Source organism: Lepidochelys olivacea, assembly GCF_965140295.1.
Source record: "Lepidochelys olivacea isolate rLepOli2 genome assembly, chromosome: 10".
In the NCBI taxonomy this organism is placed as follows: Eukaryota; Metazoa; Chordata; order Testudines; family Cheloniidae; genus Lepidochelys; species Lepidochelys olivacea.
In genome coordinates this window covers 34068938-34125515 of record NC_140420.1, presented here as the reverse complement: position 1 = coordinate 34125515, position 56578 = coordinate 34068938, and the positions used below count along the sequence as shown (strand labels likewise).

Genomic DNA, 56578 nt, shown 5'->3' with positions numbered 1-56578 from the left:
AGTGGCCCCAGGGAGGAAGGGTATGCACTGCCGGACATGCCCCTGGAGATTGATCCTAGGCAGCCTCTGTACTAGACATGGGGCTGGTGCACGATTCAAGCTGCGGGGGACTCTGGCCTGGTGCACTAGCCCCCAGCTTCACGCTGCCACCATTGGGAGCAGGGTGGGGAGAGAAGCGGGCTGGCACCCTCCGCCAGCGGAGGGGTAATCTTGGGTCGGGCAGAGGCAGGGCCAGGTGTGGGGTTAGGTCTCCCGGTCCCGGCGATCCCCGCAGAGCGGTGCACGCTAGGGGGCGGGCTGCCGGCCGGGGGTCACGAAGGTGCTTTCCGCGAGGGGGCGGCGCTGCGGCCTGTTCCCGAGCTCCTGCAGACCGGCCCGGCGCCCAGCAGGGCCCACCCGCGCGGGGAGCCGAGCGCGTCCCGCGTCGCTCCGGCCCACGCAGCCGGGGGAGGCGCCGCTCCTGGGCGGGATGGATCGGCACCGCCCCGGGCTGGGGCTGGCTGAGCCGTTCAGCTTCAGGCCAGCCACTACCCCGGGCCGGGCGGTGTCACGGCCGAGCGAGCCCGCGGGGACCGGATACTGGCCTCCCTAATGCGCCCGGCTCCCGGGCCGTGCCGGACACGGATCTGTGCAGGGGGACTCCCCACAGCGCAGACGCTAGCTGCCGCCTCCATCCCCGCAGCAGCTCTGGCTCCGGGTCCCCTCCCCGGCCGTGCAATGTGCGCCGCGATCGGCCATGCGTCCTCCCCCATGTGCGGAGCTAGCCCTTCCCCTTGCTCCCCTGTGCGGGGCCAGCCCTCCCCCCAGGTGCGGGGCAAGCCCTGTCCCTTCTTCCCCCGTGCGAGGCCATTCCCCCCCCCCCCATGTGTGGAGTCGACCCTGCCTCGTGCATCGCCCCATCTGCAGGGCCAATCCTATCCCCCCGTATTGACCCCTCCCCGTCCGGGGCCAGCCTCCCCCCGCCCGTGCATCCCCCAATGTGGGGCTAGCCCTGCCCCTCCCCCCCATGTGCGGAGACAGCCCTACGCCTCTCTCCCCTTCCCCCGTGCGGGGCTGGCCCTGCCCCTTTCCGCCCCGTGCATTTCCCCCATCCCCCATGTGTGGGGCCGAGCCTGCCTCGTGCATCCCCCCACATGCGCGGGGCCGGCTCTGCCCCTCCCCCGGCCGTGTATCCCCCGCCCCCCGTGGCTGCTCCGGACCCGCTTGCCAAGCTGTCAGCTGATGGGCCGCATCACCCCGTAGTGGCGCAGGGAGCCGGGCAGCCCGGGCGCGGGTGGGGGCGGCGCGGGGGCGCGGGCGGCAGCGGGGTCGCTGCGGGAAGGCGGCGCGGCGCGGCAGGAGGCGTGCGAGGGGGCGGGGGGGGGCCGCGGGGGCGGCGCGGAGGGGGCCGGGGCGGCGGCAAATAGTCCTTTGTTTACATGGGCCGGTGGCTGGCGGAGGCGGCGCCGCCGGGGGAGGGAGCGCTGCGCTCGCACCAGCTGTTTCCCGCCTTGAGCGGCAGAGGCGCGGCGCGCTCAGCTGGGGCCGGCGCCCGCATGGAGTACTTCATGGTGCCCGCGCAGAAGGTGCCCGCGCTGCAGCACTTCAGGAAGTCGGAGAAGGAGGTGATCGGCGGGCTCTGCAGGTGGGTGCCGCCCGCGCGCCCGGGGGGGGGCTCGCGGGGCGCGGGCCGGGCGGCGCGGCTGGCCGGAGCACGTGGGGCCGCGCGCGGGGCTGAAGCCCGGGGCCGCGTGCAGGGCCCGGCGGGCGCACCGCGCCGCCCGGCTGTGGCGCGTCTCCCGCCCCGGGTCGGGGTGCGGGCCGGCCCGCGCGTGCCCTGCCTGCCGGCCGCATGTTGGGGGAGCTTTAAAGGGGGGTGTGTTTACCACGGGGCCTGGCCGTGACTCGGCAGCCCTCCCGCGGGGGGCGGGCCCGCGCGCGCCGGGGCCGCCGGGACATGTAGTGCGGCGGCCGGGGCCCTGTGGGGGATGTAGGCGCCCGGCCACGCTGCCCCGCACAAAGCGGGCCCGGGCCCGGGCCCGGCGGCCGCGTGGGCTGGGTGCCGCGGCGGAGCGAGGAGCCGCCTGCGCCCCGCGGGGGTTGCAGCGCCCCGGCCCACGCGTGCGCGCCCCACGGCGCGTGCAGCAGCTGGCAGGGGCGGGCCCAACCGCCGCTCGCCACAGGCTGCGGGGAAGGAGCGGGCCCGGCCCAGCGCCCTGGCCATGTGGCCGCTCCGGCCGCCAGTGCTGGGCAGGTGCCTTCGGCGGCCCCTGCTCTCTGCCTGGAGAGCTGGTTACAGCCCGGGCCTTCGCCCCGAACGCGCCTGGAGCCGCGTGCGGGCTGCACGTGGAGATGCACTCCCTGCTGGACCTGGGCCACAGCGCGCGGGCAGCTGGCAGCACCGCTGTGCGCGGCCGGGAGAGCCTGTCGGCGCCTCCTGGGGGGCAGGAATGAAACCTCGAAGCTGGTGTCTCTCCCCACCCCGGGGGAAAATTAATGCCCCTTGTATGTTTGGACGTTGGAGATCCACTGTTGGGTGACTAAGTTAAACAGCACCGCTGTGGCCAGAGCAACGTGTTAAGTTAGCACATACAGCAGGGGAAACACTCAGTGCCTGCAGAAAGATGTTTCATTTACAAATTGGGGATATGCAAATTGCCAGCTGTATGGATACCTAAAGGTCTAAACGGATGTGCTAAGTAAGGCTCCAGAAAGTCCCTTTCATCATCTTCTTTCATACTCTTACCCATCGTAGTGGCCTAGAGGGATTTACTGTATAGAAAGAGTTGGAGTCTTACACTTGTGTGCTAATCTTCAGAATGAAAACTGGGAGGGAAGTAGCAAGAATACAAAAATGCTGTAACTAACTTGGATCCATTTACAAAGGGGGACCTGCTGTTGAGCAGCCTGCATGAGAAGGAAATTGTCCTTTGTGGTATTGTATTAATATTAATGAGGATCACAATTTGGTGTAGTCTTTATGCCATATGGAATTGCTTTGTACTTTAGCATAAACTAATACATATATATTTTAAAAAGTGCTTTCAGGGTATTCTCTTAATTGTGGGAGCAGCACTAAAAGTTCCTCTCTGCCTACAGTATGGTGGCTTTATTTGAAATGTCTCTCAGCTGGCCTATTTCCTACTCAAATATCGGTCCTGGACAAGTGGTGATGGCTGTCTTTTTAGTTAACCGCAGCGGAGATTATAACCTGTGTTTGAAGGCCTGCCCCACGGCGTGCCACCAGCAGTATTCTTTCTGTGGCTCATTAAGCTCTCTAGAAATTTAGGATAGGAAAAAGAGGAATCCTTCCATAAGCACCTTGAAGCTGTATTAATCTAGAACAGTGGTTCTCGACCAGGAGTGCAGGGGCTGCGAGCAGGTTTCAGGGATGCGTCAAGTAGGACCAGTGTTAGACTTGTTGGGGCCCAGGGCAGAAAGCCTTAAGCCCTGCTGTGCAGGGCTGAAGCCCAGAGCCCGCCACCTGGGGCTGAAGCAGAAGCCTGAGCAACTGTGGGGGGGCCCAGTGGCAATTGCTCAGCATGCTACCCCTTAACACCAGTCCTGGCTTTTCTATGTAGAGAATAGTTGTGGCACAGGTGAGCCATGGAGTTTTTATAGCATGTGGCGGGGACCTCAGGAAGAAAAAGGTTAAGAACCCCTGATCTAGAATATCATGCTTGAAAGGGCACTGACCATTATTCTGGGTAGAATTTTACGGAACAATGTATTCACTCGTCCCCTTTGAAGCTTGAGAATAAAATCTGCATCTTTTCAGTTTCACACACACTGGATAGTTACAGGATAGTTGCCCACGGGGGGTGTTTTCTGAATTTTATTTTTTATTGTTGGGGTGGGGGAAGCACTGAGATGCATTTGTTTTAGATTAATCCACCACAATTTATGTGAGAGAACAGGTTTGTATCTTTGCTTTCACTTGGTGATTGGAAAGTTTTCCACTTGCCACTAGGATGACATTAACATCTTGGACCAGAGGTGGGCAAATTAGGGCCTGTGGGCCACATCAAGCCTGCGGGACCGTCTTGCCTGGCCCCTGAGCACCTGGCCGGGGAGGCTAGCGTCTGGCCGCTCCCCAGCCGCGCTGCCGCTGTACCTCCAGCGCTCTGGCCAGTTGGGCAGCACGGGTGGCATGGCTGGCTCCGGTGGGGCTGTGAGCTCCTGCTGCTCTGAGCAGCATGGTAAGGGGGCAGGGAGCAGTGGGGTTGGATAAGAGCCAGGGGGTCCTGGAGGGCAGTCAGGGGACAGGGAGCAGGGGGTGGTTGGATAGGTGTAGGAGTCTTGGGGGATCTGTCGGGGGCGGGGATAAGGGTCGGGGCAGTCGGGATGGGGAACGGGGGGGTTGGATGGGGGTGGAGTCCCAGGGGACCTGTCAGGGCTGGGGTGTGGATAAGGGTCGGGGGGAAATCAGGACAGGGAGCGGGGGGGGTTGGGTGGGGTCCTAGGGGGGTGGTTAGGGGTGGGGGTCCTGGGGAGGGCAGGGTACAAGGAGCAGGGGGGTTGGATGGGTCAGAGGTTCTGAGGGGGGCAGTCAGGGGGTGGGAGGGGGCGGGGACCAGGCTGTATGGGGAGACACAGCCTTCCCTACCCGGCCCTCCATACAGTTTTGCAACCCCAATGTGGCCATTGGGCCAAAAAGTTTGTCCACCCCTGTCTTAGACTGTAAGGGGATGACTTCCCATAGTCTCTTTCACTGCTGAAGGAGAAGATGAAGTTCTGCTTCAACACCCAGAATGCTGTAGGAAGGCTGTATCCCTAGAGTTCTTTGGAGTATCGTGGGTTTGTAGAAACCCTGTGATCACTTTCTGTAGGAATTTCATTTTATTCTTAGACTTCTTATTGGTTTGGGTACACTTCTGCAGGAACAACTAGCACAGGTGAAAGTGAACCTGTTTTCAAATATCACCTTCATACTGATGAACAAGTCATTGGTATACAGGCTGGAAGACTGACTACTGCTTACGTCTCCATATCTTCAGTGTCTGTAGACTGGTTTATTGATTGAGTGAGTCTCACACTAAGTATATAACTTCAAGAATCTCCTATGAGAATTGCTTTTTGTTTAGACTGACTTGTCTCCTTCAGCTGTTTCATAGCAGCTTTATTCTGCTTAATAACTAGCCTGTGTTTGTTCTTCACTTGGAAGATACCTGCATGCTAAGTGTGGCTATTTAATTTATTCCCAATAAATGAGAGCTGAAGTTACAGAGACATGGATGGGGAGAACCAACATCCGTTGGTGAGAGAAACAAGCTTTTGCGCTTATTCAGAGCTCATCTTCGGGTCTGGGTGAAGTTACAGATATTTCGTGATGCTGCCATAGAATCCCCTAATGCTGTGCTGCAAATTCTAGTCCAAGACTGAGTATGTCAACACTGGTTTATGTTAGTTTCCTCTGTCCTGTAAATGAAACCTGGGGCAGAAGTATCAGGAACCCCAAGGCAGAACTGGTCCTTTGTCAGAGACTTAGTGCAATTGGTACTCTTCTGATCCAGCAGATTGGAGCCTGGTACAGTGCAGGCAGGTTCTAGGCAAGCTTCTTCCTGCCTAGCTGTATGAAAGAATCTTGCTTCTCCTCTGCAGTGTCCCACCCTGCGCTGGATCTTTTTTGAGTCGAGACTGAGTCGTATTGAATTGTATTTTGGTGTGTTTGTGCATATGGGGAAAGGCCTATGAATAAAAGTCTGAAGGGACAAGCATGAAAATCCATTGAACTCACTTTATTTGTGAGCAACGTCTAAATCTGCCCTCTAGCCTCCTAAGGTAAAAGATCAAGGTACTAACTCCCACTGTCGTATTTAATCCATCAGGCTAGCTTCTAAATGCATTTTTCTCTGTTTAGTTCTGTCACTTTTTAAGTCTTTCACCAGGAAGAACAGTTGTGGGGGAAGGTTATGAGAGGTCCCCTGATGAGGAAATGGGTTCTTCCTCTTTCTTTCTTCTTAAGAACCTCTGCTTCCTAGATGGCCCTCTTGAGCCACCTTTGTCTAATTTCCCCATGGGCCAAAGGTTTAGACTATCCCAGACACAAATAGCAGCTGGGGCTCATAGCTGTTCTCAAAAGAAAGCCGTAGCGGCCACATGCGAGACCTGAGGGTTTCACTTACCAAAAAAAAAAAAGTAAGCATGTACAGTCTGCTCTATCTTTAATATGGGGATGATGCTCAGAAAGGCTACAGGCCCACCTCAGGCCAGAATGGAGCAGATCACTGCCCCGTTAAAGATGAGGATGGCTTGGGATTTTTAGTATAGAACAGTTGGATGAGTGGGTCTTGTTTCGGCCAACCCTGGGTTGGTCTTCTGGCTTGTGGGCACAGACCAGGGTATTTCTGGACGGATCCAGCTGGAATTTGTGGGATCACTGATTGGTTTTGTGAGGATGCAGGGTAGGAAAGAGTTAACCTCAATATATGGGCCAGAGCAGCCTTCTCGATGGTCCTGCCAGCACCTGCACTGGAGTCATGCTTGCCCCATGAAGCCCTGCTATCCACCTTTGGTATCCCTACAGAACTGCAGGGCCAGAGCCGATCTGCAAGATTGTTGTTTGTCTTGAGCGGTGAAGTGGCCTTGGAATTAGCAGTGAGAGACTGTCTTGTCTTCAGATCCTTCTGAATATATTTGTTGAATAGTCACATGTGCTTTCATCTGTGTTTTCACTTGTGCTTTCACTCTCGCTGTGTGACCAATAGCACAATGGGGTTCCACATTCAGTGACAGCGGAGTAAGAAGGTATTTCCCCTAATTGTCAGGCTGTGAACTCAGTATGGGCTCGGAGAGACAGGCTGGGTTCCTTTTTGCCCATCTTCCCCAATAACCAAGGCACTGCCAGATGTACGGCGCTGAACCATACTTGTGCAATCCCATTGCCTTCACTAGGGTTGCTCAGGAAAAGTTAAAGGAGGAATTTTGGCTCAGCAGTTGATTTAGTTAAGAAACCTGGTGTTCAAGACTGAATAGAGCAGACCTGTGCTCGCTGCGCTAATGCGAGCCAGAATGTACTTTAGGGGACCCTGAATATACATGGGCACAGGTCTGACAACTGCTCTTCGGAACAGAACTGTGCTTTAATATCGCACTCTTGTGGCGTGAACCCCAGTCTCTGTTCTCTTGTTGCTCCTCCCTTGGGGCTCTGGCTTTCAGAGCCTTCTGTTTCCTGGGGTGGTAAGAACGTGTCATTTATATAATGGCGAACCCTTGTCCAGGGGCTTTGCTCTTTTTTTCTTTCCTGTCACCTTGGCTGTGACGTGATGAACTTGTGGGTGCTGCCCTGAAGTTCAGCAGCTTTTTTATGACTTGACACTACTGACTACTGACTACACCCTTAGAAATTGAACTTCAGCCCACAAAAGGAGGAGAAGGTTGAGAGGTCAGGCTGAGTCTCTGGCCCTGTTGTGCCCAGGTGCTGGCTCATACCTGGTGTATTGGATCGCCCCCATTAGCCCATTTTGCACTTCTGTTGTATAACATGAACGAAAATGGGCAAATAAACTGTAAATCTCCATTTGCAATGTCAAGCAATGTGATCTTTCTTCGCTCTAGGAAACAGTCACTAGTCTTTAATACTTTGCATTTGTATAGCTTCTTCTGTCTGAGGCTCTCCTCGCACTTGCAGTGTCTTCCCTTTCTGGTTGTCTTTGCAGGTTGATTGTAGTGTACTTGACACAGCTGGCCAGGACTGGTGCCTGCAAGACACATCAGGGTAGTTAACAGAGAGGAAAGTGGCTGATAGGGTGAGTTAATACGGAATCTCTCAGGCTGAGATCTTGCTGGCTGTTAACAAGTGACAGTGGATAGCAGGTGGCTGGAAGCGCAATTTTCATTGTTCCTGAATTCCACTATGACTTTAGTAACTGAATTCTCATGCAGTCTTGGCTATTGTACATACATAATGGAATAGTTCATATCCTTAGAAAGCTGCTTTCTATGTCTAATTCTTGATATAGCGGCTACTAACATCATGATTGGAAAATACATGAAATATAAGATAGTAATCAGAAAGACGTGGTCTGTGGTTTTTTTTTTTTTTAAAGGCATGCATCTCATAGCTGGTCAGGGCTAGAAACCACCTCTTTAGCATTGTTAAGTAGCATTCCCAGCTCTCCAATGGCCTAAAGCTTTTCGGTGATTTGCAAGGTATGTGACCTTTGAAATTGCCAATAGTCTTTCCTAAAGTATTGTCTCTGTCAGTGGGCCAGGATTGCTATTCCAAGGCCTGGCACATGAATCAGTCTCCTGTTGCTCTGCGACATGGGCCACATGTGTAGGTTTGTTATGAGGATGAGGCTGCTGGTCGTGCATTGCATAGAAGGCATGGAGGGATAGATCCAGAACTGGGGGTACTGTGTAAACACTGCTTCACCTTGTTGTGGAGTTCAACGTTTGGTTTTAATAAAATCTATTCTGTGTTAGCATTAAGCCATCTGGTTCTCTTTTCTTCTCCTGGGCCTCAAAAATGCCCTCTGTTGAGGAATAATCTGGACTAGGAATATGGGTTGGCATGGTTTTAAACACTAGTGTAGACAGAGTTTAAAAACTTGTGAGCTGGTCATGGTCAAGCCCAGGTTCCCCTGCAGGACTGACCACAATGTTTCTTCCTCCCTCTCTTCCTCCAACTAGCTGCTTGGTGGCGTTTGGTGTGGGAAGTGTTTTCCTGGCCAGTCTGCCAGATCACTCGGGAACGGAACGCGCAGCAGAGGCAGCAGGAAGCAGGCAGGAGCCGTGGCTTTGGGTGGGGTGGGGGCTGCCTCTGCTGGGAGTGATCATCTGGAAGCCATCAGCAAGAGGGGGAGGGGGCCTCTCATCCGATTCTACCAGGGCCACACACACAGGCTGGCCCTGCAGGGACCTCAGCTTAGATGCTTGGCTCTTTCTTACCATGGAGAAGTTGCGGGGGGTGGGGGGGTGGTGAGTAACCAGAGGCCCTTGCTGCAGCTCACCAGCTCTCTCAATCTTTTAATCCTCCCTCTTCCCTGCCCAGCCCTGCACCTTTCACAGCCCTCAAACACATCCTGGAGGAGTTGTGACTCCTCAGCTGCTGCAGTGACCAGCTCAGGGCCAGGCTCTGCTCCGCTGGTACCGGAGGGTCCCTTTACCTTGGTCTTGCTTAGCACCTTTGAACTGAAGGATTCCAAAGACTCTTCCCATCTCTCTGTATTGGAGTCATTGTGTCCAGTGGTGAAATGGAGCCCCGCAGGGACTGAACCTAGCAATTTCGTAGTGCAGGTAACCAGTCCGCAACAGGGTATGACAGCAAGGAGAGGCCACTGTGTCCAATTGAAAGTGAATTGGTTGTTCAGTGAAGTAGAATGCAATGACCAAGTTAGAAGTTGGGCAGACTGCTGGGGCTGATGCCTTGTCTTACAAGAGGTACCCTGGGCTCTGATGAATACGTACGTCTAGGCCCTCCGTACTAAGCCTCATCTGAAAGATGCAGTGTCCCTAGTCTCATGCTGGGGCATTGGGTCTTTTTAATATTAATTCAAGGAGTAGTACCACCTACTGCATCACCACTTTCTTCAGCACCTTGGATTTTCTTTAGTGGCCTCCTAGCCAAGCTTTGTTCTGCTCTGATCCTGCATAATTCTGGAGGTTGCAGGAGATCTCAGCCTGCGGTGGTGTGGCTGTGGAATGAGAGTTGGGGAGCAGGCAGTCTTTGAATCACACCTGCTTGCAGTGAGGGTGGGGAAACTCCTCTTCTCCCCCATCCCTCAAAAACAAGATGGTGTGAAAGGTCTTTGGGCTCAAATAAACTGTTGTCATTAATAGGAGCAGAGTCCCAAAGCAGTTAGTCTCTCAGTTTGGAAAGCTGATTGCTCCCCCAACCACTGGAATGGTGTGATGTCCCTCCCAGGTGTGGTTCCCATTCCTAGCTCTTCTCTCACCTCTGCCCTAAAATCACCTGGATGCTGCTCTGTCCTTCAGGGGCAGCAGCACCTTGTCCTCTACCTCTTCTGGGCAGAAAGTGCTTTATGTAGGAAGTATGAGGCTGATGGGGCCTGGTAAGTTTCTGCCAGCACAGTGGCCCAAGAGGGAGTGACTGACATTGACTAGGTTTCTGTCCTTCCTTTGGGAGGATCAGCACCATCTTTACCCCCAGGACTGTCCCATGTAGCAGATCTTAAAATGCAAGGTCCCAGCAATCCCTGAATTTAAATACCCGGAAAAGGACGTAGGGAGTGAGTTTGGATTAGCCGCAATTCCACAGACGCCTCCAAATTCTCATGAAAATGACCCCCGCCCAACTCCAGGTGTAGGTGTGATCTCAGGTTGTGATCACTGCCTGGAAAAAGGACTGTAGATCTGTAGCTTGAGGTGAAGTGCAGGAACGGCTGCTCCTCCATCTCAGGAGAATAATCTTTTGTTTGGTTCCCTGAAAGTTTCTTTGACTACCAATCTGGTCCTTGCAAAACAGGTAGCATCTGGGAAGAGCACCCTCTGGGGCTCTATCCTGTAATGTAGTATATCATGGTAAAAAGACAGGTTTCAGAATAACAGCCGTGTTAGTCTGAATTTGCAAAAAGAAAAGGAGTACTTGTGGCACCTTAGAGACTCACCAATTTATTTGAGCATAAGCTTTCGTGAGCTTATGATGCATCCGATGAAGTGAGCTGTAGCTCACGAAAGCTTATGCTCAAATAAATTGGTGAGTCTCTAAGGTGCCACAAGTACTCCTTTTCTTTATGGTAAAAAGAGTGAACCTTCATCTTCAGGTTTGGAGTGGGCATTGCCTGTCCTCTTGAGCATTGCCTGTCCCAGCTAACCCTCTGTCTCCCTCTCAGCCTGGCCAACATCCCACTGACCCCAGAGACCCAGCGGGACCAGGAGCGGCGGATACGCAGAGAAATTGCGAACAGCAACGAGCGAAGGCGGATGCAGAGCATCAATGCTGGCTTCCAGTCTCTGAAAACCCTCATTCCACACACAGACGGGGAGAAGCTCAGTAAGGTGAGGGGGAGTCTGTGTCTGTATGGCTGTGAGGGTGTGCACGTGTTCCAGGGTGGGTGTCCAGATTCTGTCTGAGCTGCCAGGATCCTCTAGCTATTAACTTGTTGCTGGCCCATTGCTTTGTAGCAGTGACATTCTGTCATTAAGTAACTCAATCTCCCAACCATGTGAATCTAAAAAAATCTCCTAAGTAAAATAAGCTCACACAGAAAACTTCAGCTTGTAGTTAAGGTTGCTCCTGTGATTATGTAATGAGACGACGAACTTGAGGGGGGCGGGGGGAAGGTAGCGTGAGCACTGAAATTATAGCGAAGGTAAGTAATATAGAAGTTCCCTTAGCCTTGCAATTCATAGACTACACTAGTGATATGTTAAGAGTGTGTAGACGTGTTGTAGAGCAAATATGCACGTTGCATTTTTCATGTCAAACCAATGAGTGGCGTGGCAAGATAACTAGAAAATTTAGCAAAAAGAAAAGGAGTACTTGTGGCACCTTAGAGACTAACAAATTTATTTGAGCATAAGCTTTCGTGAGCAGCTTATGCTCAAATTTGTTAGTCTCTAAGGTGCCACAAGTACTCCTTTTCTTTTTGCAGATACAGACTAACACGGCTGCTACTCTGAAACCTAGAATATTTAGGTAAATTACTGTCACTGGCCACTTCCCTGCTCTTTAGTGAGTAGGGATTGTAAAACTGATGGTCTTGTTGCCTCATATAAGGCTGTTACCAGTGAAGCAATTTTACCTGTGCTAGTAGAATGTTCTGTGTGGGGAATTCCTGGGGCACGCACCTGTGATGTGCCTTAAATACCCAGGACATTGAAACAATCAGGATGGCATAAACATGGAACACTCTGTGTGCATACGTTGGTGCTAGGTCCCGGAGCGCTGCTTCTGTCCTGAGCAATTCCTCCCAGGAGTTCCAGAGCAGGGAGTGGTGGTGGTGGTGACAAGACTAGTTCATACATTTGGGGGGGGTTAGAAGTATCTTAAACCCTAGAGAGCTGAGAGCCCTTTCCCATCTCCTGCAAGACTTAGGAGTGCTGCAGGAGACAAGGAGCAGAGTCTCTTATCTTTAAGAGTTCCTGGACTTTGCAGGACAGGATTCTTTTGCCAGTGAGCCCCTTACAGCTTCTTGCGAGCAAACTGGCTTCCGATGAAGCACATCACAGCCTAGGCACGCAGCCAGTTAGGCACTGAAGCACTTAGTTTCTACTAATATAAGACCAAGGAGCCCAGCAGGGCTTAGGTGCTCCTAGATCTCAGTGTTGCTAAAGTTCCCCATGTTGTTGTCTGGGCTACCTGGCTTGCTCTGTTCCCTCTTGGCTTTCCTGGAGCATATAAAGTTGTGGCAAACAGTGCTAGTAACTTTGGTCTTTGCAGCTGCTATTTATGGATGCTGCTGTGAATGTCTCGTGTAGAGCCACAGCTTGCTATGACTTTCCTTTTGCACCGGAAATGTCTTTTAAAATCGCAGGCATCTGAACAGCCCTGCTATTCAAAAAGAATTGAACCCCTTCGGATTGTGAAATGACTCCTGTGACTTACATGGAGCCCTGCAGCCCACCCTACATATCCCCTCGGTGTGAGAATGTTTGTCACATGTTTGCTCTCATCCTTATGCAGGGCTGTAAATGCTGCTCCTGCCGAGCTAACTAGGCAGCTGCTAATGATGCTTCCAGAAAGGAAACATGTTGGTGGTTTGGGGCTGGGGGTATGTGTGTGTGAAGTTCTCTGCTTATTGGTGCAGCATGGGCAGCAGCAGGGTGGGCATCTGCCATGTTGCCCTGCCATTGTGCTTAGCTGACCTGGAGAGAATGCCCTCTCAATGGAGGAGAGGGGACTTGAAGTCTCATTCAGTTCTTCTCAGACTGAGATCAAAGGGGCCGGTTAGTGCCTCATACACTGGTAGATTTTGTAACACAGAAACTTGTACGCTAGGAATTGAGCTGAGACCAAGCAACTTGCATCGCAGGCCACCAAGTAACTCTCAGATGCTAACCCCTGGCTCTTTGGGGCATAGGCTCTGGGGCTTCCAGGAGGTGCTGTGGGTGGTCTAGGAGGCTGGTGTTGGCATGGCCCATTGGCAGAGTGCTAGGAGCAGCTGTAAAGGCAGGTCCAGAACAAGTTGGGGTTCCAGCTGGGGAAGGAGGTGGCTCATGGCTACCACCAGTGCACTGAGGGCCAAGGTACATTTCATTGTCTGGGGGAGCTCCTTTTATCACTTCACAAGTACGGAGGAGTCTTTCTGGTCAGGGGTTGAGTGGGGAACACTTATGGCTTAGGGGCCTGGGAGGCAGATGACTGGGGGCTCATCTTCACGGGGAGCTACTACACTGATGGGATAGTTAATCTGGGAGTAGTGGCAGTTTGTCTCCTACCCCTAGTCGCCATTTGGTGCAAGGACTCCAGCTGTCTGACAGATCCTTTTTGGAAGGGGTACAGGAACAAATCTCCAGTTATATTTGTTGGTTGCGGGGGAATATCGAGGGGTGGGGGGCATGAGAGGGGAGATGATGACACACTGACCTTCCTGTGCCACTAACCCTCTTTGCTGGTTCTCCCAAGGCGGCGATTCTCCAGCAAACAGCTGAATACATCTTCTCCCTGGAGCAGGAGAAGACTCGGTTACTGCAGCAGAACACACAGCTCAAGCGGTTCATCCAGGTAGTACAACTGCTGCTTTTCTCTCTGCTATTCCCCTTTCCGACCTCTCTGCCAGGAAAGCTCCAGAACACAGAATAACCCAGGCCCCTTAGCAAGCATGAGAAGCATTTGTATTGCCCAATGTAATCCCCACCCATCCCGGTCGGTATTGGTTAGCTGATGGAATGTCGCTGGGTCTCTCCGTGCGTCACCTGGTGGAGTTACTCTGCTCTCTCTGGGTGCGTGGCCAGTCAGGCCTCCTGCTTCTCCCCCAAACTCTTTTAGATCAGGAGTGGAAACCCTGCGGGGATAGGAGGGGAGACTTCCTGCCGCTTATCCTTGTGACATGGTGAAGTTGGGTATAGGCCTCTTCCCTGCCTGGGTGTGTATCCCAGTCATCTTGACCTGTCCCTGTGCTTGTGTGATCCAGATCTCAGAGCTTTGCTGCATCTGTTTTGCTGGGAAACTGACAAGAAGCAGCACAAACCTGACGTAACCTGCCCCTGCAGAGGGCAAAGTGAATGGGGAGTTGCTCATTGGATAGGATGTCCTTAAGCTGACTAGCTGCTCCAGGTGCCTTGTTGGCAGTGACTTTCCACTCTGATAACGTGCTCAGTGCTTATTTAAGTGAGGGTCTGGTCTGGTTTGGGTTCCTGACCTGCAGGACGCCTGCTCTCCAGCCCTGGGACCCCACACAGCTGTGCCAGTGCACCTTGGCTTAGCTAGCTGGGACTGTGCAGGCAGAGGCTGCAGCCATGTAGCTGTCCGCACTAGTGGCGAATGCATGATGAGCCCACAGCTCACTTTTGCGGGGGTTTTAATATTCTGGCAGGGCCAAAGGCGAGCTCGTTTTAACCCCTCACTGGTGGGATGGCATTCACAGTGCTGCACTCCTTGCTACTCCATTTCGGTGTAGCAGGAACTTGGGCCCTAGCTGGGGAGCTGACTGTGTTTTAAAACTGGATAAATCTGTTTGCATGTGACCAAAATATTGATGGCTTTTCCAGGCTGGGTTACAGTTCTCGGGCGTTTCTGGAGAGTTGTCCGAGAAGGCTGTAGCGTGGCTGGAGTGTGTCAGTGGCTCATCCCTGGCTGTGATCTTGTTGGCTATCAAGTGAAGCAGGATCAAGCCTAGGGACAGAGTTTGTGTGGGAGACTGACACAAGCTCAGGGACACAGCAGGAAGTGCTGGTGGTGACTGAGGGGAGAGAGCACTTTCCCTGGGCGTGGGTCCTGAGCCCAGCATTGTGCCAGAAAACCACTGTGCTCCTGGAGATGTCCTGAGCTGCTCTATCAGATTGTTTGCTGAAATGTGTGTCACTAGGAGTTTTAACCCCCTGTCTAGGCAAGTGCCGGTGGGGTAATTAGTAACTGCTGGCACTTAGCCCTTTTCATCTATAGATCTTTTTTTCACAAAGGGGCGGAGTGAAGGTTATTATCCCCCCTTCAGAAGCTGAAGGATACAGAAAAGGAGTCTCCTGACGCTAACCATTGCCGCTGCTGCCCTGCGTTTACCCTGATATGGATTCTTCACTTGCTGTTGTCCTGTTCTTGTGTGCTGCTGTGTTCCACTCCAGAGGTGGCTGCGCTTTGCTGTGCAATCTGTGGCATGCTCTGGGATCCCTGTGGTGATGGAAGGGTATTCGTTGACAGGCCCTGTGGTCACCGTTTGGTCCCTTTGCCTCTGACTTTGTTTTATTGGCAGGAGTTCAGTGGCTCCTCCCCGAAGCGGCGGCGGGCAGAGGACAAGGACGAGGGCATTGGCTCGCCAGACATCTGGGAGGACGAGAAGGCAGAGGATCTGCGCCGAGAAATGATCGAGCTCCGACAGCAGCTTGACAAGGAGCGCTCGGTCCGCATGATGCTGGAGGAGCAGGTGAGGCCTGTGCAGGGGGTGCAGACAACCTGGACCCAGGGTAGCTGGTGCAAGGAGGGTGCTCTGCTCTCCAGGCAGGGGTGTCTGGGGGAACTGGCAGCCTCTGAGGAGCCTGTTCAGGGCTGTGACCGGAGGAGGAGAGGACCCAGCCTGTGCCACCTGCTCACCAGCAGATTGACTCCTCCGGGAGGAGCCGTCTGTGCTCCTGGCCCCTTGTGCTTGCAGCGGGGTAGTGCAGGCAGTCTGCAGTCTTGTGGCGCCCTCTAGTGCACGATGGCAGATCAACCCAGGTGAGCTGTGCTGAGACACTAATTTCTCTGAAGTACCATCTGCCAGGAATTTCTTTTGTCTTGGTGAAGCGACTACAATTTGTAAGCAGGTAGAGTGGGATCCTGGCACTCTGCCGGACGCTGTGTGTCGTGTCCTGAAGGATATATGCGCTGCCTTCCCCGTGTTCCAGCCTATTTTCCCCCTTGGCTCAGGAGCTCCTGACGTGCTGTTGCTGCCCTTGTCATTGTTTGCCTGTCAGTTGCCTATGTTCTGTGGTCACAGCATGTTCTTGTAGCCCATCAGGGCTCTGGCTGTATTCGCCTCAGCCTTGATGGGCGCATTCATGTCTCTTGACGGGCCACGTCTTCACTGGTGTGTCGGAAGGCAGAGCAGGGCTGCTCCTTACCTCCAGGTCACATCTGTGTGGCAGAGCTGTGTCTGTGATGGATGCCTGTGCTGTCTCCCTAGGCCAGGATGTGTAGGTTGGCTGTTGTCTACGAGTTTTGCTCCTGGCATTGAAATGTGGGGCACCTCACTGCCCTCCTTGAGGCACCCCAGGCAGACTCCTGGAAGTCCAGTCTGTGGCTGGCCCAGACTGCTTCAAAGAGTAAATCTCAAAACTCAGCCCTGAGCTAGTCAAGATAGTGGAGCACCAAACTCTGTGCTTGCACGCCGTGATGGTGCAGACTGGGCTGTGAACTGCTCGGTCCAGTGAAGCACACGGCTCCATTCCCATTGAAGCCACGGGCTCTGCCCAGTGCTGGTTCCTTGGTGCGCTTGGGCCTTCAGGCTTGAAGCCTGGATGCGGAGCTCTAGGTCATGAAATGAGGTGGAACCTCCACAGTCAAGATGGAGGTGCTGACGCTCCCTCCCTGAGGGCTTTGGTTCCAGGCAGCTTTGCATCAAGGCCTTCAGATTTCTCCCCCTCCAGAACTCATCCACTGAAAGGGGAGAAGGAGTGTGGATTCTGAGTATTGGTGCATGCTTGGTGCCTACCCTGATTGCTCCTGGTCCCCTGCAAGGTTTCAATGAGGCCTTCCTTATCTGCTTGGAAGCATCCCTCTAGCCTGGACCCAGCAGATGGAGTTGGAGCACTTGTGCTGAGGCAGTTGGCTCTCCCAGCACAGGAGATTTTGATATCTCTGCTTTCCAAATCTAAGGCCTCCCAGCTCCTCTCCCAATCCCCTCAATAATTCCAGCTGCCTGTATCAGGGCAGGCAGAGAACCAGGGTGACAGAGTCTGCTCTCTGGACTCGGATGATGCTAAATTCTCTCCCACTGTGGGAACGCCAAATTCGTCCTATTCATGTGAGGATTCTGCTCTTTCCTGGTTCCTACTGAAGCTCTTCAAGATGGGTGACATAGAGCTGAAGCCAGTCTGGGATTCCACAAGGGCCATGATTGTGAAGTACCTGGGCTAGGAACTCTCTCCGACCAGTTTGTCATGCTCATTTACTTCATTTTGGCTCAGCTGGTGAAAGAGGGGTGGGCGGCAGGCCCCTAACGCAGACCCTCTTGCAAGAGCTGGAGGAAAAAAAACTGTTCCCAGAAGATGGTGCTAGCTGGCTCTCCCTCCCACTCTGAGACCGTGTGGTGGAGTTGGTTGTCGCTACGGGGAAGACCAGCCATGCTCATAGTCCTGCACCCCTGTGCTCTCAAGTCTGTCTCCTGGCTTGCCCCTTGGGTTGCTCCGAGTGAGGGTAGGGCAAGGCTGTGCTTGGAAAGCTGATTTGACCTTCCTGTTGATCTTCAGAGGTCCTTAATGGTTGCCAGACTTGGAGGTTCAGGTGAGTGCTATGGACTCTTGAGATTCCTCCCCAAGACAGTGTCAGATGCTAGCCTATTTTCCTGCCAGCTCTCCTCACGCCCATCCTGGTGAGGCCTTTTCCCGTGTGTTCTGTGCTGAAAGGTCTTCGGCTTCTGCCTTGAGTGGACTAAAGCCCTAAAAAAGCCATCCAGGTTTTTGCACCATTTGGCAGTGCCATGACTACGTCGAAGTGCCTGGAGTGATGCATGGTGCCATGGCCTGGCTAGCTTGGAACTTGGCTGCCGTTTCAAGGCAAAGCTGTCCCCGTGGGCTGTCTCAGTGTGTTTCTGTTGCAGAAATCTGGTAACACAGTGCTGCAGTCTCTTCTCCACACTTATAGAGTCTCACTGCCTTGATTTGCTCTCAGTAGGGAATGCCATTTCAGCCTCTGAACCTGGTCCCAAGGCCAGGGACCCCTAGTTGTTCAGCCCTCAGGGAGGTCCTTTTTTCATTGTAGATGTCCCTTATTGCCTATCTTTTTGTATAAAGTTTTTTTTGTTTCTAATTTACTGTCTCCTCTCAGGTGCAAACATCCAAGCAGCTGAAACTTTGAAGAGCTGTCTTACCCCACTGAGGTGTCTATATTAAAGCACAGCATGTTCTTGCCACTCCATTGGCTGTACTCCTTCTTTTGGTCATTCTGTGAGCTGCTTATTGTGTGTGCACCTCCTGTGGGACAGTATCTTTACGGAGGAGAGAGTCCCCTCTCTTCAGAGAAGCAGAGTGAAAGGGATTAGTCAGACAGGGTTGTCACCTGCCGAACCAGTGCCTCTGATTTGGGGGCTCTTTTCCAGGTGTTCTGCTTGCACTGTGTTTCTGTTGGTGCTTAGGTTCTGATCATCGTGACTTGTTATGGGAACTTCACCTTCAGCAGAACTGAACGAAATGACTGGAGCTTTTGGAAGGCTGCATTTATATCCCCTCTGGAGGGTGACTGGTAGGGGGCCTGGCTCATGCCCCAACCTGCTACCGCTGCCCTAGGGGCTGAAAATCCTTTCAGAGCAGTGGGAGTCCCGTTGGTCTCATGCTAAGATCAAAGAGCAACAATCCTGTTGCAATGGTCTCCTCAGAGGAGTGGAGTTTCAGGTGAATAATTCCCTGGTGGCCAAGCAGAGTGGAGGGAATTGCCCGTCTCTTCCAGCGCTGGTGGTAGTGATGGCTGGAATTCTCAGTAGCATGGCACGTGGATCACACTGGTACGGGAGTTTGAAGACAATGAATTGGCCTTTGCGTTTGTGGAGCAGAAACTTTTTTCAGGAGTCCCCTGACTTGATCCTGTGCAAGACTGCATATAACAGTCTCAGCCTTCCAACAGGGGACATCTGTGCTGACCAAGGAGCGGAGCCCAGGCTCCAGAGTCATGTTAGATCTGTTCCTCCAACGGATCTGCATCTGATTCATATCTTCCCTTATGGGACCCTGGAAATCTCCAAGCGGTGTTCACCTAACACCCAGCCTCACTGCATTCCTCCCAGAGGCACACTGTCGGGAAGACAGGCTCTTTCCTATCTCTTTGCTTCATTCATCCATCTTCACCGCAGGAGCGCAGCATTAAGGAGTATGTCAGCCACATGCTGCCACCTCGTGTACCTGAGGCACTGGTTGCAGGGGCCTCACCACAGAGGAACATCCTTTGGCATTTGGCGCTGGTTGCTCCCAGCAGTTGCTGAATTCTCTTGCTGCTTCTATGAGCAGCTCTCCCTCATGGAAGCCTTTGGAGGTGGGCGCTATGAGGACCCGTGATGTGCTCTGGTGGAATCCCTGGCACTGAAATGGATTCCACCATAGTACCAAGCCACCAGACTGCCTTGGCGCCGTCTTGATAAGCAGGGTTGATGTATGTGTGAGGGTGGGGTTGTGCTCCTCTTCCACACCCAATGGTATGGGCTCCTCTCTCTGATTGCTGGCAGGTGCGCTCCTTGGAGGCCCACATGTACCCTGAGAAGCTCAAGGTGATCGCCCAGCAGGTGCAGCTCCAGCAGCAGCAGGAACAGGTGAGATTGCTGCACCAGGAGAAGCTGGAACGTGAGCAGCAGATCCGAACGCAGGTGAGTGCGCTGACCCCGCCTCCCATCTCCCACCGCCCCAACCCCCTTGAGATCACATGTGGCCCAAACGCTGACCCTGTCCTTAGCTCCTCTGCAGGGAGATTTCAGATGGTTTTGCCCACAGCCTCATGTGCAGGTGTTTAAATCCAAGGGTGTTGGGGGGAGCGGCCCGATGACACGATGCACCTCCCATCAGGAAGACCTTGGAGTCTTTCCATCCTCGGGCTGGCTGGGGCTGAGAGCATGGCGTTGGCAATGCTCTCGGCTCCAGGGGAGGGGGAAGGGGCGCAGCGCGCGTGGCCTTCTCGCGCCCCTCCTGCTGGGAGGGGGCGACGTGGCAGAGAACTGTCTTCCCAGCTTGCAGGCTGAGGGCATCATTTGAAGCTGCTGCTGGGAAAAGACTGGCTCCTGAGTGTGGCTATGGGGGCGGTTGGAGAACCACAGCTTGTAGCTTAGTCCTTTTGCTCTAATCCTCCATCCAGAAGTCTCGGTCACATTCCATAGGTCCACCTCTCTCTCCCTTAGGTAGCAAGGAGCTTTCTTCACCACTGGTGGTGGTCCCACTGGGGAATGACCACGTTGAGGAGGGCCTGGGTTATGTTGGATCAGGTCTTGTGTCTGAATGCCACTCTGCGGGGGGAGAGCTAGACCTAGAGAACGTGACCTTTGGCTCTGCTTGGGCCCATGCCAGGTGTGGTCTGGTTAATGCTGGGTGGACAGCTCTGCTGGCTGGAGTGTGATGTCCCCCTAGCAGGTGCAGCATAGTTGACAGGAAGGTGAGAATCTCCCTGAGTGCTGCCTGGAGGGGTCCATCCAGGAGTAGGGGGAGTTCATTGCCAGTACAGTCTTTGGCTCTTCTGCTGAGGATAAGCAGGGGCAGTTCTTGGGTTCTGGTTTGCAGAAGTCTGTCTATGAGGACCTGATAGCTCTCCTCATGCAGGACATCTGTGAGCTAGCTGCCCTCACAACAGACCTGGTCTGTGTTTGGACTAGCAACCTAGCGCTGAAAGCACCTGCTCCACCCCAAGCCAGCCGGTTCCCTCAGGGCTCTCAGTGCCTCTTAACCTAGTAATTGCTGACGTTACACCCCCCCACCGCCCCATTCAGAGTTGCTGACTCCACCCAGCATGTGATGTTGTTTGTGCCCCCCATGAACTTTCCATAGAAAAGCCTTTCCATGTCCAGGGAAAATGAAATATCCTTAATCCTCACAGAAAAGAGCAGGCTGATGGATCGTGCGGGCTGTGAATGTCCAGTTTGGCCAGACCAAGCTAGCGTGCTAAGCATCCAGAAGTCAGGACATGCCCAAGTGAAGGTTGCTGCATAATCTGACCCCTGTTCCCTCCTTGGGCATTAACGTGCAGTTGAATTGCATGGTCACGTATAAGATTCTTCCTGTAGGTCCTCTGCCTCATTGAGTGCCCTGGCTGTGCAGAGTGTAATGAAAGAGGCAGGGTGGGATATTACTTTTTAAATCCCCTCGAAGCGATTAGCTCCTTTCTGCAAAGTTGATGGCACGTGCTTTGTTCCCTATCTTGCCGCCTTCCACATTTTGCAGCCGGTTCCTTCTTGAACACAGTCTGCAAAGGAGCTCCCTGCAGAAAACTGCTTTGTTGGCCATCACTCTAGCTCTCTATCAGATCCCAGCATCCCGACGATGCTTGTTGATTCCCTCTTGGTTCCTGTACCCAACCTGTCAGCTCTGGCCTTGGGCCTTTCGGTGCCTGTCTTCTGCAGGGCATTGGGCCTGTTTCGTTTGGGGACCCTCTTCGTCTTCGATGCTTCCCACTTGTATTGTTGGCGTGTTGGTGCGCCAGCCCTGCGTGTAGGTGCTCTGGCTAAACCCTGAGCTGCCAGCCGGAATGGTGCTTGGTCTTGGTGCCTGCTCTGCTGCTTGGCCTCCAGATGTCTGCTCTATGGAGCTTGCGCATGCTTCTGCTGTGCCAGTGCTTCCCGGGATGTGGCGGTGCCCTGCTCTCTCTGCAGGAAAGGCCCGGGGAAGGAGCCCACCCAGGAGCTTCAGACCCTGTCAGTGCTGCAGTCCTGACAGTCACATCATTAGGCTCTTCCTTGGAGCCTAACACAACGTGCTGGGGTGCCAGGCACGTGTGCACATGTTACCCTGAGCACGTAAGGCTCATGGAGCAAGTCCTCCCTGAGGCACCCTAGGGGGAGACCTGTATGTCCAACTCCAGGCTGGGCTGGAGTGCTCTGGGGAGTAACCTCTCCAAACTAAAGCCTGAGTGGGATGAGACAAGTGTGGTTAAAACCGCATTGCTGCTGTCCCTCATTAGCTTAGTGTAGGGCTTGTGCTTTGTGTCAGTGGGATATTACTGTCCTGCCAAAGCTTGTGGAAGCGCCTCTTGGACTTGCTCCTTGTCAGCTTGCCTTACACAGAAGGGGACTCTCCTGTTGCCAGTGACTTCAGCTCGATTCAGAGCGAGTGAGCTTCAGGCCCTCATTCCATCTGCCTTATTGCAGGCTCTTCAAGGGAGATTGCTTTCCCAGAAGATCTCCCAATTCCTCCTGAAGGATTGTCCTGCCAGCGTGCTTCCATGTCCATCTTGGGGAGGCCCTCCTACGCTCACACCTGCCTGAATGTGACACAGGCCATCGAAACGTGTGACCGATACCTGAATGTGCTACAACTGTTTTGTGACGGGCCATAACAAATTGGATATAATGACTTAATTCCCCAACCAGTTCTTTAAAGGACAGCTCATTGCTGTGTGACCCAACCCAGTTTTAAAGAGAACTGGACTAACAAATTCAGTCATGTGCAACAATTGGAGCTCCCTGCTTAAGCCATCAGCTTGGTTTGAACCATGGACTTTTGGATCCCAGCACAGATCTCTACCATTTGAACTAAAGGAGTAACTTATCCTCTCTATGGACCAGCCACCAGCTGCGGGGAGTTGGCACATTTTGCTATTCTTTTATTTTTTGCTAGTTTTGATGGGGTGTTCACGCCACACTGGAAAGGAGGAGGTTAAAAGCAGCTTAGCAGCCAATCAGGGCCCAGCAGGCTTAAATAAAAGAGAGCTGCAGGGCAGAGCTGGGTCAGTTACTTCAGGGAGCCCAAGGAGAGAGGATGGTGTTCCTAGTGGGCTGCAGGATGGTAGCACCTTGGACAGAGCAGTTGGTGGCAGGGACTGGAGGAGCTAAGAGGTAACTCCTGGCTAGCTACTGGGACTTGCGGGCTGGAGGCCCTGCGAAGAGGATGAAGAAGGTGCAGGGGGAAAACGGATGGTGACACGGCCGAGATGTGAAGAGGATACTGCGTGTCTAGGAGTGAGACAAGTCTGTAGGTGGAGAAGGTGGCGAGAGAGGCACCACCAGGAGAAGGCATACCAGCTGAGAAAGCTAATGCCTGCGGTGATTGGCAGGAGGTGCCACTCTGAGTGAACTCCGTCACATTAGGTAGCAAGCAAATGCTGGAGCTCAGGAATTCCTGGTCTGATTCTTGGCTCTGGAAGGGGACTTTGATTTAGTAGAGCAATGGTTACAGGAAGCCAAGCCCGTAGAATTGGCACTTTCATTCGGAGAGGCAGGGTGGCTGAATAGATAAGACTTGGATCTACCATGTGAGACCTGGGCTTAGTCTCAGTTTTGCCTGAAGGGTCCATGTGCAATCCATTACCATATTGTAAAATGAGGGGCTGATACTCGATTGTCTCCTAGGTTAATGAGTGAGGCTCCACTCGGTAATAAGGGCTCTGAAGAGCACTGAAACAATTCGCTAGAGATGTGAGAGAACTCCTGGCTCCCAGCTCCATGCACTTTCTTCTTGGCTACAGAGCACCTGGGTGGGCAGTCTCCCTTCTCCTCCCCATTTCCCTGCAGGACTACATTGTTGTCTCAGCAGTCCTGAGGAACAGGCAGCTTGGATCATTGGAATGGGGAAAGTCATGCAAAATCTGGTGTATGTGGGAGCGCTGTGCCGCATGTCAAAAGGTCCCTAGAGTTTGTTGTTAGCTCTAAGAAGGTCTCCTCATTTTAAACCCCATGTGCTGGCAGTGCTGTTACTGAAAGGACTGTGGCTAAGTGTGTGTGTCTCTCTGCCTTTCACATTGCCAGGACCTAAGTGATTTGAATTAAGGAGGCCATGCCAAGGGTTGAGGCAATACCTTCACCCCAGCCTGTCCTAGAGATCTATTCATAACAGGTGTTCTGCAACATAGCTGTCACCTGCTCTGCATGTGCTTACTGGGCTCTGTGGCTTGGTTTGGGATCAAGAAGGGAATCCCAGTTTAGTCTCTGTGCACTAGGGTTTAGTTTCCCTTCTGTGGAAGCCAAACTTTTTGTGTGTGTCTTCATTTGGCCAGTTCTTGCCCCGCCCCCATGCTTGTTTTGGTCCTTACCGAACTTTCACTCCAAGTGCAGCTACTGCTCCGACCAGCCTAGAGCAGCACCTTTCCCTGATCACACTGTTGGTGATGGCCTGGTGTTGCTGCTCATTTCAGCTGTGCTGCATATTGGGCCACACCTAGAGCTTGCTCTCCAAGAGTGAGAATCCTGCACAAATGACTTCTAAGAGAGGGGAAAACTCACTTCCCTTATCACTCTGTTTCTACAGAGCCCTACGGCAGGATTCCCATGGATGCTTGAAAATTTCCTGTTTTAAAGGTCTAGCTTCTCTCGCACACTCCTGGATTAGTGAATTTCTGAGGCACACTTTTTTTGTGCATTGATCAACTTGTTTGCTCTTTGTGGGAGCTTTGCCTTCTCATAGGAATTTTCTGGAATGGTCTGAAGGCATCATTTTACCTTGGCAGTGGGTGGCACATAGCTGCCGGCAGGAAGCCTGGCTTCATAGAATCATAGAGTATCAGGGTTGGAAGGGACCTCAAGAGGTCATCTAGTCCAACCCCCTGCTCAAAGCAGGACCGATCCCCGACTAAATCATCCCAGCCAGGGCTTTGTCAAGCCTGACCTTAAAAACTTCTAGGGAATGAGATTCCACAACCTCCCTAGGTAACGCATTCCAGTTTTTCACCACCCTCCTAGTGAAAAAGTTTTTCCTAATATCCAACCTAAATCTCCCCCACTGCAACTTGAGACCATTACTCCTTCTGTCATCTGCTACCACTGAGAATAGTCTAGAGCCATCCTCTTTGGAACCCCCTTTCAGGTAGTTGAAAGCAGCTATCAAATCCCCCCTCATTCTTCTCTTCTGAAGACTAAGCATCCCCAGTTCCCTCAGCCTCTCCTCATAAGTCATGTGTTCCAGTCCCCTAATCATTTTTGTTGCCCTCCGCTGGACTCTTTCCAATTTTTCTACATCCTTCTTGTAGTGTGGGGCCCAAAACTGGACACAGTACTCCAGATGAGGCCTCACCAATGTCAAATAGAGGGGAACGATCACGTCCCTCGATCTGCTGGCAATGCCCCTACTTATACATCCCAAAATGCCATTGGCCTTCTTGGCAACAAGGGCACACTGTTGACTCATATCCAGCTTCTCATCCACTGTAACCCTTAGGTCCTTTTCTGCAGAACTGCTGCCGAGCCATTCGGTCCCTAGTCTGTAGCGGTGCATTGGATTCTTCCGTCCTAAGTGCAGGACTCTGCACTTGTCCTTGTTGAACCTCATCAGATTTCTTTTGGCCCAATCCTCCAATTTGTCTAGGGCCCTCTGTATCCTATCCCTACCCTCCAGCGTATCTACCACTCCTCCCAGTTTAGTGTCCTCTGCAAACTTGCTGAGGGTGCAGTCCACACCATCCTCCAGATCATTTATGAATCTATTGAACAAAACCGGCCCCAGGACCGACCCCTGGGGCGCTCCACTTGATACCGGCTGCCAACTAGAAATGGAGCCATTGATCACTACCCGTCGAGCCCGACAATCTAGCCAGCTTTCTATCCACCTTATAGTCCATTCATCCAGCCCATACTTCTTTAACTTGCGGCAAGAATACTGTGGGAGACCATGTCAAAAGCTTTGCTAAAGTCAAGGAACAACACATCCATTGCTTTCCCTTCATCCACAGAGCCAGTTATCTCATCATAGAAGGCAATTAGATTAGTCAGGCATAACTTGCCCTTGGTGAATCCATGCTGACTGTTCCTGATCACTTTTGTCTCCTCTAAGTGCTTCAGAATTTGATTCCTTGAGGACCTGCTCCATGATTTTTCCAGGGACTGAGGTGAGGCTGACTGGCATGTAGTTTCCAGGATTCTCCTCCTTCCCTTTTTTAAAGATGGGCACTACATTAGCCTTTTTCCAGTCATCTGGGACCTCCCCCAATCGCCATGAGTTTTGAAAGATAATGGCCAATGGCTCTGCAATCACATCCGCCAACTCCTTTAGCACTCTCGGATGCAACACATCCGGCCCCATGGACTTGTGTTCGTCCAGCTTTTCTAAATAGTCTCGAACCACTTCTTTCTCCACAGAGGGCTGGTCACCTCCTCCCCAGGCTGTGCTGCCCAGTGCAGTAGTCTGGGAGCTGACCTTGTTTGTGAAGATGGAGGCAAAAAAAGCATTGAGTACATTAGCTTTTTCCACATCCTCTGTCACGAGGTTGCCTCCCTCATTCAGTAAGGGGCCCATACTTTCCTTGACTTTCTTCTTGTTGTTAACATACCTGAAGAAACCCTTCTTGTTACTCTTAACATCTCTTGCTAGCTGCAACTCCAGGTGTGATTTGGCCTTCCTGATTTCACTCCTGCAAGCCCGAGCAATATTTTTATACTCATCCCTGGTCATTTGTCCAATCTTCCACTTCTTGTAAGCTTCTTTTTTGTATTTAAGAGCAGCAAGGATTTCACTGTTAAGCCAAGCTGGTCGCCTGCCATATTTACTATTCTTTCGACACATCGGGATGGTTTGTCCCTGTAACCTCAATGAGGATTCTTTAAAATACAGCCAGCTCTCCTGGACTCCTTTCCCCCTCATGTTATTCTCCCAGGGGATCTTGCCCATCAGTTCCCTGAGGGTGTCAAAGTCTTCTTTTCTGAAGTCCAGGGTCTGTATTCTGCTACTCTCCTTTCTTCCTTTTGTTAGGATCCTGAACTTGACCATTTCATGGTCACTGCCTCCCAGGTTCCCATCCACTTTTGCTTCCCCCCTACTAATTCTTCCCGGTTTGTGAGCAGCAGGTCAAGAAGAGCTCTGCCCCTAGTTGGTTCCTCCAGCACTTGCACCAGGAAATTGTCCCCTACATTTTCCAAAAACTTCCTGGATTGCCTGTGCACCGCTGTATTGCTCTCCCAGCAGATATCAGGGTGATTGAAGTCTCCCATGAGAACCACGGGCTGCGATCTAGTAACTTCTGCGAGTTGCCGGAAGAAAGCCTCATCCACCTCATCCCCCTGGTCCGGTGGTCTATAGCAGACTCCCACCACAACATCACTCTTGTTGCTCACACTTCTAAACTTAATCCAGAGACTCTCAGGTTTTTCTGCAGTTTCATACTTTGAGCTCTGAGCAGTCATACTGCTCCCTTACATACAGTGCAACTCCCCCACCTTTTCTGCCCTTCCTGAACAACTTATATCCATCCATGACAGTACTCCAGTCATGTGAGTTATCCCACCAAGTCTCTGTTATTCCAATCACGTCATAATTCCTTGACTGTGCCAGGACTTCCAGTTCTCCCTGCTTGTTTCCCAGGCTTCGTGCATTTGTATATAGGCACTTGAGGTAACCTGCTGATCGCCCCTCTTTCTCAGTATGAGGCAGGAGCCCTCCCCTCTCACGCGCTCCTGCTCATGCCTCCTCCCAGTATCCCACTTACCTCAGGGCTTTGGTCTCCTTCCCCCAGTGAATCTAGTTTAAAGCCCTCCTCACTAGGTTAGCCAGCCTGCTTGTGAAGATGCTCTTCCTTCTCTTCATTAGGTGGAGCCCGTCTCTGCTTAGCACTCCTTCTTGGAACACCATCCCATGGTCAAAGAATCCAAAGCCTTCTCTACGACACCACCTGTGTAGCTATTCATTGACTTCCACGATTCGACGGTCCCTACCCAGGCCTTTTCCTTCCACGGGGAGGATGGATGAGAACACCACTTGCACCTCAAACTCCTTTATCCTTCTTCCCAGAGCCACATAGTCCACAGTGATCCGCTCAAGGTCATTCTTGGCAGTATCATTGGTGCCCATGTGAAGAAGCAGGAAGGGGTAGCGAGCCGAGGGCTTGATGAGTCTCGGCAGTCTCTCCGTCACATCGCGAATCTTAGCTCCTGGCAAGCAGCAGACTTCTCAATTTTTCCCGGTCGGGGCGGCAGATAGATCACTCAGTCCCCCTGAGGAAGAGTCCCCGACCACCACCACCTGCCTCCTTCTCTTGGGAGCGGGGGTCGTGGAACCCCCAACCCCAGGACAGTGCATCTCATGTCTTCCAATTGGCAGAGTCTCTTTCTGCTCCTTTCCCTCAGACGTATCATCTGGTCCACTCTCCGCATTAGTACCTGTGGAGAGAACATGAAAACGGTTACTTACCTGTATCTGCCCTGTTGGTACATGGACATTCCCCTTTTTTCTTCTGGAGGTCACATGATGCCAAATTTCTTCACCATCCTTCTGTCCCCGATGTGCAGCCTGCTCCGAATCTTCAGAACCTTGTGCCCGTAGAAGCCTATCCTGACATCTGTCCAGGAAATCTTCAGTTTCTCTTATGCAACGCAGGGTCGATACCTGTTGCTCCAGACCTTGAACCTTCTCTTCCAGTATGGAGACCAGCTTGCACTTTGTACAGACAAAGTCACATCTGTCCTGTGGAAGAAAGACAAACATAGCACATCCAGTGCAGGTCACAACAGCTGAACCCCCTCCCCCCCCATCCATATTACCTTCCTTCTACGAGCTTCCTCAGGAGTTGTAATAATTACTCAGAGAATCTGGCAAGATGTAGGCCTCAGTGGGCTCTCCCCAGGCAAACTCCTTTTGTTAGCTGCTCTGCTGTTCGCTGCTCAGCTGGTTCGCAACTGACTGGCTTTTTATGCAGTCAGGCCCACTTAAGGCTTGTACTTTAACCCCCTTCCACTGCTCTTAAGAACCAAAGGAGTTCCATCAATCTTCCGCGAAGAGGCAGGAGTGAGAGCCCTGCACAGATAGTATTGGAAGTGAAAGTTTCTCCCCTTGTAATTCTGCTTCTCTGCTATCCTCTGTGAAAACATAAAGATAATTCCCAGTACATTTCTGGAAATTCACAAATATGTATTTTTAAAATGTAACTAATACACACAGGGTGTCTGATACAGAGGAAATATATGTTCTAGTTCTGCAGTCAGACAAATGGAAGTTTTGATTTTTGCATACGAATGTAAAACTACACATAACATACAAATTTAGGAGCCAAATTTCACCTTATTCTCTCCCCCGCCACCATCCTTTTCTATTAAAAATAAAAACCCTGTTGAAGTGTTTCTGTATTAACTTACCCTCTCTGTATTCCCGAGAACATGCTACATTTTTAAAATTCAGCTACAGCCAGCAATGCTGAGGCCTTCATCATGTTTCAGAAATAGTCCAACCTTTGTCAAAACGACTTCTTTAAAAAATGTGGCTCACTCAGTGCACGTGGCCTCACTCACTGTTCTCCATCACTCCCAGGCACTAATGGACACGTTACACAGTTACACCGTTGTAGATTTGGACTAACTCCTTTGGTTCAATTACTCCGGATTTACATTGGTGTAACCATGAACAGAACAAGGCAAGGATCTGCTGGACCCCTGCATGTTCATTGTGTGCTGAGTGAGGTGGTAAGTCTTGTTGAAATCTTTGTGACCATAAAGACTATAATAAGCAACTCTTCCTTTCTTTAACACTGCGTCATGCTAAAATACCTACATGTGCACAGCCCTCCTGAGCAACAGCCAGTAGTTAGAGCATGTGAATGAAATTCTCGCAAACCCTGTACTCCATAGGCCACGCTCATATCTCCAACAATCCCTCCCCTCTAACAGCTGGTATGCTCATGAACTCAACCTCTCCCTTTCTTCTCCATGTAACCTTTACATCTAACTGTAGAAAATTAAGTTTGTAACGTTCGATTCAGTCCAAGCTGTCTCTTAAGATTGTAGGGTTTTGTGGGGGGTTTTTGGACCACATCATCAAGATTTTGTGCTTGGCCTGAGATGAGATTGTGTTTACACCGAGCACAGATGGTTTTGTCTTGCTTCACCAAGTTCCTTGCTTCAGAAGGGCATATGCACCTCTAACGTTTTGGGAGAGGGCTCTTGGCAGCAGCTGAGCCTGTAAGTTGTTCTTTTGATCTTTCTGGGCTCCTTTAGGTTCAGATCTAGAACCTGCTCTAGTGCATATAAATCTGGGCGACTTTCTTTAAAAAAGGCACAAGTGAGGTGGGTGTTAAGCCTTGCTCAGTGCCACAGCCTGATGCAAAATTCTAGGCTGTAGGCGGTTGTCATCCTGCTGGAAAGGTGCCTGTAAGGAACTCAGAATGGCCCCTGAAAAAAAGGGCTACAGCAGAGATCCACCCATCAGATCTGGCTTTCCCACATCCTAAGTCTTCTGGCAAGGATAGAGCTCCTCAGGTCCTGGCTGAGTAAAGTGGTCACCTGCCTGGGTGTGCCCATCAGATTTCATCTGATAAGAGTTACAGCAGCACCCGGTCACGATTCTGGTGTGTGCTTGTAAAATCCAGGGATGTGGATTGACCCCTACGTACTCCCCCCACAGGCTCCATTGGAACGCTTCCTGCGAAGTTCTCTCTAGAACAGTCACCTTCTGGCACCATGGGGATGAGTCCTTCTGCAGACTGGTGGTGTCATCGGAGCTGTAGACCCCACTGCTTAGCTTGGTACTATGGCAGTCTTGGCTCCAAGAGTTAGGTACCATCCCGTTCTGCTGTAGTTCCGCCTCGGGAGAACCTTGTGCAGGCACAAGAATGGCTTTGGAGCCTCGGCTGTCCCGCTGGACAGCCCCAGGATTTATGAGATTTAATACACATGGGCACTGGACACCTTTTAGCCCTATGCTACTCTTCCTTCTGCATTGGCTTTGTCAGGGTTCCCTCCCCACTCTGAACCCTAGGGTACAGATGTGGGGACCCACACGAAAGACCTCCTAAGCTTATTTCTACTAGCTTAGGTTAAAACTTCCTCAAGGCACAAATTCTTTGCCCTTGGAGGATACGCTGCCACCACCAAGTGATTTAACAAAGAATCAGGGAAAGGACCACTTGGAGTTCCTATTCCCCCAAAATATCCCCCCAAGCCCTTACACCCCCTTTCCTGGGGAGGCTTGAGAATAATGTCCTAACCAATTGGTTACAAAGTCATCACAGACCCAAACCCCTGGTTCTTAGGACAATAGAGAATCAGTCAGGTTCTTAAAAGAAGGATTTTATTTAAAAAAAAAAAAGGTAAACATCATCTCTGTAAAATCAAGATGGAAAATAACTTTACAGGGTAATAAAAATTTCAGAAACACAACAGAACTTCCTCTAGGCTTAGTTTCAAAGTTACAAAAACCAGGAATAAACCTCCCTCCAGCAAAGGAAAAAATGATTTATAGGAGAAGGAGTCTTCTGACCTGATGCTTCTTTGCTTCCCAAGAGAACACACACACACACAGCCTTTCTTCTCCACTGCCCCCTCCAAGATTTGAAAGTGTCTTCTTCCCCCACTGGTCCTTTTGGTCATGTGCCAACCAGGTTATTTGAACTTCTTAACCCCTTACAGGTAAGGAGGAATTCTAGGCTACCCTTAGCTGTATGGTTATGACAGGCCTCTTCTACAAGGAGTGAAGCTGAGGTCTCCTCCTAAGGTAATAAAGGTTCCTATGGGGATCACTCTACTGCAGCTGCCTCCTGAGTCCCTGGAGTAAGTGGTGGTGCTTTTAGGGAGCCGCTTTCTCTTGCAGAGGAGGAAAGGCCTCTGGAGAGACAGTCCTTGAAGGCATCCTCTTGACTCCTCTCAAGATGGGACTGACTCGACTGCTTCCTCCAGCCTTTGGAGCTGTCATGGTGTTTCAGGATCTGCTGGGCAGAGTGCCGTTCCTCTAACAGCCAACCCCGGGAAGCCACTCAGGCCTTTGACGTCTTGGAGCTCCAGGCCAAAAAGAGAGAACAACCCTCGCTGGCCACAGGCATTCCTTTGGAGGGGACTAAAAGAGTCTGGAACTCTTACCTCCGCTTCTGTCGTGTGGGAAATGTCTTCGTCCTTCAGGCTAGATTCTAAGGGAGGCTGGCCTTTTCTTTTCTTTTCCAGCATCCAACCTTGGGGCTAACTTGTGGCTGCTGCTGCAAATGGAAAGTCTAGAGCAGGAGGAGTCGTCATCAGTGTCCAAGTGAGTGGATGTGTTTGGAGGCGAGATTGATCCTTCATTTGCCTGGACTCTGAGAGCAGCCAGTTGAGGCAGTTATGGCCAGATAAATTCTCTTTCTGGTCCAAAGCTGCCCCTTGAGCAGTACATTTCCTGAGGACAAAAAAATCCCATTCCAGAAGCTCAGATACTGGGTGCCATCCCATGAGTGAATGCTGAGGTGCAACTGTTGGAGAGCTGCAGTTACTGGTTAAGTGACTTTTATTTTTCTGGAGATGTTCCAGGAGGTGTCTGCTTTCCTCAGGTCTTTCTTTGGTGTAACTGGATGTCTCTCTCAGCACATGTTCCTGGCTCAGGATTTTTGGTCACTCTACTGCAGCTCCGGTATAAGCTATGAACTGACCTTGTGAAAGCACAGATCTCTTCAGCTCAGAGGCAGATGTAGTCTTGGGAAAGATGAAAGTCCATGGGTGCATCCCTGGGCTTGAGTCTCTGTTTTCCACAGGAAATCTTCAGTTAGATTCCATAAGGGACACCTAACAGCAGTCCTCTTCAGGAGCTGGCTGCCTGCAGAGGCCCAGACCATTTAGGAAGCTCTTCTGATCCAATCAAAAGACAAGTCTTGCTCTTTGGCCTCAGCTCCTGGTGGCACCAGAGGACTTCAGACCAGTCCTGGAAAACTGAGTCCTCATGCTTTGTTTTACCCCTCCCTTTACGGACCATTCCCAATATTTTCAGGCATGGCAAGCCATTTCTTCAGACTGCTGGTTCCTAGTGCTCATGGAATGCGTGAAGCCATGCTAATAGCCACGCTCTCTTGCCCTGTTCAAGGATCCCAGTTACATGAAACTGCTCCAAGAGGAGATCTTGGCCCATTAGAAAGTGGGAGCCATAAAAGGAGTACAGGAACCCGAGCAGAGAAACGGCTTGAGTCCCAATATCCTTATTTGCAAATGAAACTGAGGCCTGCACCCTATTCTAGACCTCAATGCATAGGACAAATACCCAAGGGAAATCCAATCCTGCTAGTTTTTTCTGGGGAGCGTAACCCCTGCTCTCAGCCCTCAGGACTGGTAGAGGGAGGGTCCTAAGCCTCAGTTATCTTATTTCCATATCTCAAGGCAAAAGTCCAGGAAGCCCCTCAGATTCACGGTGTGTAACTATCAACACCCAGGGGTGCCTTTGGGCTGGCATCCCCAGGGTGTTCAAGCACTTGGCTGTAGATGCAGCCTCTTTGTGTTGTTAAGACCTGCAGGGGTATCTGGAAGACTAGCTTGTGAAAAGGCAGTGTCAATCAGCGGATATGGCCCTGGAGTGGGAGTGAGTAGACTTCGGTTCCATACCATACTCTGCCATTCACCTGCTCCCTTGGGCAAATCACTTCACATCTGCTTTAGTTTGGGGTAATGCTACTTGCCTGTCAATGTAAGGCACTTATAGAGCTCAAAGTGAAATGTTCTACATACACCTTTACCCTGCTTATCCATACTCTAATGGCAGTGGTGTCCATGCCCTGGGGGAGACTTGCTCTCTCTGCAGATCTGAGACAGACAAATCCACCATGGTCCCAACTTGGGCTTGACCTTCCTGGGAGTCACCGTAGATTCTGGAAAGGCTCTAGTTGCCTTCCTCTAGGATGTCATCCAGGCCAGTGAGCTAGCCACATGCAGGGTAGGTGGTCCGGTGTAAGATCTGAGTCCTAGGCCTGGCAGCCTGCACAACCCCCCCTTTCCCAGTGTCATGGCTGCAGGGTGACAGCCTGGTGTGCCCACCAAGCACTCACCGCATGGACGTGATCGTTCCCCTTCAGTGTCTTGGAGGCTCTCGACTCTAGTGGATGCTGCCACAGAACATCTTGCAGGAGCGTCCGGCTCGTCAGGTGATGAGGAGGATACTTCCAGTCTAGCCTGAGAGCACTTCAACCCACCATTGCCAATGACATGAGTCCTAAAGCATTGCTCATCATGAGCAGTCACTCAGACTCTGGGGCTTGTCTTGTATCTGCAGGTGGGGTCACCAGGAGGTGAACTTGTTTGCTACACATCAGAACAAGCATCCCAAGACCCACCTGAGAGCAGGCAGTGATCCCCAGTGTGGATTGGATCCCTTTTATGCTAGCTTAAACTTTCCTGTTTCCTCTCCTTCCCAAATATCGAGTAAGACTTATCAGGACAGAGCCAGAGTGATTCACTGCCCCAGCATGGGTGCAGCAGAAGTGGCTTTTCATTGTCAGAGCTTATGGCTCTGTCCAAATGCCATCCATTCACTCCTCCCTCTTCCTCAAGTCAAGATTTCTTATCCCAGCTGGGTAGTGCATCCAGACCTTGCAGCCTGTTGGGTCTCTGAGGTCAGGGGGACCTGTGCTTATCTCAGGAGATCAGGGGAGTGCTGTTAGATTCCAGAAAGCCGCCCGTTAGGAAAGTACCAAATGGAGCTAGATGCTCAAGGTCAAGGCCTTGACTTTGTCTGTTTCAAACTTCTCCTCTCTCTGCAGTTGCCAGGGTTAGCTTTGACAACACAAAAAGCTTCCTTGGTTGCTATTCCTGCCTCCTTTGTTTCTGTGAAGGAGACCTCCCAGTTTGCCCCTCCCCTAGTGAAACCATTAGATGTTCTTGCGAACTTTACCCTTCACTCAGGAGCCATTTGTTCCATGGGGCATGAATGTGGGGTTATCCAAATGGCCTTGGGCATCTCCCTGTCTGTGCCCCTCACGCTGAAGGGTTTGGAGTTGAAATGCTTGCTGACCAATTCCCCTCCTCTGACATCCCCCAAAGACAGGGTAGTGGTTGGGCCTCATCCCAACTTCGGACAAACCGTGTTGGACTTTCATTATGGCCTTTGATTTTGGTCAGTCGCTGCTGCATGTCTTCCCCCAAAGCCAGCCTTGGGCTGGGGGGTGTGGCAATTTGTGCACCTTGAGGGTTAAGAGCTGGTAGCTACTGCTCAGAACTATGCAGTGTGGAAAGTCAAACCAGTTTGATCTGTGGCCTCTGGAGAAAAATCTGAGTCAAACTATGTTGTCCCGAAGGCGAAGTGGGTAAGAGTCTGTGTCTATTCCTGTGACAGGCCATCTTGAGATGACTTGTTTAGCATGATGGCAGCTCATCAGGTGTTTTCTGAAATTTAACAGGGGCTGCTGTCAAATGCTGCAGCAAAGCGGATGCTGCTTTCTGGGGCTGAGGTTTGGTCACTTTTCACCTGGCAGGGCTTCTCGACCCCTCTCAGCAGAGGTCACTGCTGGCTGCTCTCCTGCAGTGGGGATCTGAGAGAGCCATTGCTGGGAAGGAAGGGATCAGCACAGCTATGCGAGGGCACTGTCCAGAAGTAACTCCTCTCCTTTGAGGTGGTCTCTTCATGTCCTTTCCTCATCTCTCCTCAGCCTAGTGCTGCTGGAAGCCAGCTGGGAAGCAGTGCTGGATCTGTCTGGCTTGCTGGATTTCTGGTTGCAGTACACATTCACGTGTGGCAGAATTGAAGATTACTTTTTAATGGAAGTTTCTGGCCCTTGTGCTTCTGAAGATAAATGTCCAGACATGAACCAATGCAGAAATTCCTGAGTCTGCAGCCAGCCTGAAACAGTAGCTGGGGGAAGTAACTCTCCCACCACCCCTTTCAGTCTCATTGGGTGTTAGCTCAGGCTGATACATTGGTAAGCAACACTGATTTTATTACAGATCCTCTACCCAAAGGAATGGATCGGGCAGGGGTAGGCAACCTATGGCACGCGTGCCAAGGGCAGCATGCGAGCTGATTTTCAGTGACGCTCACACTGCCCGGGTCCTGGCCACCGGTCCGGGGGGCTCTGCATTTTAATTTAATTTTAAATGAAGCTTCTTAAACATTTTGAAAAACCTTATTTACTTTACATACAATAGTTTAGTTATATATTATAGACTTTTAGAAAGAGACCTTCTTAAAACATTAAAATGTATTACTGGCATGCAAAACCTTAAATTAGAGTGAATAAATGAAGACTTGGCACACCACTTCTGAAAGGCTGCTGACCCCTGGGACGGGCTGGACTGTGCCACTCCTCTTTGTGCCCACAGGGGGCAGTGAGCCCTCAGCAGAGGGGCAGGCTCAGCTGGGAGGAAAGTGTGATTCTAGAGCAGTGGTTCTCAAACTTTTGTACGGGTGACCCCTTTCATACAGCAAGCCTCTGAGTGTGACACCGCTCCCACCCCCTTCTATTGTAAAGTGTTTTTAATTTATATTTAACACCATTAGAAATGCTGGGAGGCAAAGCGGGGTTTGAGGTGGAGGCTAACAGCTTGTGACCCTCCGCCCTAATAACCTCGCAACCCCCTGAGGGGTCCAAACCCCGAGTTTGAGAACCCCTGTCCTAGAGCAATGGGCTTGGTGTCAATACCTATGCAGGCTGGTTAGTGCCTCATATGAGAGCCCTCCCTGTGCCCATGGGCTTCAGTCCCCAAGAGCCAGCACTGGAGGGCTGGGATGGAAATGGTTCTGAAATCTGAACATAATAGTTCGGTATTTAGGGGAAATTGGTGACGAGCTTCAGCCCAGCTGATTGGCTTGTCTCAGTGAGGTTCTCAAGGTGCTCTTAACCATGCAAAAGGTTAGAATCTGTGTGAAGGCTGTGCTTTGCCTCTACAATTCTGGACTCGCAGACTAGGTGGTGGGGATAGCATGGGCATGGCCCACCATAAAGGTCTGAGATCAGCCAAACCTACTGCGTTAGCACCCTGGATTTTTGAGACTGCCAGCCGTGCAAGCCCTGAGAAGGGTGTGTGGGGTCAGACGTTTCCTCAGTCTCCAAAAGGTTCAAGGGAATGAAAGAGGTATGGACTCATTTCAGCCCTCTCCCCTGGCTGGGGGGTGTAGTGAATTACCTCTTTTTTTTGTCTTTGCTTTTTTTGTCTCCAAATACCTGGACTCAGATCTCATCTCTAATACCAGCAGAATGAATCTCACCTGGCTCCCAAAGCCACCTCTCTGATTTGGCGCCATGTGGACTGGAATGGAAGGGGCTGTGGGTCGGGATTGAGGGGCATTGGCAGGTCTGCTTGCATAATTTGCCTGCCCCAGTTTATCAGTTCTTCTGCCATCCCAGCTGTATGATCACATAACCTTCTTATTTTTGGAAGTGTCGGGGGTTGCCAGCAGAGTCCAGATTTGTGACCCTTCAGGCATCCTGCCAGCCCAGCCTCTGCTCCTTCCCTAAGGCTGTTGGGTGGTGGGGGGGAGGGTACGTAGATTTGTGTTGTGTGTGGAGGGGCTGGTGATGGTGTGTGTTAGTGCTCTAAAGGCCTGACTTTAGATTGCAGGTGGTTGGATTGTTCCTGGAGGCATCCAGAGGGGCAGCTACCCTGCTCTGGAGTACGGCGGAGTTGACAGACTGGTTGGCATTGCAATGTCCTCCTTATCTAGTGCAGGCTGGTGTAGCCAGAGAACCGGTGGGCGGCCAGCAGAGTGCCTGGTTGGAGACCCAGCTGTGCCCTCTGGGGACTTGCCAGAGCTATTCACTTGGCTCAGTCCACAGACAGCTTATGGCTGAGCTCCTACTCAAGGGCGAGGGGTTGGCGGCTCTTGTGAAGGGGGGAGGGGAGGGGTGTGTATGGCAGGCTCCTCCCACAATGTTGGCTGTCGACTGAGTGTTTCCTGGGCATGGAGCCCACGTGTTGGCTCCATTCCCTTTGTTGGGCTGCTGTGACCTGTCCCCTTCAGGGAGCTCCTCCCGCTTCCTGTGCCCTGGAGCTCGTGGGCACTGGATTCACCTGTGCTGGAGGCATTGCTGGGCAGCTTCCATACTCAATGGCATCTTTCTCTCCCCAGCTCCTGCCGGCACACGGTCCCCCAGCACCCACCCATCATCCCACTGTGATTGTACCAGCACCACCTCCTTCCCATCACGTCACCGTGGTAACCATGGGCCCATCCTCTGTAATCAACACAGTCTCTACGTCCAGGCAAAACCTGGACACCATTGTTCAGGTACGGGAGCAAATCTGGGAGGGAGGGAGAACTGGAGTATCTGGCAGAAGGGGAGTAGAACTGAGTAGGAAGAACTGGAGGTATCTGTCAGAAGGGGAGAATTCAGGACAGGGCACCTTCCAAGGCCAGGATTGTTCTTGGTGGGGAGAATTTGGGGGCCCCTGGGGGAATATCTGGGCTTCTCCCCATAACCCCAACACTGAGTGAACCTCAGTGGTGCTTGTGGCTGAGACTCCCATGGGCTCAGGCTTGGAGATGGGGTTGCTTAGGAGAGAGCCGTCTGAACAGCGTCAGACCTTGCTGTTCCCACCCCGGATGTGTGGGCAGCATCCCACCTGTACTGGGCCCTGGGAGAGCAGTGACGCTTCCAGGAGAGAAGCAGCACTTCTAGTTCTCTTCTAGGCTGTCTCGGGAGGTCTGCCCTGCAGTCGGAGGCATGATTGCTGCAGGTGGAGGTATACCTGACAGCTTTAATCCAGCTGGCTCAAGCAGCATGGGCTTCAGCCCGGATTAGCTGCTAAAGTACGGTCCGTGCCGCTGCAGCTTCCCTGCTCCAGTAATCGAGCGAGCTAGATCAAAGGTAGCTTGGGTACGTGTGCACGAGCTGCGGTCACACCACATGGGTCTGCAAACCCAGCTGTGTCCGGTGAGCAGCCAGTGTGATGCTGAGTGCTGGGGGGTAGCCAAGGGCTGCTGTGCACTGTGCAGGCTGGATATCCCAGCCGCTCCCCAGCATGGTTCAGTTTTGCAGGGGAGGTTGGAACCAGACTGTGGTGGCGTGTCTGACTCGGGATGCAGTATGTCTCCATCCAAGGTGCCCAAGGATGGGGCTAGATCATTGGCGCTGCAAAGCAGAGTAGTGGCTAACTTTGTTAGAGACCCAGCCCAGAACTAGCAGGGGAGGAGAGTGATAGCAGCCTTTCTGGAGGAGACCCCTCTGGAGAACACGGGCACCAGGGGATAAACAGGCATAACTGGGTCGGTTCTTCTCCTGATGCTCTCCTCCCTGCCTCCCCCAGGGATGTAAGCCCCTGTGGCCAGGGTTCCCTCTCCACTCCCCTCACTGTTCCTTCCCCTTGACAGGCAATTCAGCACATTGAAGGGACGCAGGAAAAGCAGCTGCAGGAGGAGGAGCAGAGGCGTGCGGTCATCGTGACACCCGTCCGGGCGTGCCTGGAGCCCTCCAATTCCGACACTGCCTCCGACACAGAGGGGGACGACAGTGACTCCATGGATCAGAGCAAGGAAGATCCCTCAGGGGAGGGGGAGCTGCCCTGACACCCCCCCAGCCAGCAGCAGGGAAAGGGGTGGGACTGGGGGAGGGGAATGTCAGAGAATATGCTGAAATTTTTAAAAAATACAATGCGATTTGGGTCTCTTTTATGACCTTTTTCAATACTGTAAATCGGAGTGCTAGAACCAGACACGCTGAAAGTTCATGCTGCAGTTGAAAGCAAACCAGGGGGCGGGAGGGGGTGCTGTGTCAGTGAACCAGCACTGGGGGAGGGTGGGGGGCTGTTTTTAACTAGAGATGGGCCAAAACTGGAACCCAGGATCTGAACTCAGATGAACTGTTTGGGGGTTCGGGTAACTGGGACCTGGAACCAAATCGCCTGTGGTTTTGTAAAACTCAAACCCAACTTACAGTAATCTTGCAAAAGTAGTCCCGGCTTTATCCAGCACTGGTGCGATGGATGGCGTGGCTGGTGCACGGGCGCTAGGCTGTTCATGGGCCTGCCTGAGTTCTTGTTTCTTGTTTGTTGGTAGTTTCTCTATTTTAAAAAAGGGGGGAAAAATAAAAATTAAAGGGACACCATCAACTGAAGTCCCATGGCACAGAACAAGTTGCCTACTCTCAAGCCGACTAGTGGAGAATAGAGAGGAATGTGTTGAGGTTACTTGGCGCATTTGGCGATGCTCTGTGTGTGGTCAGTTTCACTATTTCTCCTGCACCACTGGGCACTTCCCCTAAAAGAACCCACACATATGGCAACAGGGGCGAGAAAACACTTTCTAAAACAGGAAGATGGGATTGTAAGGCCACTGGAAGCATTTGGGGGGTGGGGGAGCAGGTGTAGTACTTGAAAGGACTCTGAACTCGCTTAAAAATTGACTAGATTTCAGTTTGGTGGTGTTGCTTTAGATTTAAAAAAAAAAAAGAAAAAAAGAAAATCCCAACCTTACAAACCCACATCATTTCCAGCCCCGATGGCAGGAGATGCTCAACAAGACGATATCAACTTCATGTTCTTTATTTTTCCTTTGTTTCCTCCTAAAGCACTTAATCCATTTTGTGGGGTCTGCCTGGTCAGAAGAGCTGTTCTGTTCTGTGATTGTGTCGCTTCTGTTTCTTTTTTTCTGTTGTGTTTTGGTTTCCTTTCTCCCCTCTCCGCCCCCTTCCTGTTTGGCTGTAGGTTTAGGCCAGTGTTGTGTAGAGCCTTGTGGGTATTTGGTAGGTTCCTCCCCGGCCACAACTGTTTCTCTGTTTTTTCTTTCATTTTTTGTATTTTTTTTTTACGATTTTCAGGTCTTTGTGTTCATCGAGAAGCTATTATATTTTGTTAAGAAAGTGAAAAAAAAAAAGGCTTGTGCCTTTGTAAAGAAACAAAATAAAGTTTGTACTTTGTTTTTTAGAATCTCTGCCTAGTGTAAAATCTGTGGGCTATGCATGAGCTATGTAAGCACAGGTGAGGGACGACTCTGCCTCCCAGAGCAGGCTCCAGTCCTGCAGCTGGTGCCGAGAACTCCATGGCATCTTATACACCACGTGTCCCATCGCCAGCCCAGGAACTGCATCTGGCCACCTGCCCGCTCGTTCAACCTCTGCAGAATTTTGACTTCCACTTGCCTTGAGCCTCTAGCCTGAACGGCTGTGAAGAAAACCTTTTGAAATGGGAATCAGCTAACCTGATAGTATTGTTACCTGAGTCTGCAGCAAGCTTGAAACCCTGGCTCCAGGAGGTGTGAACTCCCCCTCCACTCATAAGCCAAAGGGCGTGTTAATGCTAAAGCGCACTCCTTTTCTGTGCCAGTGGTAACTATTGGGCTGCTGATCACTCACGCGGGTGAGATGAGATGGGTTAAGAATGAAATGCAGAGGGAGGAGAGGATGAGGAATGGAGAGAAACTGAGGGGAAAACGAATGCAGACCGAGTAATGTGGTGGTGAAGTACTCCCCAGATAGGTCCAACTCCTTAGCTGCTGTAAATCAGCATCATTCTATTGACTTCCATGGGGCTACACCAGTTTAAACCTACTGAGGAATTGGCCTGGGATACCTGACAGCTAATCTTCGTTATCTCACAGAGGCCGTGATATTCTACCCCTTAATTTTGTGCCAGCTCCCGCTGCCGTCGGGAACTCTGCTGTGGGTAGATGAGAGGATCTGTCGTAAACTTCCTCCTCTCCTGCTCAGGGTTGTGAATCTGAGGCACTCCCTTGGCCTTGCCTTCACGCTAAGATTTTCAAAAATAGCTGCCTCAAGTGAGTGAGCTGCCTGATCCAAGAGCCCTGTGCATCTGCACCTCCCTTTCCTGCCCCTGAGCTGCTGGGTGCTCAGCACTCATGGACATTCAGCTCCTCTGTGAGCCTAACTTCTTGAAGATTTCTGTGTCACTCAGGCTTTCTGTGTGGGGTGGCAGATGGGCACAGCCATGTGATTGCTGCTCCTGTGCGTGCTCCCACACTCGCTCTTGCAGCTATAGCCCTGACTTTGCCATCCTGTTACTGGATCCTTGGGGGACACCCAAATAAGCTGCATTTCGAAATGCATTACAGCCCCCTCTCCCCAGCAAAGGTTTATGTGAAATGAGTAAGGGTTACAAATCATTCAATCAAAGAACCTCCTCTGTCTTCAGGTTTTGCACAGCTGCACATCACTGTAGCATTGGTGCACCTACTGAACACAATAGATAAGCAATAGCAAAGTCCCTAGTGAACTCTCTGGCTCTTTGCCCCCTGTGGGGGTTAGTGGAAGCCCTGCTTGGGATATGCTCTCAGTTTTTGATGGGAAGGAGGGGATGCAGTGGTTAGGGTGACAGAGGAAGTTTTCAAGTGACCAGCCACCACACTCACCTTGTCTTCGGAAGTTCTTTCTGCCGGATGCCCTTGACTGAGAATGCTTTGACTGCCTTTTGCATAGTTCGATCTGTATTACCCCAGCCTCTAAGTCTCCTGCTTCCATGGCCCCTTGGTTTGGGTAGGGCCCAGCATTGGGGTGCTGTAGAAATCCAGCGACCTGGCAGCAGCAACCAGATCAATGTAGTGAGCCCTGTGAATGTGGTGACTTAGCCCTGGTCTACACTACAAGTTTAGGTTGAATTTAGCAGCCTTAGATCGATTTAACCCTGCACCTATCCACACAACGAAGCCATTTTTGTCAACTTAATGGGCTCTTAAAATCTATTTCTGTACTTCTCCCTGACCAGGGGATTAGCACTGAAATAGACATCGCCGAGTCGAATTTGGGGTAGTGTGGAAGCAATTCGACAGTATTGGCCTCCAGGAGCTATCCCAGTGCTCCAGTGTGACCACTCTGGACAGCACTCTCCATTCGGATGCACTGGCCAGGTAGACAGGAAAACCCCTGTGAACTTTTGAATTTCATTTTCTGTTTGGCCACCGTGGCAAGCTGATCAGCACAGCTAACCATGCACATCTCATCAGCAGAGGTGACCATGGAGTCCCAGAATCGCAAAAGTGCTCCAACGTGGACTGAACGGGAGGTACTGGATCTGATCGCTGTATGGGGAGACAAATCCGTGCTATCAGAACTCAGTTCCAAAAGACGAAATGCCACAATATTTGAAAAAATCTCCAAGGGCATGAAGGACAGAGACTATAACAGGGACCCACAGCAGTGCCGTGTGAAACTTAAGGAGCTCAGGCAAGCCTACCAAAAAATCAGAGGCAAATGCCCGCTCGGGGTCAGAGCCCCAGATATGCCGCTTCTATGATGAGCTGAATGCAATCCTAGGGGATACCCCTACAACTACCCCACACCTGTACGTGGACTCCTGCAAGGGTGTCTTACGCAACAGGGATGATGATTTTGGGGACGAGGAAGATGATAGTGCACACACCAGGCAAGCGGAGAAACTGTTCTCCCCGACAGCCAGGAACTGTTTATCACCCTGGAGCCAATACCCTCCCAAGCCAGGCTCCTGGACCTTGAAGGCAGAGAAGGCACTTCTGGTGAGTGTACCTTTGTAAATATAATACATGGTTTAAAAGCAAGCAGGGTTTAATGATTAATTTGTCCTGAAGACTTGGGATGCATTTGTGGCCAGTATAGTCTGTTAACGTGTCTGGGGATGGAGTGGAAATCCTCCAGGGACATCTCAATGAAGCTCTCCTGGAGGTTACTCCCAAAGCCTTTGCAAAAGGTTTCTGGGGAGGGCAGCTTAATTGCATCCTCCATGGTAGGACACTTTACCACACCAGGCCAGTAGCACGTAGTCTGGAATCCTTGCATAAGAAAGCATGGCCACGTGTGGTCTGGTGTTTGCTGGCATTCAAGCAACATCCGTTCTTTATCTCTGTGTTATCCTCAGGAGAGTGATATATCATTCATGGTCACCTGGTTGAAATAGGGGAATTTTATTAAGGGGACATTCAGAGGTGGCCATTCCTGCTGGGCTGTTTGCCTGTGGCCACGCGGTGTGGGGAGGGGTGAAGCGATCATCCCAGAGAATTGAGTGTGTGTGGGGGGGTGAGTTTAGTTGGGTTTGTGCTGCATGTTAACCCGAAAACATCGGCCCCTCCTTTTAAATGGCCAATGTCTTCTTCAGTTTTACTCTCCCTTTTTTCCTCCCACAGCTGCAAATGTTTCAACGCTGCCACTAGCATCTCTGTCCCAGAGGCTAGCACAGATTAGAAGGTGAAAAAAACGCACTCGCGATGAAATGTTCTCTGAGCTCATGCAGTTCACCCGCACTGAAAGAGCCCAGCAGAATGCATGGAGGCAGACAATGGCAGAGTCCAGGAAAGCACAAAATGAACGCAAGGACAGGAGGGACGCACAAGAGGATAGATAGCTGGAGCAACAGGAGAGGTGACGGCAGCGTGATGAGAGGCGGCAGGATGCAATGCTGAGGCTACTGGAGGATCAAACTGATATGCTCTGGCGTATCGTTGAGCTGCAGGAAAGGCACAGACTGCCACTGTAGCCCCTGTGTAATCAACTGCCCTCCTCCCCAAGTTCCATAGCCTCCTCACCCAGATGCCCAAGAACATGGGGACGGGGGGGACGACGCTCTGGGCACCCAACCACTCCACCCCAGAGGACTGCCCAAGCAACAGAAGGCTGGCATTCAATAAGTTTTGAAGTGCAGTGTGGCCTTGTCCTTCCCTCTTCCCCACCTCACCCAGTGCTTCCCTTCTCCCCCGCCCCTCCCAGGCTACCTTGGCAGTTATCCTCCTATTTGTGTGACGAATTAATAAAGAATGCATGAATTTGAAACAACAATGACTTTATTGCCTCTGCAAGCGGTGATCGAAGGGGGAAGGGGAGGGCGGTTGGCTTACAGGGAAGTAGAGTGAACAAAGGGGGCGGGTTTTCATCAAGGAGAAACAAACAGAACTGTCACACCGTAGCCTGGTCAGCCATGAAAGTGGTTTTCAGAGCTTCTCTGATGCGCAGAGCGCCCTGCTGTGCTCTTCTAACCACCCTGGTGTCTGGCTGCGTGTAATCAGTGGCCAGGCGATTTGCCTCAACTTCCCATCCTGACATAAATGTCTCTCCCTTACTCTCACAGATATTGTGGAGCACACAGCAAGCAGCAATAACAATGGGAATATTGGTTTTTCTGTGGTCTAACAGAGTCAGTAAACTGCACCAGCACACTTTTAAATATCCAAATGCACATTCTACCACCATTCTGCACTTGCTCAGCCTATAGTTGAACAGCTCCTGACTACTGTCCAGGCTGCCTGTGTATGGCTTCATGAGCCATGGTATTAAGGGGTAGGCTGGGTCCCCAAGGATACATATAGGCATTTCAACATCCCCAACGGTTATTTTCTGGTCTGGAAAGTAAGTCCCTTGCTGCAGCTTTTCAGACAGACCAGAGTTCCTGAAGATGCGAGCGTCATGCACCTTTCCCGGCCATCCCACATTGGTGTTGGTGAAACATCCCTTGTGATCCACCAGTGCTTGCAGCACCATTGAAAAGTACCACTTGCGGTTTATGTACTGGCTGCCTTGGTGCTCCAGTTCCAAGATAGGGATATGCGTTCCCACAGTTAGGGAATCCCATTGCAGCAAAGCCATCCACAATGGTCTGCACATTTCCCAAAGTCACTACACTTGATAGCAGCTGGTCAATGATGGCTACTTGGATCACAGCAGCCCCCACAGTAGATTTGCCCACTTCAAATTGATTCCTGACTGACCAGTAGCTGTCTGGTGTTGCAAGCTTCTATCACCACTCGCTTGTGAACTGTGAGGGCTGCTCTCACCTTGGTATTCTTGTGTTTCAGGGCAGGGGAAAGCAAGTCACAAAGTTCCAGAAAAGAGCCCTTACGCATATGAAAGTTTCACAGCCACTGGGAATCATCCCAGACCTGCAACACTATGCTCCAGTCTGTGCTTGTTTCCCGGGTTCAGAATCAGCGTTCCATGGCATGAGGAAGGCCACTGCAAAGACGGGGGGAGGAATAGCTCAGTGGTTTGAGCATTGGCCTGCTAAACCCAGGGTTGTGAGCACAAACCTTGAGCCAGGCCATTTAGGGATCTCGGGCAAAAATTGGAGATTGGTCCTGCTTTGAGCAGGGGGTTGGACTAGATGATCTCCTGAGGTCCCTTCCGACCCTGATATTCTACGATTTTATGATATTTTGCGCCCTAGGCGAAACTTCCACCTTGTGCCCCACTGTCCCGCACATTGGTTCATTCAGGGGCAAATCCCAAAGAGCCTTTATAGACCCCAGGGGCCAGCTGTGCCCAGCGGCTGCTCCCCATACCAGGTTTCCCCCCTCCCCCTGCCTGAACTCCCTTGGATGGTGCACAGCCTCCCCCCCCCCCCGCGAGCCCTGCCCTGCCCCACCCCACCCCACCCCAGCGGCCCCCTCCCCGAGTCCACTCACTGGCTTTGCTGGGCTTGGGCTACTGCAGCAGCCTGGAAGGGAGGAGCCGCCTTCTGGAGGCACCAGAGAGCCAGAGCGTCCCGCTTGCCGCGGCGGCGAGCCCCAGCCATGGAGGAGCCGGCGCGGGGCAGGGGGGCAGCAGCCCTGCAAAGGCGGCGGCAGCACTGGCGGGGAGCAGCCCCGCCCCCCAGCTCCTCCTGCCCAGGCTGTAGCCTGGCACCCCCCCCCAGGGCCCCCATGCGCCCCCCGGTTCCCCCCTCGCCTCAACAATCAAAAAAAAGGATGGGGGGGAGAGCCCTGCCCTAGTCCCGCCCCCATCCACTCACTCCCACTTCCCACCCCCTGACTGCCCCCCTCAGAACCCCCAACCCCCCCCCGCTCCTTGTCCCCTGACTGCCCCCTCCTGGGACCCCTGCCCCTAACTGCCCCCCAGAACCCCACCCCCTACCTGAGCCTCCCTGTTCCTTGTCCCCTGAGACCCCCCCACCCTAACTGCCCCCCTAGAACCCTACCCCCTACCTGTCTCCTGAGTGCCCCAACCCTTATCCACACCCCTGCCCCCAGACAGACCCCGGGACTCCCATGCCCCATCCAACCACTCCCCGCCCCCTGACAGGACCCCCAGAACTCCCGACCCATTTAACCCCCCCTGCTCCCTGTCCCCTGACTGCTCCGATCCCTCTCCACACCCCCGCCCCCTGACAGGCCCCCCCCTGAACTCCCGAGCTCCCTGACTGCCCCCCGGCCGGGACTCCCCTCACCATGCCCATGCCGGTCAGACACTGGCTCCACGTGGAGGCAAAACACGTCGCCGGGCTGCCGCGTGCACAGCCCCTCCCCCACAGAGTGCTGAGGCAGCGGGAGGGGCGGCGGCGGCAGCTCCCATGCCCGGGAGCCACAGAGCCCGAGCGCGGCGAGGAGGGAGCCGGGGGGGGGGGCGCATGGGGGCCGGTGCCCGCATGCACCTGCTGCAGCCTGCAGGAGCCCGGGGGGAGGGGGCGCCAGGCTGCAGCCTGGGCAGGAGGGGCTGGGGGCACAGCTGCTCCCCACTAGCAGCACCACTGCCTTTGCAGGGCTGCTGCCCCCCTGTGCCGCACCGTCTCCTCCATGGCTGGGGCTCGCTGCTCCCGCAAGCTGACGCTCTGGCTCTCCGGTGCCTCCGGAGGGCGGCTCCTCCCTGCCGACCCAGAGCACCGCTTCTTGGCACCCCCAACCACTTGGCGTCCTAGGCGACCGCCTAGTTCCCCTAGCGGGTGTACCAGCCCTGGGCATGAGACTGCCCCATTGCCACCAGGATGGCCAAATTGCCGGGGCCCGTGCTTTGAGAGAAGTCTGTGTCCATGTCCTCATCACTCTCATCACCGAGCTGCTGTCGCCTCCTCACCTGCTTTTGCAGGTTCTGGTTCTGCATATACTGCATGATAATGAACGAGGTGTTTACAATGCTCATAACTGCCACGGTGATCCGAGCGGGCTCCATGCTTGCCGTGGTATGGCGTTTGCAGGAGAGCAGAGTTGCAGGGGAAGCGGTGGTTGGATGACAGACCTATTGCACTGTCTGCTGCCAGGACACAACAGCTGAGCGGGCTGCACACTTGCCGTGGTCTGGCGAGACAAGAGCAGCCTAGCAGAGTTGCAGAGGAATCAGCGGATGACGACAGTCATGTAGAGGATCTGCGAGACCACCAGGAGAGCAGGAGAGCAGAGATGACAACAGTTTGCAGCCCTACTGCACCGTCTGTTGAAAACAGTATGGTGTCAGCACGGAAAAAAGGGGCGAAACAATTGTTTGCTGTTGCTTTCACGGAGGGAGGAGTGACTGACAACATGTACCCAAAACCACCCGCGACAATGTTTTTGCCCCATCAGGCATTGGGAGGTCAACCCAGAATTCCAATGGGCAGCGAAGACTGCGGGAACTGTGGGATAACTACCCACAGTACAACACTCTGAAAGTCGACGCTAGCCACAATAACTATGGACACACTCCGCCGACTTAATGCGCTTAGTAGGGACACACATAATCGGTTGTATAAAATCGCTTTCTAAAAAATTGACTTCTATAAATTCAACCTAATTTCGTAGTGTAGACCTACCCTTAGTGGGAGTCTGTGACTGGCACTGAGAACAATGGTAGCAGAGCCATGGTTTCCATCCATGGGGGATGGAGATTCCTGGGCCTCGGGTAGCAAGTCCTTGCAAAGCCCAGAGACATCCTAATAGTCCCACACTAGCTCTGACAAATGGCATTCAGCTCCATTGTAGGCCATGGCTGAATCCTGCTGGATCAAGACCATGGCATCAGCTCATCACTCTGAGCCAGGGCACTGCGCCCCAACCCAGTCTGGGACCTGCTGCCGGGCAGAGATCTGTAGATGTGTCCCTGAGCCAGTGGCTATCTGTCTACAATGCAAAAGGTTTGCAATGTGGTGCACTCAGGCCCAGCCCTTGATTTGCACTGGACCCAGGCTGCTTGGCTGCCTGCCTCCATCTGCCTGAGGGCAGCACACAGACCCACCCCATTCGGGCATGTTGCACAGCGTGTGGTGGTCGAAGATAAGCAGCCTCTCTGCAGCCCCTGGTTGTTGGGTTGCCCAGGGCTTGGTGCTTCAGAACCCTCCCAGCAAAAGGCCCCTAGGTCATGGAATATTAATGAGCCCGGTCCAAGCTGCCAAAGTCCTTTATGAACCGCTCTGGTTCTCTTACATGGGAGGCTATTTTCCAGCCAGCTGGGACTCTCCAAATGAGTGAACTTCAGGCCCTAGCTCCTGACTGTCACTTTCTACCTGACTTACAAGGATGAGCGGATGTGGAACACAAGCCAGAATAGGGAAAGAACACATTCAAGAATATTTAGACAGTAGATGTACTCAAGTCACTAGAGCAAGAGGAAATCCACCCTAGGGTACTTAAGGAACTAGCTGAAGCACTCTCAGCCCTGGTCTACACTAGGACTTTAGGTCGAATTTAGCAGCGTTAAATTGATGTAAACCTGCACCGGTCCACACAATGAAGCCCTTTATTTCGACTTAAAGGGCTCTTAAAATCGATTTCCTTACTCCACCCCTGACAAGTGGATTAGCGCTTAAATCGACGTTCCCGGCTCGAATTTGGGGTACTGTGGACACAATTCGATGGTATTGGCCTCCGGGAGCTATCCCAGAGTGCTCCATTATGACCGCTCTGGACAGCACTCTCAGATGCACTGGCCAGGTAGACAGGAAAAGAACCGCGAACTTTTGAATCTCATTTCCTGTTTGGCCAGCGTGGCAAGCTGCAGGTGACCATGCAGAGCTCATCAGCACAGGTGACCATGATGGAGTCCCAGAATCACAAAAGAGCTCCAGCATGGACCGAACGGGAGGTACGGGATCTGATCGCTGTTTGGGGAGAGGAATCCGTGCTATCAGAACTCCGTTCCAGTTTTCGAAATGCCAAAACCTTTGTCAAAATCTCCCAGGGCATGAAGGACAGAGGCCATAACAGGGACCCGAAGCAGTGCCGCGTGAAACTGAAGGAGCTGAGGCAAGCCTACCAGAAAACCAGAGAGGCGAACAGCCGCTCCGGGTCAGAGCCCCAAACATGCTGCTTCTATTATGAGCTGCATGCCATTTTAGGGGGTTCAGCCACCACTACCCCAGCCGTGTTGTTTGACTCCTTCAATGGAGATGGAGGCAATACGGAAGCAGGTTTTGGGGACGAAGAAGATGATGATGAGGAGGAGGTTGTAGATAGCTCACAGCAAGCAAGCGGAGAAACCGGTTTTCCCGACAGCCAGGAACTGTTTCTCACCCTGGACCTGGAGCCAGTACCCCCCGAACCCACCCAAGGCTGCCTCCTGGACCCAGCAGGCGGAGAAGGGACCTCTGGTGAGTGTACCTTTTAAAATACTATACATGGTTTAAAAGCAAGCATGTGAAAGGATTACTTTGCCCTGGCATTCGCGGTTCTCCTAGATGTACTCCTAAAGCCTTTGCAAAAGGTTTCTGGGGAGGGCAGCCTTATTGCGTCCTTCATGGTAGGACACTTTACCACTCCAGGCCAGTAACACGTACTCGGGAATCATTGTAGAACAAAGCATTGCAGTGTATGTTTGCTGGCATTCAAACAACATCCGTTCTTTATCTCTCTGTGTTATCCTCAGGAGAGTGAGATATAATTCATGGTCACCTGGTTGAAATAGAGTGCTTTTCTTCAGGGGACACTCACAGGAGCCCATTCCTGCTGGGCTGTTTGCCTGTGGCTAAACAGAAATGCTCCCCGCTGTTAGCCACAGGGAGGGGGGAAGGTTGAGGGGGTAGTCACGCGGTGGGAGGAGGCAAAATGCGACCTTGTAACGAAAGCACATGTGCTATGTATGTAATGTTAACAGCAAGGTTTACCCTGAAAGAGTGTAGCCACTGTTTTATAAAATGTGTCTTTTTAAATACCGCTGTCTGTCCCTTTTTTTTCTCCACCAGCTGCATGTGTTTCAATGATCACAGGATCTTCTCCTTCCCAGAGGCTAGTGAAGCTTAGAAAGAAAAAAAAACGCACTCGTGATGAAATGTTCTCCGAGCTCATGCTGTCCTCCCACACTGACAGAGCACAGACGAATGCGTGGAGGCAAATAATGTCAGAGTGCAGAAAAGCACAAAATGACCGGGAGGAGAGGTGGTGGGCTGAAGAGAGTAAGTGGCGGGCTGAAGACAGGGCTGAAGCTCAAATGTGGCGGCAGCGTGATGAGAGGAGGCAGGATTCAATGCTGAGGCTGCTGCAGGACCAAACCAATATGCTCCAGTGTATGGTTGAGCTGCAGCAAAAGCAGCTGGAGCACAGACTGCCACTGCAGCCCCTCTGTAACCAACTGCCCTCCTCCCCAAGTTCCATAGCCTCCACACCCAGACGCCCAAGAACGCGGTGGGGGGGCCTCCGGCCAACCAGCCACTCCACCACAGAGGATTGCCCAAAAAAAAGAAGGCTGTCATTCAATAAATTTTAAAGTTGTAAACTTTTAAAGTGCTGTGCTTAAAGTGCTGTGTGGCATTTTCCTTCCCTCCTCCACCACCCCTCCTGGGCTTCCTTGGTAGTCATCCCCCTATTTGTGTGATGAATGAATAAAGAATGCATGAATGTGAAGCAACAATGACTTTATTGCCTCTGCAAGCGGTGATTGAAGGGAGGAGGGGCGGGTGGTTAGCTTATAGGGAAGTAGAGTGAACCAAGGGGCGGGGGGTTTCATCAAGGAGAAACAAACAGAACTTTCACACTGTAGCCTGGCCAGTCATGAAACTGGTTTTCAAAGCTTCTCTGATGCGTACCGCGCCCTCCTGTGCTCTTCTAACCGCCCTGGTGTCTGGCTGCGCATAACCAGCAGCCAGGCGATTTGCCTCAACCTCCCACCCGCCATAAACGTCTCCCCCTTACTCTCACAGATATTGTGGAGCACACAGCAAGCAGTAATAACAGTGGGAATATTGGTTTCGCTGAGGTATAAGCGAGTCAGTAAACTGCGCCAGCGCGCCTTTAAACGTCCAAATGCACATTCTACCACCATTCTGCACTTGCTCAGCCTGTAGTTGAACAGCTCCTGACTACTGTCCAGGCTGCCTGTGTACGGCTTCATGAGCCATGGCATTAAGGGGTAGGCTGGGTCCCCAAGGATACATATAGGCATTTCAACCTCCCCAACAGTTATTTTCTGGTCTGGGAATAAAGTCCCTTCCTGCAGCTTTTGAAACAGACCAGAGTTCCTGAAGATGCGAGCATCATGCACCTTTCCCGGACATCCCACGTTGATGTTGGTGAAACGTCCCTTGTGATCCACCAGAGCTTGCAGCACTATCGAAAAGTACCCCTTACAGTTTATGTACTCGGCGGCTTGGTGCTCCGGTGCCAAGATAGGGATATGGGTTCCGTCTATAGCCCCATCACAGTTAGGGAATCCCATTGCAGCAAAGCCATCCACTATGACCTGCACATTTCCCAGGGTCACTACCCTTGATATCAGCAGATCTTTGATTGCGTGGGCTACTTGCATCACAGCACCCCGCACAGTAGATTTGCCCACTCCAAATTGATTCCCAACTGACCGGTAGCTGTCTGGCCTTGCAAGCTTCCACAGGGCTATCACCACTCACTTCTCAACTGTGAGGGCTGCTCTCATCTTGGTATTCATGCGCCTCAGGGCAGGGGAAAGCAAGTCACAAAGTTCCATGAAAGTGCCCTTACGCATGCGAAAGTTTCGCAGCCACTGGGAATCGTCCCAGACCTGCAACACTATGCGGTCCCACCAGTCTGTGCTTGTTTCCCGAGCCCAGAATCGACGTTCCACAGCATGAACCTGCCCCATTAGCACCATGATGCATGCATTGTCAGGGCCCATGCTTTCAGAGAAATCTGTGTCCATGTCCTGATCACTCACGTGACCGCGCTGACGTCGCCTCCTCTCCCGGTATCGCTTTGCCAGGTTCCGGTGCTGCATATACTGCTGGATAATGCGTGTGGTGTTTAATGTGCTCCTAATTGCCAAAGTGAGCTGAGCGGCCTCCATGCTTGCCTTGGTATGGCGTCCGCACAGAAAAAAGGCGCGGAACGATTGTCTGCCGTTGCTCTGACAGAGGGAGGGGCGACTGATGACACGGCTTACAGGGTTGGCTTCAGGGAGCTAAAATCAACAAAGGGGAGTACATCAAGGAGTATTTCAGGCAGGACTTCACGGAGGGTTCCAATAAGAAATGGTGCACCTAAGTTATCGTTCTTATTGGAACAAGAAGGTTAGCCTGGCCTCTGATTGATACATGGCTAGATTTACCTCGCTGCACCTTCTCTGTGAGTGACTGCAGTGTGACCTAGAAGAATGAGTCCCCTAGACAGGGGAGGGGAGGAAGCAAATGAGTACAAAACAAATCTGGTCTATTTCTTGTTTTGATCCACTCCATCTATCTTTTACATCTTTGGCTGGCAGCAGACGGTGCAGAAGGACTGCATGCCATCCACATCTCATGGCTGCTCGGCAGAAGATGGTACAGTATGACTGCTAGCCATCCTCATCTCTTGCCTGCCTGGCAGAAGATGGTACAATACGACTGCTAGCAATCCTCATCTCCTGCCTGCCTGGCAGAAGATGGTACAGTACGACAGCTAGCAGTCCGTATCGCCTGCCCGCTCACCATAAGACGGTTCAATAGGACTGACTGCAGGACTAAAGAGAATGACCTGGTCAAGTCACTCCAAATTTAGTCCCTGCGCCCATGTCTGTCCAGGCGCTCCCAGCCGACGTGGCCAGGAGCACCTCGGACATGACGATGACAGCTACCAGTCGTACTGTACCGTCTGCTACCACAAGGCAAGGGGTTGCTGCTACTGTGTAGCAATGCCGTACCGCGTCTGCCAGCACCCAGGAGTCATAGGGTGACGGTTACCTGAGCGGGCTCCATGCTTGCCGTGGTATGGCGTCTGCACAGGTAACTCAGGAAAAAAGGCGCGAAACGATTGTCTGCCCTTGCTTTCACGGAGGGAGGGAGGGAACGGGGGCCTGACGATATGTACCCAGAACCACCCGCGACAATGTTTTAGCCCCATCAGGCATTGGGATCTCAACCCAGAATTCCAATGGGCAGCGGAGACTGCGGGAACTGTGGGATAGCTACCCACAGTGCAACACTCCGGAAGTCGACTCTAGCCTCGGTACTGTGGAAGCGCTCTGCCGAGTTAATGCACTTAGAGCATTTTCTGTGGGGACACACACACTCGAATATATAAAACCGATTTCTAAAAACCCGACTTCTATAAATTCGACCTTATTCCGTAGTGTAGACATACCCTCAGAACCATTGGCTATTATCTTTGAGAACTCCTGGAGGCCCCAGAGGACTGGAGAAGGGCAAACATAGCTCCTATCTTTAGAAAGGGGAACAGAGAGAACATGGGGAATTATAGACCAGTCAGCCTGACTTTGAAACCTGGAAAGATACTGGAACAAATTGTTAAACAATCAGTTTGTAAGCACCTAGAGGATCAGAAGGTGATAAGTAATAACTAACACAATTTGTCAAGAACAAATCATGCCAAACCAGCCTAATTTCCTTCTTGACAGAGTTACTGGCCTAGTGGATGGGGAGAAAGCTGAAGATGTGATTTACCTTGTTTATTTGGGGTAAGGCTTTTGGCACAGTCCCACAGGCTGTTCTCATAAGCAAACTAGGGGCATATGGTTTAGATCAGGGGTCCGCAACCTTTTAGAAGTGGTGTGCCAAGTCTTCATTTATTCACTTGAATTTAAGGTTTCGCGTGCCAATACTACATTTTAACGTTTTTTAGAAGGTCTCTCTCTATAAGTCTATATATTATATAACTAAACTATTGTCGTATGTAAACAAGGTTTTCAAAATGTTTAAGAAGCTTCATTTAAAATTAAATTAAAATGCTGATCTTACACCGCCGGCCCGCTCAGCCCGCTGCTGGCCTGGAGTTCCGTTCACCTAGGCCAGCAGCGGGCTGAGCGGGGCCTGCGGCTGGGACCCCAGCTGGCAAGGGGCTGGCAGCCAGAACCCCAGACCGGCAGCGGGCTGAGCGGGGCCGGCGGCGGGGACCCCAGACCAGCAGTCAGCTGAGCAGGTCAGCCCGCTGCCAGTCTGGGGTTCCGTCCGCTGGCTCCTGCCAGCCAGGGTCCCGGCTGCTGGCCCTGCTCAGCCCGCTGCCGGTCTGGGGTCCCGGCCCTGTCCACATAGAGTAGGTACCTACTTTCTCCCTGGTTCTGGCCCATTCTCTTCCTCTCTCTGTACTGAGGTGAGGGTGGGAGTGGACTGAGAACAGGGCTGGGGGTGAAGGAGCAGGTTGGGGGTTGGGGTGCAGAGTCTGGCCAGGGGCTAGAATGAGGGAGGGGGCTTAGGGTTGGGGCAGGAGGTTTGGGTGTGGAGTGCTTACCTGGGCAGCTCCCATTTGGTGCAAGGGGTGCAGGTGGGAATGCGGGTGTGTGTGTGTGTGCAGGAGCTCCCGTTTGGTGCTCAGGGTGGGGTGAGGATGTGGATGTGGGGGGTGCAAGAGTCAGGGCATGGGACTGGGGGTGTGTGAGGAGGGTGCAGGAGTCAGGGCAGGGGGCTGGAGGGGCTGGGTATGTGTGGGGGGTGCCAGAGTCAGGGCTGGGGTTGTGGGGGGGTGCAGGAGTCAGGGCACGGGGCTAGGGTATGGGGGGGTGCAGGGGTGAGGGCAGAGGGCTGGGTGTGTGTGAGGAGGGTTCATGGGTCAGGGCAGAGGGCTGGGAGGTGTGGGGGGTTCAGGGTCAGGGCAGAGGGCTGGGGGTGTGGTCTGGGGTCGTGGGAGTGCTCCCAGCCACCTGCCCTGAGGGTCTCACGGCAGGGGGCTGGAGGGGATATGCCCATTCCTCCCCCTTCCCCAACGAGCACGCTGCGGCTCTGCTTTTCCCTCTCCCTCTCTGTAGTAAGGGCCATCAGCTGATCGTGGCAGCAGGCAGGGAGAGGAGGAGGGGCAGGAACCCAGCACGCTGGGGGAAGAGGCGGGGGGGGGGGGGAAGCTTATCTGCCCTGCAAGGAGAGAGCGGTGGGCGGGGGCAGTGAAGAGTGGGCCAGGCTGGGCAGGATTTTTAATTGCACGCTGCTGTCCCCGGCAGAGATTAAAAATTGGCTCACGTGCCATCTTTGGCACGCGTGCCATCGGTTGCCGACCCCTGGTTTAGATGATACTACTATAAGGTGATCCTACTGTGTACTTTCATTAAAATGTCTTGCAAGATAAAGGTATAAGCGGGGATTTGTAGCCCGCTTTTCTCTGTCTTCAAGACACACTGGAGTGGAAGCCTGGTCCCACTGATGTTAATGGCAACACTTCTATTGAAGAGTCTCAGGAAGAAATTCTGGGAGTAACACACTGCCCTTAGGTGGTATAACCGGTTCAAAGACCCAGGCTCAAAGAATAGTTACCAATGGCTTGCTATGAAACTGGGAAGATGATTCTAGTGGGGTCGTGTAGCGGTCAGGCTTGGGCCTGGTACAAGACAAAATTTTTGTTAATGACTTGGAGTGGAGATTAAAATTTGCACATGCCAAGCTGCCAAGATAGGAGGGGTTGTGAGGACAGAATTAGAATTCAAACCAGCCTTGACAAACTAGAGAATTGTTTTGAAATCAAAAAGCTGAAATTCAATAAAGACAAGTGCAAAGTACATCAGTTAAGAAGGAAAAACCAAAGGCACAACTACAAAATGGGGAATCCCAGGCTAGGTGGTAGCACTGCTGAAAAGGATTTGGGGATTATAATGGATCACAAACTGAGTATGAGCCAACAATATGATGCAGTTGCAAAAAATACTAATGTATTTCTGGGATATATTCACAGGAAAGTCATATATAAGAGATGGGAGGTAACTGTCCTGCTCTTCCGAGCAGTGGTAAGGAGTATTGTGCCCAGTTTTGTGCTTAAGCTAGGTCTGTCTGTCTGTCTGTCTGTCTCTCTCTCTCTCACACACACACACACACACACACACACACACACACACAGTGTGTGTCTGTCTCACACACACCTGTACCACCTGGCATTTTGGAAAATGGAGGGAGTGATGCGCTGCAGTGGGATAGCGTGGCTTCACCATCATGTTCAGTTTCCGCAGGGAATGTTTGCAGCCACTGCCATGTGTCTGTTGTGCCTTTTCCCTCCGCTAGTGCTGCCTTGTAGAGTGTGAGGCTACATTAACAACAATGTGTTAACCCTTGAGGGTTCA

General features: G+C 52.2%; 1 protein-coding gene across 3 annotated transcripts; it reads left to right on the top strand.

The window, feature by feature from the left end:
• Positions 1 to 1422: 1422 nt before the first annotated feature.
• Positions 1423 to 39248, top strand: TFAP4 (transcription factor AP-4). Of its 3 annotated transcripts, none has more exons than XM_084640415.1 (7): positions 1423 to 1624; positions 10776 to 10941; positions 13511 to 13609; positions 15294 to 15464; positions 19452 to 19535; positions 37618 to 37776; positions 38860 to 39248. In XM_084640415.1, exons 1-7 carry the CDS (start codon positions 1536 to 1538, stop codon positions 39052 to 39054), a joined length of 963 nt encoding a protein of 320 aa, XP_084496541.1. In that variant the 5' UTR covers positions 1423 to 1535; the 3' UTR covers positions 39055 to 39248. The 3 variants fall into 3 exon arrangements, with proteins under 3 accessions (XP_084496541.1, XP_084496540.1, XP_084496542.1); XM_084640414.1 differs by having other exon boundaries at positions 1424 to 1624; positions 19452 to 19589; XM_084640416.1 differs by lacking the exon at positions 19452 to 19535 and having other exon boundaries at positions 1424 to 1624.
• The last annotated feature ends 17330 nt before the right edge of the window (positions 39249 to 56578 follow it).

Coding starts and splice junctions, on each gene's coding strand:
- TFAP4 (XM_084640414.1), top strand. CDS start 1,536: ATGGAGTACTTCATGGTGCCCGCGCAGAAGGTGCCCGCGCTGCAGCAC. Junction 1,625..10,775: donor GTGATCGGCGGGCTCTGCAG/GTGGGTGCCGCC, acceptor TCTCCCTCTCAG/CCTGGCCAACATCCCACTGA. Junction 10,942..13,510: donor ACGGGGAGAAGCTCAGTAAG/GTGAGGGGGAGT, acceptor GGTTCTCCCAAG/GCGGCGATTCTCCAGCAAAC.